Here is a 69,611-nt window from a genome sequence, read left to right on the forward strand (position 1 = left end):
TGGTGGTAACAGAGTTCTTTGTAGGATCCAAGCAGAGACAGGAGTGTCCGGGGAAAGCATGGACTGCCTGATCCCGAAGTCCCATTGGGCTCAGAAGTCTGTCAATCTGCAAAGAAGGGCAGGGAAACAACGCCGAGTCCGTAGCTGAGTCCTTAGAACTCCACAGCAAAAGGACTTCGCCAAGGGCTGGCGACGTACAAGGCTTGAAGTTTTGGGACCCCGTGGTCAACTCCTTCTAGTCTGTTCTTCACAGCCACATATCAGCTTGTTTGGATGTTGAACATACTTAGATATGTTTAACCATTTCTCCTTCTCCAAGTTTTTGGTTTTCGGGGTATCCCACAGCTGTTGCGACAGCTAAGCACCACTCCTAATTGCAGCACCTGCATTCGTGCTTACAGGGCGATCCGCTCTCCACATCTTGACTCCAACCGCAGGGCACGTCCAGTAAGTGTAAGATCAAGTGTTCACTAGTTTCCTACTACCGAAGGTTGGCAATACACAACGTCATCATCTTGCTTCTTATTTTTCAAACATGTGTTTCTCTATTTGAAAGGCAGAGTGATGGGGGGAGGAGGGCAGAGACAGAGCTCTTCCATTTGCCACTTCGTGTCCCAAAATGGCAACAGTGACAAGGGCTGAGCCAAGCTGAAGCCAAGAATTAGGAACTCCACTGAGTTTTCCCATGTGAGTGGCAGGACCACTGACTCCTGCCTTCCCGAGTGCAATAGCACGGAGCTGAGCAGTTGGGACCTGAGCAGGCACTCCGATGGAGAATGTTAACGTGGCAGGTGGGTCCTTAACCCACTAAGCCGTAACTCCAGCCCTGCTTTCCAATGGTTGGATCTGGGGCCCGGCGGCGTGGCCTAGTGGCTAAAGTCCTCTCCTTGAACGCACCGGGATCCCATATGGGCGCCGGTTCTAATCCCAGCAGCTCCACTTCCCATCCAGCTCCCTGCTTGTGGCCTGGGAGAGCAGTCGAGGACGGCCCAATGCACTGGGACCCTGCGCCCATGTGGGAGACCCAGAAGAAGTTCCTAGTTCCCGGCTTCGGATTGGCTCAGCACCAGCCGTTGCGGCCACTTGGGGAGTGAATCATCGGACGGAAGATCTTCCTCTCTGTCTCTCCTCCTCTCTGTACATCTGACTTGGTAATAAAAATAAATAAATCTTTAAAAAAAAAAACTGGATCTGCCACCATGGAGCTTTGTACCTTGGGTATGGTCTTTGGGATCTGTGTAACGGCGCTGGGCCAGGTCTCCCATGTGAGAACAGGGTCCCAGGATTTTCAGGCTTCAGTGCCGTGGCATGAGCCTGCAAGATGTGAACCTGGGGGAGGCTGAGGAAGAGGCTATGGGAACTCCACGCAGCTTCTTCTGAGTCCAAAATGATTTCAGAAAAGTCACCCTAGAAAGCAAAGAATATGAAGAGGATACTTGACCCTGATGTAGCGGCCTTGTTGGGCAGGAAGCGTGGAATCAGGGTTGGGATTTGATCAGGGCTGAAGCCACACGCACGTAACCTTCTCGGTGGCCCCTTAACCTTAAGGGACACGGGAAGGGCATTCATTGGCATGTCTGGTGACATGTTACGTTTGCTCAGCCTGACAAACAACTCTGAGAACAAGAAGTCCCATGAGCAACCATGCCAGGCTGTTCGAACGAGAGGCAGTGAGCAGCGTGCGAGCTGTGGAGACAGCGCCATGCCTCACATGAGAGTTGGGTGCACCTTTGTCCTAACAGTACCACAGAAGCTGCTAGAAGGGCCCATCTCAGTTACTGAGATGTCCATGGCAGGGAGTACTTCCTGTGCCTCATTGGAGTTGTCAGAGTGGACTGTCCTTGGGCTAACGCCCACAGGGACCACCGACCCTTGGTTTAGGGGAAGGCATGACACAGTGGGGCATTTTCTGCTTGTGCTTTTATTCTTTAATATAGGCTCTTCGATAACTAAGTAAAATTTCAAAGAAAATAAAACAGGCAGTGGACCTTGACAATGGTTTTATTTAATAAATTTCATGCTTTGCAGCAGATGTTAAATACCAGGTTCCCAGATAAATCATAAATGACAACTCTGGGAAAGAACAAGGATGATAGCTCATTCAGCCAGTTCCTGTCTGCAGGACACAGCCCACAGCAGACGGCCGCCGTGGCTTTCTTCCCTGTAAAACAAGGAAGTCAGCCTGCCCCGCTCTCCCATCACCACCCAAGGGGTTTGGTGAGATTCAGTACTGGGGAGCTTCAGGATGTCCACTGGGCGCAGCCCCTGGCCTGGGGACAGCGGAAAGGAGAGCCCCCTGCCCAGCAGCTCAGCAAGCTTCCCTGTACCAGTGGAGCAGGGCAGCCGTGGCCCAAGGGCAGGGACTGGCTAGTCGGGGATGCCATGATTTATGGCAACCCAGGATCAGCTTTCTAGACTGGGGCCGCCTGCCTCCTAGGGGAGGAAGATTCAGCCGGTTTGGCGACACAGCTTTAAATCACACTGCAGCACACACTGAGAAATTTATTCGCTTTCATTTTCCATCTCCTAATAACATCAGCAAGAAAGCCTGGCCCGTGGTGGCTGGGCGGGCTGCTGCTTTCCTCCACACAGGAGGCCACAGCCTTCGGCTGCCAGTTCTGGCCGCCTAAAGCAACTGCGTCCATTTTTGGTGTCTATTTTCACATGTCTCATTTACAAATACAACTGGCTCTTGACTTACAATTATAATACGTTTCCTGTTTAAATAGACATGTTTCCCTGGGGCCCAGGCCACAGAGAGGAGCTTTATAAAAGAGGCAGCGGCAGGCTGGCAGAAGGAACTCCCAGCTTTGGCCAGGGAAGGAATACCGCAGGGTTCCCCGTCGAGGAAACCATCCGCAAAGGCTCGCTTCAAAGAGACGCAGATGGGCGGTGGCTGCCACGCTGAGTGAGAAGCTCGTGTCTGCTTTCCAGATCTGACTGCACCTGTGCAATACAGAAGGAACCAGTACAGAGGCTGGACTTACAGATGGCCACCCTGAAACCAGACAGCAAGGAGCCACGCTCTCCCCAGACGGGGTGCGCCTATGCGTCGCAGCAGCACCCCAGGCTGGGAAAAACACGCATGCGGAAAATCTGGACGAAGCCTTTGCTGAGCTGCCGTACTCACGGTTGCTGATGGGGGAGCTCAGCTCCGCTCGGCAGCTTAGAGGCCTTGACATCTGCAAGGCCACCCTCTGTCCGGGCTGCAGGTGAGGGCTCCTGGTCACAGCTGTGGTGTATCGCTCTGTGCACTGTCATTCCTCACCGGATAAACCTGCACACTGAGTGCTGGCGGGCAACAGTGCTGGGTTCCCACCAGGCGCTCGCCAGCTTCCTGTGCCAGCCAGTGATGGCATCTTAGAAAGGCTCTTCCCAAGGGCACGGGCATACCTGCATGGCTGGCTAGGGCATGCCTGCATGGGTGGCTAGCTTCATGGGAGGGCAAAGGAATAGGCTTGCCCACCATGAGGTGCTTGTGGGCACTGAGGGTTTCAAAGATGGTTTGAACCAATGATTCGAAGTAAGGAACGCTAATGAAGAGTGCACCATTTGTTGCATGCCCGTCTGTGCCTCATCCCACGCACAGCAAAGCCAGAGACCAGGCACTGCCCAATAGCCCCTGCTAGGGACCCTAACCTAAGACATAGACCCACTCACTTGAGTTGGATGAGTTTTGTAAGGGTAAGGCAGCAGCGCTCTCGCCAATGAGCTAGAGCGAGGGGTGATCATGTAAATGAACATGGTCGTGCCAGGTGTGCAGGAGAGGCACGTGGGACAGCAACAGGAGGGTCTCCTTGGGATGCGGTGCTCAGCGCTCACCCCTGGCCCCTCCAGCCCCACGGCTCTGGTTGTGACATTGTACTGTTGCCTTTTTCAATGTTTTGTTTTAAATGTATTTCAGAGGTAGAGCACATCCAGGTGCTGATTCAGCCCCCAGATGCCTACCGTGGCTGAGGCTGTGCCGGGCCGGGCCGGGAGCCAGGATCTCAGTCCGGGTCTCTCACGTGACCTGGCACCATCGCCAGTGCCTCTCCAAGCTGGCCTTGACAGGAAGTGGCGTCAGGGTCCGGAACCAGGTGCCCAACCCGGGCACTGCGCGTGGGAGACGGGCCTCTCTGCTGCTCAGTTCAGTCCAAACCCCCGGCACTGCAACTGTGCAAGGCCACGCGTGTGTGCAAACCAGGCAGAGATGCTCACAAGCCACTACATTATTTCTTAAAAGTGTGAGTGGATCTACATTAGCTAAAAACGCGCTTTTTTTTCCTAATTAAGAAAATGCCAATCATGAAGCCACCCATAACAGACGCAAGGAAGTCTGGGCCATTGACCCACTTTCTCCCCCTCGCGGAATGCGGAGCACGAACACATTTTTTCATATTTTCATCGCCAACATTCTGCTAGTTAATTAGGCAAGTGGGATACACAGTCACATTTGACTTAGAATCTGAGTTTTGGTTCAAGGACTTTCTTAAATCCAATTTTTAAAGTTACTTGAACATTCTTATTTATTCAACTTCATGTTTGGATGCATTTCAAATTTCAGCCTTGGCAGATTGCAGGAAAAAGTTCAGCAACACGTTCACAGCAGCACGGATCCTGGCTACTGGCAAGTGTTTGTTTTTTCTTTTTTTTTCTCCAGCCGTGTCTACGTGGGCTTATGCGGCATTGCAAGTACAAGAACGTCACGGTCACGGTTTGCCGAGCACCGCTGGCTCTGACAAGGAATGAGAACCACCATGAGAACAGATGAAAAACGGGCTTGATTGCAGCTCCTCGCTGGTCTAATCGCCTCTGCTGACTGAGTACTGCCCCCTTTCCAACGGGATTGGTCCCCAGTTTGCCATTTCAAGAATCATCATCAAGAATAAGCACCAGCATGGATGAAAAGTGACAACAAGGTTTATTTTTGATGTTTCCCTGTTGTGCTGAAAGCCTCACCACGGTTATTTTCCCTTAGGAAACAGGTCCAAGCACCTTGCTCCCGCTCCAATTTCGGGTAAACACTGCCCAGGTCCGTGGCGTGCGCAGTGACGGACTGAAAGCCACCAGGCCGTGCAGAGACGCCCGCTGATTTGCCGCGTGGTGATAAGCACTGCTGAGCGTCCCTCCGCGGTGACCCAACCTGGCCCATCAGGAGCTGCTTTACAGCTCAGAGCAGAACACAGATAACTGCTATTAACTAGAAAGTTCCGTAGGACAGCAAACCAGTCCCCGTTGTTTCACAGCGACTCGGGAAGGCCGAGAATATTTAAGCTCCAAGATGTGTCCTACACGGATGGCGGGCACAGGGCTTCTGCCGGAAGGCTCTTCGTGTGTCACATTGGCAGTCAGGGCAACCCTGCCACCTCCTTGTTGTCTGCCTTGGAAAAGCTCCTGTCTGTGGGAACCTGCAGCGACGGACAACCGCAGGTCAAAGACAAAGCTGATGTCGCAACAGAGACAGGGCTCGCCTGCCCAGGTGTCCCAGCCCATCAGAGCGCTTGCAACAACCCTGCTGTAACAAGTGGCCATGCCATGCTCTTGCAAAGCCTAAAGCATTTGGACACCAGAGGCATCCTTCGGACCCATGCCAGGCTGCCAGCCAGAGCTAACCCCTGAGGAGCCTTAGAGGCAGCTCTTCTAAGCACTGCGGAGCCCTGCCGCGATGCCACCAGCGCCCGCTGCTCTCCCAGCCTGAGCAAGCTCGGCACCAGCCATCATCGCAGCCCCCAAGCTCGTGGCACTGGCACTTCATCTATTATTGACACTGTCTTTGATAATGATCAAAAGATAGTCTTCAGCTCATTTTCAAATGATTTCAAATCATTTATGGGATTCTTTACTGTTTTTTTTTTTTTTCCCTCCTCTCCTGGTTAAAAAGAGCCACCATCCATCAGAGGGTAATGAAAAATGCAACAAAACTATAACTTAATGCAACATTTATGTGACAATCCTGCTGCAAGGTGGGGGAGGGAGAGATGGGGAGAACTCGGGGAGACAGACACTAAGGACCCTCGTTACTCAGGCACGAAGACTAGAAAGCTCACCTGTGCGGCGTCGTGACAGCCTTGTTGTTTGCAGTGTGATCCACAGGTGTCACCTGGGAACTCTTCAAAGTGACAGGCTGAGTCCTGGGCCTGGCTAGAACCACACCTGCTCTGTGGATGCTTTGCTGATGGTCCTTGCTGCTCTAGAGGCCTGGCAGTCATTCCAGAGGCACCAAGTCAGCCTGCTCCACCTGGAACCTGCAAACCCTGCCACGGGGCAAGGTGCACAGCTTCACACACACACACACACACACACACACACACACACACACACACACACACACACACACACCCAGGCTCTTGGAGCTTAGGTTTCCCTATCAGGGAAACGTAGTGGGAATGGCAGGCATTGTGGCAGAGCTTCATGTCAGTTTACACTATTAAGTGTTTAAAATGTACAAAAGCAAAAGAACTGTTGGCATTAAAGAGAACATGTCGTTTTTAGCACAAACAAAAAACGAAAACTCAGGGGACTCATGTAAATCTGTACATGTTGTCTGCAACAATCCCTGCACATAAATGCTCAAGTAGGTGGTCGTTTCAAAGCAAACTTGGAACACTGGTGTCATCTGTGTGGGAGCCACGCTTGGCCCACTCGGGAGCCCCAGTGGGGGGCAGCCTTGGTGGCCCTTCCTTCCTCTGCAGGAAAGGGCCTTGGGGCCCACAATTCCCTGGAGGGTAAGTCTTCAGTCAAGGCGTTATCTTGACAGCGTGTAAACTTCCCCTCATTGGTCGGTGGGAATGGTGAAGACCCCCAGCCCCATTGCCTTCTGCTGTGTTGCGCTTGGACCAGGCAAGCCTACCTCTCAGTACTTACGCTGAGTACACAGTACTTCGTTGGGACATTGACTCAGCTCAGATTCACTCATTGAGCACACAGATGCTCAGCCACAGAAGGTGGACTCACTGTTGGGCATGGAGCCACCAAGTGGGATTTGCACAACAGGATGTGTCAGGTCGCAGTCCATAAAAGCTCATTTGCGGAGAAGGAAATTGACAAACACACACGTAAAAAAGCACATCTAGTAGACGCACAGATTTTCACTGCCAACGCCTGGCAAATGCCTCCTCTACAAGTGGCAGCCAGGAGATAGCTGACGTCTTGAGATTACAAACATGGCAGGTCCAAGGGACCCTGATCAGAACTGCACCTGGCCCAGGACCGAAAGCATCGCTTGTTTTGTATGCTGAAATAAGAAATACAGAAAACTCCAAGAAATGACAAGACTAAAATAGAAGCATCTTTGCTACCACACAGCCGAGGCTCATGGCCATGCTAGCTGTTGTTTCTAGCACTTCTCTTTACATTTGGTGTGTGTGTGTGTGTGTGTGTGTGTGTGTGTGTGTGCGCATGCGTACTGAGAGACAAGTTCACGTAGGGATTCAGAGAATCTACATGTAATTGCACATGAGTATTCATGTATGCATCCAGTTTTCTTTACCGTAGTACACACTGTAGGTACATACATCAAATATTAAAATATATGCGTCTACTAGATGTGCTTTTTTACGTGTGTGATCCACCTGGGACCACAGCAGAGGACGGAACACAGAACAGATCAATCTCTACCCCAGCCATGTGTTGGCGGTGAAAATCTGGGCAAACGGAGACTCTAGGCCGAACTGTGTCAGCCAGTGGATTCTGCAGCGACCTCCTCGTGCTTGGAATGGTGAGATTGGCAGCGATTCAGAACTGCTGAACTATCACAACCACCTGAGCAGGAGCCTGGGAGCATGCCCCACATCGGGGACCTGGGCTGGGTGGGAGGCTGGGTGGGAGGCTGGCGGGGGGGTTCTCCCTTTATCTCCCCCTTACCCCAGATACAGAACTAATCATAATAATAATAATGTGGAAACAATGCTCTTACCCACTTTCCTGTAGCCCTTGACCCTTTGTGCCCTGATCAACTACGTAAAGATTATCAAAATAATAATTACAAAAAAAGGAAAGAAGGAAAGAAAGAGAGAAAGAAAGAAAAAAGAAAGAGAGACTGTGGAGACCGGAAGTTGGCCTGGGCTGCCAGTGTGCGGGGTGGTCAGGGAGGCTGAACCAGCGGGGCAATGGAGCCATTCTGTGTGGTATTCTGTGCACGGCACAGGAGGCATTCTGCATTTGTCCAAACTCAGAATCCAAGGTAAACCACAGGCTTTAGTTAATAATGTATCAATACCGGCTCATCAATTACAACAAATGCACCACAGCACTCTGCCACGTTAATGACAGAGGAAACCGCAGGGGGGAGATGGAGACTGTACGGAAAGCAGGTCTAATCTGACTTGCTCCTGAACCTCGCAGAGCTGCAGGATGAACAGCCATTTCCTCTGTTGAAGCAGACCCAGGAAGGAGGCAGGGTTGGGTGAGGAGAGAAGTGAGCCTGACAGTCTGGGTTAACTTGTTCTCCAGGCAGAGGACGGCTGCATCATGGGACCACAGAACGGGCCTGGGGTGCACACCTGCTCCTGCAATGGGGTGCCAGGAGGCCCTGATGGGGGTGATGCACATCCACTCCTTTTGGGCAAGGGAGCCGCTCAGACCTCTGTGCTCCAGAGGAGGTGAGTGGCCGGCCGGCTCCCCACAGCAGGCAGAGGAGCCCAGGCGTCGGAGCAGGAGGAGGCAGTCCTTCCCACTGTCCTCCTTGCTGCTCATGGCAGGACCCTCTCGGAGTAGCCTGAGCCCCACGTGGAGTCCAAGCCAGTTCCTCTCCTCCTGTCTGTGAGAATCAGGAAAGCTGCAGGGCTCCGCGGGCCGAACTAGCTTGCTTCGGGGATTCTAACATACATTTTTAAATTTTTGTGCGAGTAAATTGGCTCTCTCGCACACCAACGCAACATTCCTCTCCATAATTTATGATGGTGCTGGCAACTCTCGGCTCCTTAATCACTCTGACTTCTGGCTCTAAAGCTGGGCCCACTGTAATCCTTCCACTTAAACAAAAAGCACATGTTTGCTTTATGTTTATTATTTTAGATTCCATTTATTATCCTAAAAGCTGCATCTGAGGCCGTTAGTTCCGTTACATGCCTGGGAAGCTGGAAGATGGGAAGGGTTTCCGGGGGACTGTGAATTATGGCTGGGGAGGAAGCCTCACGTCTGTGCTCACAGCTTGGGAAGGGCTGTGGCTCCAAGATTCATACCCTTGGACAAACCGGAGCAGTAATGAGGTGGCCCGCCAGCTGGAGATCTGGGATCGCACACCATCAAGACCCTCACACACAAATGGGCATACGGAAGCACTTTACATGCCAAACACACAACACACCATCGCCTGTGTGTACAGGTCAGAAGCAGCCAAAGATGACCGTGTGAAATCAGAGGGCAACGAAGAATACTTCCAGAACTAAGGAAGGCTGGGTTTTTGAGTGTCTCTGTATCCTGTGAAATTGAGCCTGGTTTGATATCCACAGATCAGGGGAAAGGTCAGACATTTTCCCTTCCAGCACTGTCATGAATCTTACAGCAGTTCTGATCTGGTATTATGGCTTTCATGTGAATTTACTGGATTAAACACAAGTTAGGCTCCACTCTGCCACCTCAGTGCTGCGGCTCGTTTTAGCTGCTGCTTTGGGAGCCTGTGGCCTGTGACCACCACCGCAGGCTGGCTTGATGGGAACTGATCTGTCTGCACAGACTGACACATCCAACAGCCAGCACGCGTCTGCAGAGTGAGCCGTTGTGCTGCGATGCGATGGAACAGCCACTGTCCAGGAGGGGTGGCCTGCCCCCCAAAGCTTCTGTTCGCTCTCTGATGTGAGCAAACCCCTGTGCCTTGCTTCCTCTTGGTTACCATCACATCGGGGACAATGATAATCAGTGGGCAGGCTCTGTCCTCTGAGAACCTTCGTGCCAGTGGGGAGTTCTGTCAACAGTAAGCAAGGGCCCGGCGGCGTGGCCTAGTGGCTAAAGTCCTCGCTTTGAACGCCCCGGGATCCCATATGGGCACCGGTTCTAATCCCAGCTGCTCCACTTCCCATCCAGCTCCCTGCTTGTGGCCTGGGAAAGCAGTCGAGGACGGCCCAATGCTTTGGGACCCTGCACCCGCGTGGAAGACCCAGAAGAAGTTCCTGGTTCCCGGCATCAGATCGGCGCAGCACCGGCCACTGTGCTCACTTGGGGAGTGAATCATTGGACGGAAGATCTTCCTCTCTGTCTCTCCTCCTCTCTGTGTATCTGACTTGGTAATAAAAATAAATAAATCTTAAAAAAAGAAAACAAAACAAAAATCATAGAAGCAAGCCCGCGTGCCTACCTTTCAGGCCATGAGGAGAAAGTACCCTGTGGAATGGGAAGGAGACGAGGGTGGGCCGGGCTGGGCTGCAGAGCCAGCCTCTTCCTCCCCCTGGGAGGAGGTGGGGCTTGGTCACACACAGGACACCTGTGGCCAGTGCTCTGGGCCTCTGCCCAGGGCTTGGCCCAGCCAAGTGGCTCCAAGCACGGGGCCTGGAGTACTGGACAAAGCCTGAGCCTGGGGTGTGATTTCTGTATCTTCCTTACATGTGACAAACTTTCACTCTATGGCGCCCGAGACCTGTTTGTATTGTGGGGCGCTTCCCACGTCAACTGCAACTACCAGAAAGCTCTCCTAGAGCGCTGGCTTCAACATCCGTAAGAAATATTGTGAGCACCAAAACTTACTATCCCATGGCGCATCTTAGGGGCAGGAGCCGGCAGTGTGGTATAGCAGGCTAAGCCACTGCCTGGGGCGTCCCCATTCCTGAATACCAGGTTCAAGTCCCAGCAAATCTGCCTCTGATACAGTTTTCTGTTAATTCACCCTAGAAGGCAGCAGTTGGTGGCTCAAGTGCGTGGGCCCCTGGACCCGTGAGGAGGAGCTGGACGGAGTACCAGGCTCCTGGCTTCCTCCTGGACCAGCTCTGGTGGTTGTGCGTGTTGAGAGAGCAGAGAAGGGACAGAAGATCTCCCTCTGTGTATCTCTCTCTCTCTTTCAGCCTTTCAAATAAAATATAAATACTAAGTAAATAACATTGCATATTCTGCCCAGAGGGAAAGCCAAATCTAAAACGGACAGGGAAGATCTGGGGTCATCTTTGCAACTCCTTTGGAGAGAATTTCTGCCTCTTTAAACATTACAGATACTGGAGCTGGCTTTGTTCTCAGCAGGTTCAGCTACCGCTCGTGGGCTGACACCAGCCCCTGTAAACAGTGCTCCTTGGAGGCCCGCCTACTCTGCCTCTGAGCTACCTGCAGGTGTGTCTGCAGGCAGGGCAAGGTGGCTCAAGGACTGGGGGTCCCTGCCACCCACATGGGAGGCGAGAGTGAGGTTCCTATGGAGCCACAGAGCGGGTGAACTTGGGCATGTAAGATCTTCCCTTTCTCCTTGTCACTCTGCTTTTCAAACAAATATTTGGGATGGGAGAAATTAGGTTTTTAAATATATATAAAAATCAAAGATGCAGCTATTGGGCCCGGCACGATAGCCTAGTGGTTAAAGTCTTCGCTTAGGACACGTCGGGATCCCATATGGACGCTGGTTCATGTCCTGGCAGCTCTACTTTCCATCTGTCTCCCTGCCTGTGGCCTGGGAAAGCAGTGGAGGACGGCCCAAAGCCTTGGGACCCTGAACCCACGTGGGAGACCCGGAAGAACCTCTTGGCTCCTGGCTTGTTGCCACTTGGGGAGCTAACCATCAGACAGAAGATCTTCCTCTCTGTCTCTCCTCTTCTCTCTATATCCGCCTTTCTAATAAAAATAAATAAATCTTTAAAAACAGTTATTGGTGAATTAAGGATACATATTTTATCGTATATTTAAATGCTTTCAGGACACTGTTGAAAAGTTTCATAAATGAACTTTCTCAGACATTATACATCATGTCCCTACCTTGAAGGAGGCAGAGCAGCCCAAGTGGGTCCAAAGTCCAGTTCCCAGCCATGAAGCCCTCCAGAGTGCGACAGAGAACAAGCCGCTTCCTGGGGAACCCGTCACCGGCTTTGGCCTGCCAACACGTCCCCCCAAGTCCGGACATTTTCTTCATAGTTTTATTTCCTGGCTTAGAGCCTGAATTGCAACTTTCTAGATGAGCAGAACACAAGACTCCCAGCAGGTGTGCAACTCCTCACTCATCACTTAGTAGGTAACACGGGGCCTCTTTGTAGCTTGTCTCCATATTTCGAGTGTCACACATCCAAAACTAAATCCATGCAATCCCTGGCCATTCTGTGGCCTTCGCTCTCATTCTCTCTTTCCTTCTTTCTCAACTGCATTCTCTCCCTCTCTCTCTCCCTCTCTCCCTCCCTCCCTCTTTTTCTGTCTCTTTGTCTCCCCCCTTTCCTCTCCCTCGTTCTCTCTCTCATTCTCTCTCTCTCTCTCTCTAATGTGGAGTTCAGGATCCACAGGGTGATGGACATACATTTTCCAATCTCATGATTATCTATAGAAAACAAACCAATGTCAGGAGGCTCATCCACAGCAGGTGCACTGATCTAACGCATCAACGGCGCATCATCAGACAGCGGTGAACAGCTGGAAAGTGAAAGATGAGAAGGAGCCTCTGTGATTGAGTGCTAAGGCTGAGAAGGGGAGACCCTGTCCCGGAAGGAGAGCCACCTCTGACAGTGAAGAAGCACACGGCAGTCCCAAGACAGGAGAACAAGAGTTGTGACTGCAGTGTGGTCCGTGATGGGGAGGGACGGGAAATGCCATGAATGTCATTGATGTGCAGAGACTCCTACACCCCCTGCCGCTGCGTGCGGTGCGCTGCAGCCTTGAAAGATTCACGTGCAATGCCACGGTGCCTCCTCAAGCCATGGAGGCAGGGCTGCACGCGGCGGGAGCTCTGTGGCAGAGGCTCATGTGAGTAAATCTATAGAGCAATAATCTGCAAGAGGACATCCCAGTTTTCATACCGACTTCTCCTGTGGGAAGCAGAAGCAAGCATCGGGCAGCTGGCACGGCCAGGCCGCTGGTCACCTACAGCCTCTGCCACCCACGCAGTGCCGGGCCTCACCCGCTGAACCCCGAAACAGCCCTACCACCTGGGTCTCCTCACTGAGCCCAGGTCGGGGGGTGCCGACCAGGATAGGGCCCCCTTCTCGGGGAAAAAAACACACTTCCAACACTGAGCCAGTGACATGTTCTGTTTCTTTCACAGTAGACTTGCACAAGAGTATTTTCATAAATATTGTAAACATTTTTTAAAGTATTATGTTTTTCTAAGGATCGCAGAGAGCCGCAGCTGCAGGAGGTGTAACCCTAGGCTTTGATGTCGGGGGGTGGGGGGGTGGGTTTCTGGCACGCCAGGCTGGGCCTGCGCCCTTGTAGGGCCAGGCAGCTGCTGAGGGGCTCCATGGGGTAAGGCTCTTTTAAAAGCTTCTGGGACTGCACAATTCTTGGGGTACTCCCTCACTCCGGCACTCCGACTCTCGGCCTCCCCAGTCCCTGCTTGCTCTCTGGCTTCCCGTGGACAGACTCCGAGGACAGGGAGCCCCGCGCATGGCCCCCGTGTGTCTGTATTCCTCACCCTCTGTGCACTGCTTGGGCAGGACAGTGAAGACAGCAAGGCTAAGATGCTTTGTGTTTCTAATGTGTGCACTGTTGGGAGTTCCAGGAGCGGTGAGGCCTAGCAGTGATGGAATGTGGGCAGAGAAGCCAGGGAAAGGTGACTGCAGCTTTGTAGGTGTGCCCAGGTTGTTCACTGCACGTCTCTTAGGATAACTTCTGTTGCTGCGGAAGCTGGGACACAGGTCTCCAGTTGAATGGTTCGATTTCACAGTAATGACCGCTTGTTCCTCTCGGGGTTTCGATTCACACTGGACTGCCATGCTGACTTCTCTTCTGATTTCCAGTGGCCCTGCCATGGCCAAGCTTGGTTAATAAAGACTCCTTAGCACATCCGAGACTTGTCTGGGGTGACCTCTCTTGTACCCAGCAGCAGGTTCTAGAACAAACGTTTCCTGAGTTCCAGGGCCGTGCGCACACACTTCACACCCAGGGCACCTGCCAAGACTCAGCTGTGCTGCCCAGTCCGGGAGAGGACGGAGCCTTCCGGGACAGGTCCTTACCTTGATGATTATCTTCATCACCCGTCACCTCCTTTCTGACTGTTTATGTTGCAGTACTTACAAGAATGCTGTCAAAATGAAAAGTTCAGCACTAAGATTCTTGATAACCACAGTGAAAGGGAAAGTATTCACGGGTTAAGTATCCATTGATGTGTGATGCCATGGGACTGGCACAGTAGCCTAGCAGCACAAGTCCTCGCCTTGCATGTGCCGGGATCCTATACGGGTGCTGGTGTCCCAGCAGTCCCACTTCTCATCCAAGTCTCTGCTTGTGGCCTGGGAAAGCAGTTAAGGACGGCCCAAAGCCTTGAGACCCTGCACCTGCGGGGGTACCTGGAAGAACCTCCTGGCTCCTGGCTTCGGATCAGCGTGACACTGGCCGCTGCGGTCACTTTGGGAGTGAATCATCGAATGGAAGATCTTCCTCTCTGTCTCTCCTCTTCTCTAAATATCTGACTTTGCAATAAAAATGAATAAATCTTTTTAAAAAAGAATGGTTTTTAATTTTTGAGTTCCCAAATCTGAAACATTGATTTCTTCTGACAATGAGTGATTCTTGATTAATCTCAGCATTTTTCATTTGAGACGCTAACCAAGCATATGGTCTTTTAAATGAAGAAATTTTCCATTCTTGCAAAAGCATGGATAAATCAATTCTGTTTCTAAAAACAGCATATTTGCAGGTGGCCAAGTGCACTAACAGGGAACGTACCAAGGTTTCACGGCCTCTCGGAGCCGCCCTTTTCCCCTGCTGCGAGGGGAGGCTGTGAGCGGAGATGCCTGCGAGGACCCCTCAGCACTAGAGCTCTGTAAAGCCACTTTACGGTGCTAAGCTGCGAGCCACACAGCTGCGGCAGCCGGGGCAGGGCGAGCGGCACAGCTGGCGGCAGCCGGGGCAGGGCGAGCCGCACAACCGCGGCAGCCGGGGCAGGGCGAGAGCTCCAGGAGGGGTTGGAAATGGCAAGTGTTCAGATCTGGCCCTGGAGACGCCTTCCTGCACGCCTTTGAAATTAACTTGAGATATCTTTTCTGGGTGATGCAAGAAGCCTGGAAATTGTTTTATGCACTGAAATGGTTTTGTAAGTGCTCTTATTATAGTTTCCATGCCTGTCAATTTGAGGCAGTTTGTCCAAAGAAAGTATCGTTCAAAAGGATTTGCATAATGCTTTCCGGGGTTCGGGTGGGAGAGGGGCAGCCACATCCCTCCAGCGACACAGTGAAGGTGGCAGGCCCACATGTCCTCACACCCTTCTTCTTTGTCCTTGCAATCTCCTGGTGCTTTGGAGGTCGCGCGTGTCCAGGCCGAGCAGCCGAGGCAGCTTTCACGGGAAAGTCATCTGAATCAATGAAGGTTTGTGTCAACATCGGGCACCACAGGGCTACGGGCCCGTAGGGAAGCCCCCCACTTTTTTTTTTACAAGAATGCTGATGTTTGATTTTTAGAAGGCCAGCTCTGATTCAAGCAGAACGTCAGGTTCCAGAAGTCATTCTTTGACTGTCCTGTGAGCTGTTCCTACAGAGATCTCCTCCCCGCGTGCAGGGCTGGAGAAGCGGCCCTCGGAAGCAGCTCTGTGATAAGCGTGGCAGCCACCTGCAGCATGGCTATCCTTAAGTGTCCCACGTGACCGGCGGCTCCCAGTGGTGACTGCACACCGGAGCGGCGGCGACACGGACAGCCTGGCTAGCTGCGTGAGGCGGGCACTGAGTGGCACTCCATGAATCCCGATGTCCTTGTCTGCGTCCACGTCTGTTTCATCCTCACCACATTCCAATCACAAAGCCGCTGCTGCTGCTACGTTTTTTTTGTTTTGTTCTTAAGATTCATTTATTTGATAGGTGGACTTGGAGGAGGGTGCTCCCTTTATGCGCTGGTTCCCTCCACAAATGGACACACGGCCAGGGTTGGCCATGCCCAGGCCACGTCTCCCAGGCCTCCCAGATGGGGCAGGAGCTCAGGAATCCAAGCCACATTCCGATGCTCTCCCAGACGCACCAGCACAGAGCTGGACTGAAGGTGGCGTAGCCAGGACCTGGTCCTGTGCCCACATGGAACGCTGGTGTACAGATGGCAGCTGAGCTGGTACACCACAGTGCTGCCCCTAGTATTTCATGTGAATATACAACATGGACACGCCAAGTGCTGGGAACACTGGAGTTGAGGCCATGCTGCTTCTATGCAGCTATCCCAGGCCACTCAAGCCCGCCATGTCCCAGCCTGACTATACCTTCTTGTCCCACACACCTGCCCTCCCCTTTCTCAGGACCCCGAAACTACCTGCAGAAGTCACTCTTGTCTGCCTTCCCCCTTTTCCCTTAGGTTCAAGTCCAGTCCAGCCCCTCCCTGAGGTTCTGGCAAGTCCCCAGGTCTCACCTGTTGTGCCTCTGCCAGTCACCATAGTCTCCACCGCCCCAGCCCACTGTTATCCTGTTGCAGAGTGAATCGTAACCTGGAAGCCATGTTCAAGTTCTAATCCCAGTTCCCGGGACGTGGCCTTGAAGACAATGTTAGGATGAAGCCATCCAAGAGTAGGGTGTCTGTTCCAGTGGCTGGGACACAATTGCACAGGGAGACAACAAGCCAGCCAGGGCCAGCGAGGGGCGAGCTGCTCCCATGAGGCCAGGAGCGACTGTGGTGGCAATGGCCACAGCCCACGCCAAGGAGTGGCGAGCTCTCAGGACCAGAGACGCCCAAGAAGGAGGCAAGGCTCCTACCCTCTGACTTTCCCTGAATCTGGGACAAAGACCACGACTTCTAGTCCTGACTTTGTCATCTGGCTCCATGCAAGAATAACAAAGCAAAACGGTGAGGATTTTTCTCAAAACAACAGCAACCCAGTGAGACACAACCACTTCGCCACAGTGTGTGTGCTAGCCCGGAAATGTGGGGCTCACAGTGAGGGGAGCGGGGAGCCTGTCGGGGACGTCAGAGCTGCAGACAAGCCGGTCTGGGGCAAGCAGCTTCCTGTCCGCCAGCCTGTCAGGCTATGGAGCACCCGCCGGGTATAAAGCTCTTTGGCCAGTTACTGGTCCAGTGTTCTCACTGCTTAACACTTCTGACACCTGTCGGCTCAAGTTCCCTTCCCCTGCCTTGATTCCCGGTCTCCACACAAAGCTGCCTGCCCTTACGCCCTGAAGCACAGCACCTGGTAACTGGCAGAATTACCCAGCCCAAGGCCCTCAGCGGCTAGTGCCTGTCTCAGGCGCCGGGGTATTCCCCAGCAGGAGGATCAGGCCACTGGGCTTCCTGCAAAAGCTGGTCATGGGCAGCAGCTGGCCGTGAGAGAAGAGGCAGGTCCACCCTCACACAGGCCACTGAAGCAGGACTCCCCAGGGCAGGCAGAGGAAGTCACCTGCTGAGTGTGCGCATGCGGGACTCCAGATACAGCAAATGGGACCGAGGGAAGGCCCTGCTGTCCGCGTAGCTGCTGCCAACCAGGCCGCCCTCAGAGGCACCGAGTCCCACCAGAGTGGGTCCTACAGTCTGCCGTGGTCCCAGCGCTGTGGTTGGTCTGCTCCAAGGAAGGTTACAGCTGCCAGGTTACAGGCCAAAGCCAGGAGCCAGGAACTCCATGCAGGCTTCATACCTGGGGTGGCAGAGGACCGTCTGCTATGAGCAGGAAGCTGGATCGGAAGGGATGCAACCGGGGCATGAGCCAGTTCTCTGACACGGGAGGTGCCCAGCCACTGGTCGCACGCCGGCTCCATCTGCCCTTCAGGCCCTTCCTGTCTCACAGCCAACAGTCAACACAAATTTTAGCCCCCGTTTTCAATGGAACAAAGAGAGCCCCCTTTGCCCAGCTTGTATGGCAGATCAATTCCATCTGAACCTCGGAGGTCGCTCCCTAGAACTGGGATTGGCTGAAGATCGCAGGGAAGTTAACGTGAGCCAAGGTGAGGGTGAAGGTCCAGCCCCAGTCCCCCTTGGCAGGTAGGTGAACCGGGATGACGCCCGGAGCAGTGCAATCTACCCCTGCCTCCCGTGACGCCCCTTGGTGCTGTGAAAGGCAATAAGTGATTCTTTTGGCACCAACCAGCATGCCCACCATCGTCTGCCCAGTGAGTGTGAGCAGAGCAGGCCTGTGCCATAAATCTGATTCTGCCACTGTAATAAACACTCCTTCCCTTCCTTTCCTGGGGTTTGGGTGACAAGGGCTGGCTGCTGGTGCTGTGATTAAATACTTGCCATCAGGTTTCTAAGTCTGTGCTTTTTTCCAAAATGCACAGCCCTGTGATGGCAGAAAGTTAGAATTCCTAATTCCGGATGTATAGGGCAGGTGAGCACGGCTGGAGACGTCGCAGGCGCAGCCCAGCCCACGGGAGACCCGAGGAAGGTGGGATCATGTGGCTCCGGAAGGCCTCGGGCTGCTGTGGCCCTGGGAAAACCACAAACGGCCCCGTTTTTGTAACTATTGTAATGCCTTTTTTTGTTTATAGCTAGGAGTAAGTACATTATATGTAACACATTATGTTCTTTGTCTACATATTATAAAGAGCTAAAATGTCAACATTCTAAAGCATTTTTAAACACAGAGCAAAACCTGAGCACCCTGGAAGGCTACGTGCCCACCCAGGCCGTGGAGCCTCAGCGGGGGATCCCACACAGCACCTGTTCCTCAGCTGGGTGGGGTGAACCGGAACATGGCGGTGTCTGATAACCCAGGCCCCCCGACCCCGGGCGTGCTGGGAGGTGCAGTAGCACTCCGCAGCCACGTGGTGGCAGCTCCCGGCTGCCTGTGAGCTGAAGGAAGAAGTGGGAGTGCTTGTCAGAGGAGGGGGCAACGATTAACAGAAAGACCTGGACAACGGGTCTAATTTTACCCAGACTCAACAGCCTGCCCGTAGGTATTGAGGGTGCCCACTCCACCCTCAGATTCTCAGTGTATCATTTCAATGATAAATGCATTATGAGGTTTCCAAGAAAGAATTAATTGAGTTGTCCATGTCAACAAAAGTTCCTGCAAACGTCAGGCGCTTGCTGAGTTCCATTTCCAGGGCTGTCAGTCAAAGCAGCTTGAACATGTGCATTCGCCGTCCTTCCAGGGAAGAGTGACATGTGGGAGGATGCTGCTTGTCCGGGAACTGCTGACAGGCACCGAGAGCTTGAGAACAAAGAAACAATAAATTCATGACATTCTGGAGAGCCACCAACAACCACATTGTCCACGTACGGCGGGTCTGATCCCGTTACCCCGAGCCCCGGCTCAGCCCCACACACAGCAACCGACAGGAAGTGCTGGCTGCTTGGCTGCGTGTGCTTAATTCAGAGGGAGCTCAGGAGGCGGCGTGGGGAGCCAGAGGAGCCCATCAAGAATATGCTGGTAAAAATTAACGGTGACAGGGGCCAACACTATGGTATAACTGGTACGTCCTCTGCTGGCCACAGCACCATCCCAAATGGGCAACCAGTCTGACTCCCTGCTGTCCTGCTTCCCGTCCAGCTCCCCGCTGAGAAATGCAATGGAAGACGGACCAAGTACTTGGGCTCCTGCCACACACAAGGGAGACCCTGATGAAGCTCCTGGCTCCTTGCTTGGCCATTGTGGCCACTATGGAGTGAGCCAGTGACTGGAAGAGTGTGTGTGTGCGCACACGTGTGTGTGTGTGTGTGTTTCTTCCAAACCATAATCATAGAGTGGGGTGTGATGACAGCAAGAACTGCCCCCCAAGCCCAGCTGGAACTTCCTGTGACACTGTACTCTCGTCATCTCACCCTGTGCCCCCCGGGGGAGGCCAGAAGTGGCAAGACACAGTGACCTGTCCCAGAGGAAACATGGAAGTGCTTTCTGAGTCTCTCCTTTCCGTCCCAACACGGGAGGAAGCAGAGCCCAGCAGGGAGTGTGCAGAGCTTTCCCTGGGGGAACCACAGTGAGAAGAAACAGAGGTGTCCTGGGGGAACCACAGCGGGTCCCTCCTCCCACAGGGCTTAGCCAAGAGTCCAGCTGCCCCAGGAGCAGGGACAGCTCAGATCTCAATCAAAACATGGGGGAAGTGCACTCCAGGTATAAGCAAGAGACTGATAGAGTGTGGGGGAAGACTCCGATAAGCCCAGAACATCGGGCCTGGCCCGGGTGCCACTGAGTCAGCGGGCCAGGCCGAGGTGGCCACTGAGCCCAGCGGGCCAGGCCTGGGTGGCTGCTGAGCCAATATTCAGGCCTGGATGTGCACTGAGTCAGGACCCCTTCATGGGCACCCACTCACATGAAATTTGTTTCTAAGTAATTCTGACTCTTTAAAGTTGTAACCGTGGGGCAGGCATTTGGCCTTATGGCTAGGACACACACATCCCATGGTGATCCCCCCGGGCCCCACCCCAGACCTGGCTACACAGACCCTGGGGGGCAGCGGGGTGGTCAGGAGCCTGGCTTCTTGCCACACAGGGCACGCTCCGGCCTCGGCTAGACCTTGGCCGCAGCGGGCATGTGGGCAGCAACCCAGGCAATGGAAACCAGCCGGTGAGCTCCAGCTGCCCGGGACTGTGAACCAGAGACAGGAGTGTTCTCTCAGGGCCCTCTCCTCTGTGTCCCTCAGGGCCCTCTCCTCTGTATCCTTCAGCTCTGTTTCCAAGAATCCAGAGAGTTCCAATGAGCCCAAGACAGCCCAACACGACAACCCTCAGCCACACATACAAGGGACACCTTGGGAGGAGGCACAGGGTGGCCAAAGGCAGGTCGCCAGGTCGGCAGTCACCAGGGCCAAGGACAAAGCTGGGCTGCGGGGCAGACCACGAGGCGACTGTGACCTTGGCAGTGCGCCTGGGGTGGTGAGCACCCAGCCCCTCCCTCCCTCCAACTCCAGTATTCCCTATATGCTGCTAAAATGTACTTTGATTCAACAGGTCTGGGGAGGTGCCCCAGCTTGAGTACCAAGCATCGCATCGTGGTGGCATACAGGTGCCTTGTCAGGACACAGGCTGGTCACGGCTGGCACCCCAGTAACAGAAGCTAGCAGGACACGGGCATGTGATGTGTGAGCCTCGCTCATGGTGACACAGCAGTCTTCAGAAACAAAGACCCCGAGACTGGAAAAGCTGCCCCTCTGCTTGCTGGGCTTAGCTGAGGGCTGTGCGGACGTGCCTGGTGGGCTTAGCTGAGGGCCGTGCGGACGTGCCTGGTGGGCTTAGCTGAAGGGCCGTGCGGACGTGCCTGGTGGGCTTAGCTGAGGGCCGTGCGGACGTGCCTGGTGGGCTTAGCTGAAGGGCCGTGCGGACGTGCCTGGTGGGCTTAGCTGAAGGGCCGTGCGGACGTGCCTGGTGGGCTTAGCTGAGGGCCGTGCAGGGACGTGCCTGGTGGGCTTAGCTGAAGGGCCGTGCGGACGTGCCTGGTGGGCTTAGCTGAGGGCCGTGCGGACGTGCCTGGTGGGCTTAGCTGAAGGGCCGTGCGGACGTGCCTGGTGGGCTTAGCTGAGGGCCGTGTGGACGTGCCTGGGCAGCCAGGCGTGGCCCACGCAGCTGTCCGGGAGCCCAGGGAAGCCTCCCTGCCCACACTCTCCCTCCTTCCTCCCGCGGCTGGAGCAAGAACCGACCGAAATGGGGATGTGGTGACCAAACAGGCCACATCAGTTTCTTCACAGCCAGCTCTTACAAAAGAAAGCAGGGGAGGCAGAGTAACACCTGTAGGTTTCAAGCCTGGCTTTGAGGGAGACTCTGAACCCGCCACGGAGCAGCACCAGTGCAGAAAACCTTGCTCCTAAGCCCCACACTCCAGGGTGAAGGATTCGTGCTACTTTGTTAAATTCTGTGATTCCAGATGTGTGGTTGATGACCTGGAAGTGTTCGGTGGGGAAAGAACCCTACACACGACTCTGTAATAACCCATTTAATTACTTGATGGCAGAGTGAAGCTGAAGAAAGCACACGCTTCGTGTCTGGCATCAGCCCTGTCCTCTCCCATCTCCATCCCATCTCAGTAAAAACCTTTTCTTATTTGACAAGCTGGCGCTAACAGCCCAAGTCACTGCCGTCTGGAAAGACTTGGCTGCCACCTTGTGGACAACGAAATTATAACATCCAAAAAATGCATTTTCTGTAAAAACCAGTGGTTAATTTCGAGCCACACCAAAACCAGCTTTTAAATGCTCCCCTTCACCACCATCGCCATCACTGCTTCCACCACCTTCAGCATCATATGTTGAGTGCAGCAAGCTGGGCGCAGGGTCCTGCACAATGCTTGGAATGCAAACGCCACCTGTAGACCAGGCAGCTTCCCAAAAGAGGTGAGACTCAGGCGGGCTTACTGAGCCTGCGTGCCGCGCCTCACTTTGTCTTAACACCTGCTGAGGGGCAGGAAGGGGAACGGGCACTGCAGAGACGCAGAACTACCCTCAGGCGTCCTCAGGAGTGCTGCTCCGACACTTGCTCCTCACCCGATCCTCACACAGCTGCTGGGGCAGAATTTCACGCTGAGCAGTTTTCATACAATTGAAAATGAAGAGAAAATTCTAAAAAGAACTGCATAAAACATAGCCACAGGGAAGGAGTAATTCACGGTACATGAAGTTTTATTCCATGTAAAACCAAAGAGTCACAAAGTGTCACGTAAGGAGACATGCTTCAACCTTCGCGGCTGTTAGGGTTCCTGTTCACGCACACACACAGCGTTACGGGGGGAGTTTCACAGCTACGCAACGGCTCAAGGAAGTGAGCACACGGGAGCGAGGAGGTGGGCAGGACGTAGTGTGTAAGGTGGGTCATGCTGTCACAGGCCTCCAGCCCCCTCCTCCGGGTCATGCTGTCACAGGCCTCCAGCCCCCTCCTCCGGGTCATGCTGTCACAGGCCTCCAGCCCCCTCTTCCGGGTCATGCTGTCACAGGCCGCCACTCCTGCTACGGCCAAGTCATGGGGCTTCAGGCCCTGACACATTCCAAGATGCAGGAAGTAGCACAAAGCTTAACAGTCGCAACAAGGAGTGGGAAGTTTCTGTTTTCCAGTTTATGCTTTTCTGTGAACTCCACTGATTTTAAGCCTGAAATATTTACTCTTAGATTCTTTTTCAGTGTTCCCTTGGATCGTTTTAATTGGTTTAAATGCAAGGCTTACGTAAAAACTCCTCTGAGATTGGGCACTCCTTGGAAACACGGCGATTTGCATGATGCGGCTCCCGGACGTGCAGGGGTTTCACCCTGAACCCCTGCAGGAGCTGATGATCCAGCTGGAAGACAATGAGATGCTAGCTGCAGACGGAGCACGTGGCGGTGTTAGACACGCCTATCCAAGGTGATACCGTGCCCACGTGACGTCTGTGTTAAGCCTAACTTAAAAAAAAACTGAGAAAATTCATACACTCACAAAACTTAAAAAAAAACTGAGAAAATTCATACACTCACAATACTGATTTAAATAAGCAACCAAACCCAAGACAAAAGTGTAAACCATGTTTGGCCCAAGACAAATGTAAGTTTCATCAGGCCTTTAACACTGTCTGAGCACGGGACTTAAAGACTTCTGCCATCAGATGAGGCTCTGTCTCCACGCTTCTTCCTCAAGGCGGTCTTCAGCCCGGACATGTGCCGACAAGGCCCATCCAGGGGGCCTCACTACGAGGACAGGCAACCCAGCACAAACCCTGCAGCCTTGGTGTGTGTGTGTGTGTGTGTGTGTGCGCGCGCACCTAGCATAACATACTGGCAGTCAAACTCCATGGTCAGTACATAAAAATCTAGCTGCCAGCAATCCCAAGGAGGCACTCAGCCGTGGGCAGCGTGCTAACCTCTTGAAACGTGTCCTCCTCCGCCCCACTGCCCCCGAGCCGGACGGCAAGCTTTTGTGCTTACAAACTAACACAGCTTCGTTTCTGACTTAAGGACTCCTAAGTGGCTTCCTACCCGTATGTTCAGCACAGTTTCACGTGCCTTTATTACGAGTTCTTCACTGATCCGCAGATGCTGCAAGGTGATTTTCTTGGGGTGCCTCTGGGAAGGAGGCCTCGAACCCCAAGCCTAAGCTCACAGAGTTTTACATCAAGAAAGTCAGCCAAGTGTTTTAACCTTGGCCTTGGGAACTGAAATGGACTTGTCCATCACCTCTATGCTTACACCACCATTTCGGAATCAGGGGAAGTGCCAAGTGGTAGACTCCAGATCTCTCAAGAGCGAGAGGCTCAGTGACAAATGCCTGCTGAGAATCACACTCCGAAACTTCTGAGAACCTGAAGCCGACGAAGCCAAAACACCTCCTGAATACTCAGTCCGGAAGCAGAAACAGCCGTGAGGAGGGCCTACCTCGAGCCCGCTGTGTCTGCTGCTCTGCAGGCTGCGTGCAGGTGCAAACGCGGAGCTAGCCAAGGCTCCCCGGCCCACGGGGGCTGCCTGTGGGCGGCTCCTGGGCTCTTCCTCTTAGGAACGGCTGCCCTGTGATACTTTTTAAATTAAAGGGCTCCGATGTGCTTAAAACTATCAGTACAAAAAAGGCCTTCAGAAAGACAGCTCTCTCTGAAAATACCCCTGCTCGTGGTAGAGCTGGGGGCGGGGCGGGGTGGATAAGACAGCCAATCAACTACCTGTACGTCCCCCAAATCTTCCAAGTCACAGAGCAGTTGATTTTGGAAGCGCCCCGACACCGAGATGCCTGAGGGTCCACACCATTTCAACGATTTTTTAACCTGTGTGTGCTTTGTTTCGCTCTATTTGTTCTGAGTTTTTTCTCGCTGGACATGGTGGCATTCCCACAATTGTTTGCATTTCCCTTTTTCTTGAGGTTTGCAGGTGTCTGTGTCTTGGGGGTCTCACAGGGGTCTGCTGAGTCCAGAGTCGTGGCTGAGCATCTGGGAATTCGAATGTTACCGCTGGCTTCCACCTTGGGGCTGCGCCCACTGCAGGACACATCCCAGTACTGCAGCCTGGCGCTCTGGCTCGGCTCCTTTCTTTTCTCTTCTGACTTGACTTGGGTCTTTTGCTCCTGAGAACATAACCTGGTACCACCGAGCGCGTCAGTAGGTCTGAGGCAAGCCTCGAACGCATAACACGATGGACGGACTTCTTCACGGTGGAAAACTTTCTTTCGGGATGGGCCCGACTTTGAAGCCACTTCCTGGTGAAGCGGTGGCTTGGACAGTGCACTGGCCAAGAACTTGCTTCGCCCTGGGCTTTTCAGGGCCCCGGGTGCCCCGGGGCCGGGGGGAAGCCTCACTTTGCCCCCCTTGCTTTTCTCACACTGCACCGTCTGCATCTGTAGCCACTCGAGCTGGAGAAGCCTGTCCAGGAACCTGCCGAGCAGTCCTCCGACACGCGGCACCGCCTCGGCTCGGTGCTCCGCGTGCAGAAGCGAGGCCATGTTCCGCAGATCCCAGCAGCTGTACGGGCGTGGAAGGAAGCTGGGGTACGCGTGTTCAGGCTTCGTCTGGTCCTGCCCTAGGTGAAGATCAAAGGAACGTGGGTCAATGTCTTCGGCACGGAGCTCGAGGTGCGGTGGTGTGAGGGGAGAAGGAGGGATGGGGACTCTCTCGGATTCAGACAGATCACTCGCACTGTCCTCCTCAGCATCTTCCTTCCGCAGCGTCACAGACTCAGAGACCAGAAACAAGGTGCTCCCGCAGGCATCTCGACACCCAGCACCCAGGCTGCTGCTCCCTGAGGCCTCCCGACACCCAGCACCCGGGCTGCTGCTGCCCGAGGCCTCCCGACACCCAGCACCCAGGTTGCTCCCTGAGGCCTCCTGACACCCAGTACCTGGGCTGCTACCCCAGGCACCCCTAGGCCCAGCACCCGGGCTGCTCCCTGAGGCCTCCTGATGCCCAGTACCTGGGCTGACACCCCAGGCACTCCTAGGCCTAGCACCTGGGGTGCTCCCTGAGTCCTCCTGACGCCCAGCACCCGGGCTGCTCCCTGAGGCCTGCTGATGCCCAGCACCCAGGCTGCTACCCCTGGTCCTCCTAGGCCCAGCACCCAGGCTGCTCCCCGAGGCCTCCTGCTGCCCAGAACCCGGCAGCTTCCTCCTGGGTCTTCCTCCTCCCCGGGAAATGCTTGCTTTCTCCTCAGTCGGTTGGGAGACACTGGCAGCGCTGCCCGTGGGCCAGGGATCAACGCGGGGCTCCTGGGCCTGCCTCCGCCCTCCGCCCGAAGACCTCCTGGGACGCTGCACTGTACTCCGGGGGGGGCCACCATTCATGCTTCTGTGGAAAATAAAGCCAGGACTCAATACAGCTTGCAAAAGACGGCTGGGCTATGAGAAAACAGACGAGGCAGTGCCTTCAGCTGCACGGGGTGCTCTGTCACTGCCAGGCATCAGACCCTAAGGTCCCGCCCCCTTAGAGAAGTGCTTTTCCATAACATTTACATAATGGTACTCTATTTAAGGAAGATTACATAATCCATGCGCCAAAGTAGATGCATGGATCCTGCTTTACATAAATCATTAGCCTTTATGGAAAACATTGCCATCTCTAAGGGCTTGTTTATCACGTTAGACCAACTGCACACACTTTAAGAAAAACCTTAGTTTGCTGAAAATTTGTCATACAATTTTCACAATAATCAGTATTTCATAACATTCAGAAGGAAAACACACAGTACTGTACATGCAGTCTAGGTTCAGTGTGATACAATGGAAGACGGAAGCTTCACCAAGCTCACTCTTGAGCGGCCGTGCTTTGAGCCAGGTGACAGCTTAGGACGTCACAGTGAGCTCACATAACCTGCAGCTCACCCCAAAAGCCGAGGGAGACTCATACTTCAAAGCAGGGCTGCCCGTGTCCAGCCTGTGGGACACAGAAGGCCTGAGAAATCATTTAGTCTGGCTCTGCCGAGGCACCTGCAGATGAAATCCGATATGCCACAAGTCCACAGCAGGTTAACTTCTACACTGAGAATTTTGTACAGCCTGCAAGTGAAGTTACAAATATGCAAATGGAACCTTGGAAAGGTTTCCCACACCTGCAAAAAGGACATAGAAATAAAATCTTATGGTGCCATACAATACAAAACGAATGAAGAAATAGGGCTGAAGTTGTCTCGTGCGAGTGGCAAGCATGTGTGACTCGTACGCCAATGGTCTGCCGGGTAACTGCTGGCAGGCAGAATCTCGCATCAGAGTTGTACCCACTTGCTAGTTTGTTTTTACCACATATTTAGCATGTGACTAAAGTTTATCCATTTGCACATGACAGAAGTCAGATTAAGCAGAAACGGGGACTAGCGAGCTTTCTGGAAAGCTTCGAAATCCAGTGGTTCCAACCACACTAACAAACACTACGGAGAACAGTTCACACCGTCCTAAACGTGGAAGATGCGAAATCCTGCCCACAGTGTGAGCTCCACAGATGCTGACAAAGAAACGGTCAGGATTCAGGATTCATAAGTAACACTGTTAACATGGTTGACAGCCAGCTGTTGGTGTGCCGGCTTCCGTAAGTTATTGTCAGCATCCCTTATGTACAAAAAGAGGCCGACACAGCAAGGCAAATACACAAAACTGTGCCAGAATCGTGAGCTTGGACATCCTTAACAACCAGTCACGCTTAAAGTCACTTGAGCCACTCATTCTGATAGACCAGTGATTTCTTATCTTGGATGTGGCCCTTTCCCCAAGCCCTACCCTGGATCTGGACGTGTGACACCATGCCAGCCACAGGAGAACCACTTCCTTGCTTTCCTGGCGCCCTCCATTCACCCTGTTCCTTCTCTGCTGGCCAGCACAGGACTGACCACCTCCTGCAGCCCGATGGACAGTCTGTAAGACAGACCACAGTGACAGCTGCACCCAGGAAGCAGCCACCCCGCCAAAGACGGCGACGCCCCGTCTAGTTTACATCACCTCTGCCCCGGTGCTCACAACACTCTTGCTCAACTTGCTGGCGGATGTGACAGCCGGCGGGGGCGGGGGTCCGTGCCCCCCTCGTGTTCTGCAAGGTCTCCTCAGCTCTGGAGCTAGAAGCAAGAGGACACGGTAAGCACTGGCCGCGAGCGCTCCCAGCACCACCACAGGCTCTGCCTCCCACTCTGGTTTTTAATGTCTGCTGGGACGACAGGCTGGGGCCTGGAGCTGTGGAGTGGGTACAGATCTGCAGCGGAGGCCTTACATCTCACCGGGCTGTTAGATGCAAGATGGCAAGGGCTGTGAGGGACTCCCCCCGCCTCCGGACACACAGTCTCCTTGGAAAATCCGTTCTTGAGGAATGCGAGGCCAGCTCCAAAGCTCTGCTCTCCCTTCATTCATCCACTCACACGCCCCTGTTCTCAGGGGAAGGAAACCCCAGTGTGAAGGAAGCGGCCTTGCTCCAGCCCTGCCCATGGAGATGGCCGTGCTATTAGTATGCACCCTGAGGCCATGTCTCTCTGAACTTCGTGGACCCAAGCTCAGCCCCCTGAACCCTTTTTATTCTGAGTGTCCTTTTAAAAGTGTAATGCCTCCCTTTGCTAGTTACCCTTGCCTGTCTAAAGCAGAAGAGAGATGGGATTACAGATTTTAATGTTCTTTCTGAAACGTCCAGCATTTTGTCCACCACAGCCACGTAAGCCTGTGGCAGCAGCTCACCCAGAGCAGTACTAACACCAGCCCTGGGCGCTCCGAGGTCACGAGCTGCCCCACCCCACAGGCCTGGCCCTCACACCTGCCCACGGCCTCGGTCGCTCTGCTTCTGGCCACTTTGTTTCCCCGACAGGAAAAGGCAATGTCCTCACTTCATTTCACGGACAGAACTGGGGCCCGGCCTGCCAGCCACAGCGCTTGGGACTCACAGTTCCTGGGGGAGGGAAACCAATGTCCGCAGGCACCTAGGGGTGCAGAAGGCAAGCTGCCCGAGGCCCTGGTGCCACTCACACAGAATCCGGGCTCCTAGTCAGATGCTGCCCAGTGCTGGTGGCCCATGACGGGCAGCCGCCTAACGCATCCCGGGCACCGACCCTGTGCCCACGCCTGCATCTGCAGGACCGCTCCAGGTGCACGGGGCGGGGGTGGGGGGAAGCCGCCCCTTCCCCCCCCCCCGTGGCAATAAACAGGCCCTAGGCCTGCAAGACACAGAGGGGGTCACAGGAGGCTGCCTGCTCCTCACCGCGAGGCTCAGGCCGCTGCCCCCTTCCCCGCCCTCAGCTCAGGCGCCGCACACCTGTCCTAGGCGCCTGGCAGCTGAGCTCTTAGAAGCAGCCCGGGAACCAGCTCCTGGCGATGTAGGTCCGGCCCTCCCCCACCACTTCTCCACCCAAAGACACCAGGACCCACACGCAGCGCGCGCTGGCCCTTCCCTTCTCGGCGCTCACACACGCTCTAGGACCGAGGGCGCGCTAGGCGGCACCCCCGCGCACAGAAATCGATCAGACCTGTCCGGCGACCGCCAAGGGCACGTGACGCCGCCGCCCGCTTCCTTCCTCCCCGGCGTCCGGGCGCACTGCGGCGCGCTGCGGCAGGCCCGGGAGGAGGCAGGGCCGGGGAGGAGGAGGCGCGCCGCGGCGGGCCCGGGAGGAGGCAGGGCCACGGCGGCTTCCCGGCTGTGCGGGGCGGCGTCACCGGGGCGGGGCGGCGGCTCGCCGGGAAGTTGCGCGCCTCCAAGTTGCTGCCTTGTAAGTAGGGCGACCGAGGAGGCCAGGGCGGGTAGGAGGGGCCGCTCCTGGAACGCCGCTGCCTTCGGGTGAGAAGCTCCGGGGAAGCCCGGCGGCGCCCCTCGCGCTCCCCGCTGGCCCCGGGCAGCCTCCTCCAGTGGGGCCTCTCTCTGCAAACCTAGCCCTCCACCGCCACCACCTTGCCGGCTGCTAGGAGCGAAGGAGCTGGGCGTGGGCTCCAGGAAAAGGTGGTCGACGCAGGGAGGGCGGCGCCGACCCAACGGGTCCCCTGCAAGTGGCAGGTCCAGCGGACCCCGAGCAGCTTGTGAGCACCACCCGGGTGCCGCGTCTCCAGGCCGCCCTTTGCTCCTCCTCCCATCTCCCGACGGCAGCCTACGACATGTCCAGAGGCCTGGACTCGGCCGTCCTACCCTCCGCGCCGGGATCCCGGAGGGCCGCCCCCCGAAGCCTGAGCTGCCTCTCGGACCTGGACGGTGGTGTCTCAGCCCCAGAGCCGCGGGCCTGTCGGCCCCCTGGAAGCCCTGGCCGCGCGCCACCACTTGCACCGGCGCCGTCGGGCTGCGACCCCCGCCTGCGGCCCATCATCTTGCGGAGGGCACGCTCCCTGCCCAGCTCGCCCGAGCGCCGCCAGAAGGCCGGGGGCACGGCGGGCGTGGCGTGTCGGCCCGGCTGCAGCCGGCAGCTCCGCGTGCGCTTCGCCGATGCGCTGGGCCTGGAGCTGGCACAGGTCAAGGTGTTCAACGCTGGCGAAGACCCGGCCGTGCCGCTGCACGTGCTGTCGCGCCTAGCCATCAACTCGGACCTGTGCTGCAGCAGCCAGGACTTGGAGTTCACCATGCAGTGTCTGGTTCCCAACTTTGCACCACCCATCGAATCGGCCGACTTTGGTGAGCGCCTGCAGCGGCAGCTCGTGTGCCTGGAGCGTGTCACCTGCTCCGACCTGGGCATCACCGGCACGGTGCGCGTGCGCAACGTGGCCTTCGAGAAGCAGGTGGCAGTGCGCTACACCTTCACTGGCTGGCGCAGTACGCACGAGGCGGTGGCGCGGTGGCGTGGACCTGCGGGCGCCGAGGGCACGGAGGACGTCTTCACCTTCGGCTTCCCGGTGCCGCCCTTTCTGCTGGAGCTCGGCTCGCTCGTGCAGTTCGCCCTGCGCTACCGCGTGGCCGGCGCCGAGTACTGGGACAACAACGATGGTCACAACTACAGCCTCGCCTGCCGCAACCACGCGCTGCACATGCCGCGCGGGGAGTGTGAGGAGAGCTGGATCCACTTCATTTGAGCCCACGGAGCCGGGAGCCTGGAGCTGCGCACCCAAGCCACGTCTGCGGTGCTTCCCGGCTCTGGACGCCCACCTCTAGGCCGCTGCTCCCCCATACCTCTCCCCGTAGGTGGTTTGACCTTTCGTGCTGAACCGCGAGGCCACCTGTCTACTACTTGAAATGTCTCTGCCAGCTGTTCTAAAATGTAGCCTGTGGGGCGTGGGGGGGAACGGAGTAAGGTGTATAATGTGTTGCTATGCATGACAGCTCCCCCAGGCCGCCTGCTCGGAAGGCCTGTTGCATGTGTGTCCGTCAACATAGGTGTTATTTATTATCGTTGCGTTGCGACCACTCACCCGTAGGGAATGCCTTCTCAGGAATACTCCGGATTTGCTAAGGTCTGTTTCTTAAACCTTGTCCCGTTTGTGTTGGTGCCCATTGTAAGTGCAGCGTAGGTGCATTGCCCTCGAGGCATGCCTGCCCAGGGACAAGAAAAACCCGAGACCCTGTTTGCTTGCCAATGCCTGTAGCCTTCTAACAGTGGGAAACTATTAATAGGCAAGAAAAATGTGTGTCTCATCTGTCAGCACCCAAGCCAGAGGGCCGTGAGCTCTGGGCTGGGCCGCGCTGCCCTGGCTGGCAGGCCGCGTGCGCCTGCCACGCAGTTAGGAATTACGCATCTGCATATTGCCAGGCCGCTCTGTGTAGGTTGGAAACTACCCAGACATTCTCCGAAATACTGCCTTAAGTAGTTGGGGTTTTCACTGCCTACAGGATTTCAGGCAACACTGTTCTTTGAAATCACATTTCCGGTGACCAAAGGGACTCTGTAGTCCTTAAGCATCGAAAAATCCTGGCATGAATCTTTCGGAAGTCCAGCGACTGAGTGTGACTAGAAGGTGCTCTCAGCAGTGCCCAGAGCACTGGAGGAAAACAAACCAACTTTTCTATTTTATGTGGTTTTAAATTGTATTTATGTGTCAGGTTTTATCAGCTACCTGCCAAGGTAACCCTTTGTGCCTTCTCACAGAGTTCCTGTCTGCCCTTTCCTGGGCTTATTTCCAAGTTTTGAAATATTAAATGTTAAAAAAAAAAAAACAAACCTGCATCCAACAAGCAGGTCTCCTGCTCCCTGCAGAGTGCCACGGTCACCCAGTACTCCCAGCAAGGGTCTGTTACCCTCACGGTGCTCTCTGATGGCCGGGGCTGGAGCACAGGTGTTCACGGGAAAGCTGTGGACACGCTCTCCAGTGTGTGGAGTCTGTATTTGAACTCTGTAGAACCAGGGAGATAAGCACATTTTTTGTACATCTGTTGAAATGCGTCAAGGCAATGTTGGAGATGATTTGCACCTGTAAGTTCTGGAGCTTGGCAGACCAGGAGTGGCTTTATTTCAGAACCTGTGACCTCATACCGTGTTTTGATTTACAATACTGTGGCTCAATGGCACAGCTTTGGCTGTTGGGACCACGCACCACATTAACATGCAAGAGAGAGAAGCCCCGTTGCATTTCCTGTGAACAAACTGTCCAAATAGGGCAGTACGCCTGTGAGGGCCCTGGCTGCCTTGCACTTGGCCGCAGCCCAGAGTGCAAGCAGTGGCCCCGAGCATGCAGCGATGCGTTGTAACTGCCAGATGTGTTCCTGCTTAGAGGCGTGTGGGGAACGGTATCACCTGTTGTCAGTCACTTGCCGGGAACGCTCCGGTCCTGGACACAAGGTAGCTGTCATACCCTCACAATAAAGAGAACCTCAAGGTGCCTTTAAAAACATCAACCCTTTGTGAAATCTGGAAGCATAACTGCCCTTGCCTGGTTGGTGAAGAAGCTGTGGGCGGAGCAGGAACCTTCAGATCCTAAGACAGTGATGCTGTGGTGCATTGTGCGGTTGCTGGATTGTCTCTGGAAACAGTCTCAAAGCCTGCATTCTGGTTGTACCCGAAGTATTAAAGTGTGTGTGCACCAGGAGCTGTGGGTATGTGTGTTTCTTGTGGTCCAGTCACAGAGGGTGAAAACTTCCTGCTTAAATCATTGGCCGGCTTCAGAAGGCACTGGCAGAAGCAGGGCCTGCTTAAAGCACGCGCTGTGATCCCACCTCAGTTTCAGGAGTGGGGGCGTGTCTGTGTGTCGCAGAGTGGGTCAGCGTGACGGCTGAGAACAGCTGTGGAGGCTCCTCGCAGCAACAGTCGGGTTTCTCTTAGTGCTGTCAACGTGGGGACTGGGGGTCTACTTACCATCCCCCCAGACTGTGACCCTCATCAAAATACAACAAGTAGGGCAGAAGAAAGTTAACACTTCTCTGACCTCTTTCTTGGTTGGCCAGTGGGCCCGTTGCTTCGTATGCGTGATTTCATGTGATCGTGAAAGAGGCTGCCGGGCAGATGGTTTCCCGGATTCGTGGCGAAGGGCCTTAGCTGCTGATGCTATGCATCCAGACCCACTGTCAGGCTCTGCCGGGCGATACTGCCGGAGCCTGTTCCCACACCACCAGCCAGCCGGGTGGCATGGCCCGGAGCCTGTTCCCACACCGCCAGCCCGCTGGGTGGTGTGACCGGGAGCTTCCGGGTACTTCCAGGAAGTGCTGGTGAAATTTAACCCAAAGCCAACTTTTCATTAGAATTGATACGAATTTCCCCCATCAGGTTCCATAATTTAAACCCTTATAAAGGGCCCGGCGCAATAGCATAATGGTTAAGGTCCTCGCCTTGAACGCCCTGGGATCCCATACGGTCACCGGTTCTAATCCCGGCAGCTCCGCTTCCCATCCAGCTCCCTGCTTGTGGCCTGGGAAAGCAGTTGAGGATGGCCCAAAGCCTTGGGACCCTACACCCGTGTGGGAGACCCGGAAGAGGTTCCTGGCTCCTGGCTTCGGATTGGCGCAGCACCAGCTGTTGCGGCCACTTGGGGAGTGAATCATCAGATGGAAGATCTTCCTCTCTGTCTCTCCTCCTCTCTGTACATCTGCCTTTCCAATAAAAATAAATCTTTGAGAAAAAAAATAAAACCTTGTAAGGACAAATAAGGTTCAAATGAGTGATCCTGGCTCTGCTATGTTGTAGTTTGTACTGTTTGCTGAGTCCCAGGCCTTCTGAACACAGGACATACCATAGCTACATAAAAAGTGGTAAGAGGAGAAACTGCTACTCTCGTTGTTGAAATCCATTGGTACAATGCAGTGTATTCGCAGGTTCAGGCTCACTCAAGGTGAGGGTGGAAGCGCTATGTGAAAATGATCCACACTGTTCATGAGATCACCGCAAACATCTGCACATCATCCACACACCGTAAAACCCCGAGGAGCCTTGGAATACGTACAAGCTCCCAAATCCCGGGTAAGCTGGGCTGCAGGTGTTGTGCGCAGTCTCTGAAGGAACCACTGGGGCGACAGAAAGCTGTCAGGTTTGTAATCTTTACATTCATTTATTCAAAGGGGCAAGAAGTGTGTGTGTGCGTGTGTGGTGTTTGACAGAGAATCCTTCTATGTCTACCTTCCAATGGCCACAACAGTTTGACTCAGAGCCAGAAGCCAAGAACTCTGTCCGGTCTTCCTGCAGGGCGGCGGGAGCCCAGGTGCCTGGCTGCCCTGGTCTCCCTGCAGGCCGTCCCCGTCTCCCTGCAGGCTGTCCCTGTCTCCCTGCAGGCCGTCCCCGTCATCCTGCAGGGCGGCGGGAGCCCAGGTGCCTGGCCGCCTTCCAGTCAGCTGCATGGAAAGCAGAATGGCCAGACCCGGGTTCAGTGTTCTGATACTGGCTGCGAGCATCACACGCAGCAGTAAGTCAGGGTGCCACATGCTCGCCCCCAGAAGTTTGCAATTCTAGGGACGCAGAATATTAAAACCACCGTTGACCACTTACATTATTCCATTGTGTGATCTGGTTTGGTCCTGAAGTGTTTCTAATTTTACTTCCTTGGACTCATGCACGTTTAAATCCTAACTGTGGACAAGTGTTGCTTTTTCCAAAGGAAATGACACTATTGCAATGTTTAAAGTTGATTTGGCAAACTTTTCAACTTCAACTGTGCATAGCCTTTGCCGGGGCGACTCCACCTGTGAAACCTTAGAACGCAGGCTCGCCAGTACAAGGGGGATTCGCTGCTGCATCCACCGGAACAAGCGACAAGTGGAGAGGACTGTAAATGCCTGTTAGTGGAGGACAGGCCTCCTGGGTTGAGGTTAACCCTTGGGTGTTTCAAACGATTCATGGAAAAATTGGGATTAAAAGATGAATTGGATGATTTTATGTTGGTGCCGAAAACTGAGATGTATGTGTGTGGTTCTTGGAGAAGCAAACTATTTCGGGGCCACAATAAGACTAAGTGTTCCCGCGTGGGCCACCCTCGCGGCCTGCCTGGGCATAGCAGCACTTGACCCTGTGCCCACACGGGGTCCCCGACCTGTGACCCCCTCTCCAAGAATGGCTGGCAGCGGCCTGGGGCGGTGGCGCAGTGTTGAAGAGGCCTGGCTACATCGCAGCGGGGCCACACACAGCCCACAGGGCCCACAGCGCACCGGCCCTGGCGCCCGAAGGCCCGATCTGCAGGGCGCTCAGCTGGGGTCTGGGAGCTATGGCGGCCGCTACCGTCCCCACGGCCTCAAGGCCGGGACACACCGGTGGCAGTACCCGAACAGCGACGCCCAGGAAGCCAGGCTCCGCCAGTGGCGCCCGCCTGTCCTCCCTCGGCCCCTGGCCCCTGGCCCTCGCCCCTCAGCCGCGCCCCCGCCCTCGGCCCTCGGCCCTCGGCCCTCGGCCCTCGGCCCTCGGCCCTCGGCCCTCGGCCCTCGGCCCTCGGCCCTCGGCCCTCGGCCCTCGCCCCGCCCTCGCCCTCGCCCTCGCCCCTCGCCCCTCGCCCCTCGCCCTCGCCCCTCGCCCCTCGCCCTCGCCCTCGCCCCTCGTCCCTCGGCCCCGCCCTCGCCCCGCCCCCGCCCCTCGGCCCCGCCCTCGCCCCTCAGCCGCGCCCCCGCCCCCGCCCTCGCCCTCGGCCCCGCCCTCGGCCCTCGCCCCTCGGCCCTCGCCCCTCGGCCCCGCCCTCGCCCTCAGGCCTCGTGCGGGGGCGGGCCCTGGCCGGCGGGAGGCACCGATTGGACGCACTGCCAAGCGAGCGCGGCGCTGATTGGACAGCCGTTGCGGCCGGGCCTCGTGAAAAGCCCGCGCGTTCCGTGAGGCGCTGGCGCTCGACGGTCGGCGGCGGGGAGCGCTGAGGGGGTGGGTGCGGACGGCGCTTCCAGTCACAGGTATTCGCGGAGGGCCGGGGTCGTGGGGAGGCGCGGGGCGAGGCCGGGGTCGTGCGTGGGGGAGGCGCGGGGCGAGGCCGGGGTCGTGAGTGGGGGAGGCGCGGGGCGAGGCCGGGGTCGTGAGTGGGGGAGGCGCGGGGCGAGGCCGGGGTCGTGAGTGGGGGAGGCGCGGGGCGAGGCCGGGGTCGTGAGTGGGGGAGGCGCGGGGCGAGGCCGGGGTCGTGGGGAGGCGCGGGGCGAGGCCGGGGTCGTGGGGGAGGCGCGGGGCGAGGCCGGGGTCGTGGGGGAGGCGCGGGGCGAGGCCGGGCCGCGGCTGAGGTGAACGGCAGCCCGGCCTGTGGTCAGGGTGGCCCGGCCTGGCGCGGGCGGCGGTTGGCGAGCTCGCGGGGCACTGGGTGGGCCCCGCGGGCACTGGGTGGGCTCCGCCCGTGGGCACTGGGTGGGCCCCGTGGGCACTGGGTGGGCCCCGCGGGCACTGGGTGGGCGCCGCCCGTGGGCACTGGGTGGGCCCCGTGGGCACTGGGTGGGCGCCGCCCGTGGGCACTGGGTGGGCGCCGCCCGTGGGCACTGGGTGGGCGCCGCCCGTGGGCACTGGGTGGGCGCCGCCCGTGGGCACTGGGTGGACCCCGCGGGCACTGGGTGGGCGCCGCCCGTGGGCAGCCCAGGCTCGCGGCCTCCTCCGGACGAACGCCTCCCGACGCGTGGTTACGTGGCTCTCTTCAGAAAACCTGTGGTTCCGATCAAGATTTTCATTTAATATGGAGAATCTCGGGATTCAAAATTTTACTTAAGATTTAAGAAATTTGAGCATTTTTTCATCAAAAAGTATAAAAGCATGTGTTTAAAGTTATATTGAAAATTTTTAAGTTAATTCTAAACTTGGCGCTAGTTCCCCAGTAGTTGGAGCCTGAAGCTGGGCGCGAGCTGGGTTGGCCGGCCCGGCCGTGTCACGGTGCCCTGGCCTGGGCGCACCGGGTCCCCGCTGACCACCTGCTCGGCTTCCTGCTGAGCCTTCGCCCGCGGCACCTGGCACTGCCCACTCCCACCAGAGGCTTTTGCTGATTGTTTTATTGATAATCTTTACGTAGTTGATCAGGGCACAAAGGGTCAAGGGCTACAGGAAAGTGGGTAAGAGCATTGTTTCCACATTATTATTCTGATTAGTTCTGTATCTGGGGTAAGGGGGAGATAAAGGGAGAAGCCCCCCAGCCTCCCACCCAGCCTCCCACCCAGCCCAGGTCCCCGATGTGGGGCATGCTCCCAGGCTCCCGCTCAGGTGGTTGTGATAGTTCAGCAGTTCTGAATCGCTGCCAGTCTCACCATTCCAAGCACGAGGAGGTCGCTGCAGAATCCACTGGCTGACACAGTTCGGCCTAGAGTCTCCGTTTGCCCAGATTTTCACTGCCAACACATGGCTGGGGTAGAGATTGATCTGTTCTGTGCTCCGTCCTCTGTTGTGGTCCCAGGTGTCCTCTGCAGGCTCCGATGGACTGCCGTATCCTCCACGTGCACCTGGATATGCTGTCCACTGTCCCGTCTGGGCCTCTGACGAGGCTCAGCCTTGACACATGCACTCCATGGTCAGACCATGGAACCTGCACTTCTCTTCTTGGTTGGGGTTCTGAGATCAGCAGTTCAGTTGGAGGAATCCCAGAGAAACTTGGTCTGAGGTGATCCCAGACCTGATTCTTGTGTGTGCGTGCCAGTCCATCGCCCCAGTCTTTTTTTTTTTTTTTTTTTGAACGTGACATTTCTAATACAAAGTAAGTTATAATGCCTGTTTTCCCTGGAAACATTTCTCTGGGCTCAGTGGGTTTGAATTATTCTCATATAAGACTTGTTAGGGGAGCACTAAATACTGAATTCTGAGAAGCTAAATGTGCTCCATAGTAATACAGGGTGAGATCCCCTGTGTAGACCCTGTGCCCTGCCCCAGGGTGGCCGGGATACAGAGGAGCGCCCTGCCCCAGGGTGGCCGGGATACAGAGGAGCGCCCTGCCCCAGGGTGGCGGGGTTACAGAGGAGCCCTGCCCCCAGGGTGGCAGGGATACAGAGGAGCCCTGCCCCAGGGTGGCGGGGATACAGAGGAGCGCCCTGCCCCAGGGTGGCGGGGATACAGAGGAGCGCCCTGCCCCAGGGTGGCGGGGATACAGAGGAGCCCTGCCCCAGGGTGGCCGGGATACAGAGGAGCCCTGCCCCAGGGTGGCCGGGATACAGAGGAGCCCTGCCCCCAGGGTGGCGGGGATACAGAGGAGCGCCCTGCCCCAGGGTGGCCGGGATACAGAGGAGCCCTGCCCCAGGGTGGCCGGGATACAGAGGAGCGCCCTGCCCCAGGGTGGCGGGGATACAGAGGAGCCCTGCCCCAGGGTGGCCGGGATGCAGAGGAGCCCTGCCCCAGGGTGGCGGGGATACAGAGGAGCCCTGCCCCAGGGTGGCGGGGATACAGAGGAGCCCTGCCCCAGGGTGGCGGGGATACAGAGGAGCCCTGCCCCAGGGTGGCCGGGATACAGAGGAGCGCCCTGCCCCAGGGTGGCGGGGATACAGAGGAGCCCTGCCCCCAGGGTGGCCGGGATGCAGAGGAGCCCTGCCCCCAGGGTGGCCGGGATACAGAGGAGCCCTGCCCCAGGGTGGCGGGGATACAGAGGAGCCCTGCCCCAGGGTGGCGGGGATACAGAGGAGCCCTGCCCCAGGGTGGCCGGGATACAGAGGAGCCCTGCCCCAGGGTGGCCGGGATACAGAGGAGCGCCCTGCCCCAGGGTGGCGGGGATACAGAGGAGCGCCCTGCCCCAGGGTGGCGGGGATACAGAGGAGCGCCCTGCCCCAGGGTGGCGGGGATACAGAGGAGCCCTGCCCCAGGGTGGCGGGGATACAGAGGAGCCCTGCCCCAGGGTGGCCGGGATACAGAGGAGCCCTGCCCCAGGGTGGCGGGGATACAGAGGAGCCCTGCCCCAGGGTGGCCGGGATACAGAGGAGCGCCCTGCCCCAGGGTGGCGGGGATACAGAGGAGCCCTGCCCCCAGGGTGGCCGGGATGCAGAGGAGCCCTGCCCCAGGGTGGCCGGGATACAGAGGAGCCCTGCCCCAGGGTGGCGGGGATACAGAGGAGCGCCCTGCCCCAGGGTGGCGGGGATACAGAGGAGCCCTGCCCCAGGGTGGCGGGGATGGGGCGCTGCACCCTGCGCCAGGTTTTATGGTTATGAATCCATCCCCCAACATACTTACCTAGAATAGGTTTGTAAATTTGTTACACGTAACAATAGCACATATTCCCTTTTTACTTTTGACTTTCTCCAAAGCGTGAAATTAGAAGTGGAGTTACTCTATGATTACCATCTTATTAGTTGCTTCTAACTGGAAATAAAAGCTGATTTGGTACTTTCCATGTCTTTTGAGGCTGGGTGGTATCAGATTGCCTGCTCGTTGCCTCTCTGGTAGGCATGTTGGTTATTTTACTTAGTGTTTGTGATTGCCGTGGGGGCAACATCCATTCCTTGCTAGTCAGTTGTTTCATTACGAATGAGTTGTTAGGTTATTGTTGGATAATTTATTTTTCTCCTTGATTTATAATTTCTTAATATTCATGCTAATCTTTAATCTGTTGTAATAGACAAAAATGTACATAAGTTCGATTGCATTACTTTTACGCTTTGTGTTTAAAAAGCTATTAATTTAAAAGGCAAAGTTGGATATTCTCTGTATGCTGGTTCACTGCCTAGATGGCTGGAATGACCAGGGCTGGGTCGGGCCTGGAGCTGCTTCGTGGTCTCCCATGTGGGCTACGTGGGTGGAAGTGGGCCACACACTTGGGCTGTCTTCTGCAGTTTTTCCAAGTCCATTAGCAGGGGGCAGGGTTGGAAGTGGAGCAGCTAGAATCTGAACTGCCACGTGTGGGCTGCCCGCACCGCAGGCAGTGACTGCACTACGCCACAGTGCTGGCCTCCATGCTTGGTGCTGCTTATGCTTCATGTCTTCCCTTGCAAGGTCGCAGAGAAGCTTCTGGGTTTTTGTTTGAATTTTTGAGCTTTTACCTTTTACATTTAGATAGTAGTATCATTTTGAATTTGTTAACAGAAGAGGATAGAAGTCTAATTTTCTTTCATATGATGAGTTAATTTCCTTAATACTATTTGTTGATATCTTTGCCTCATCTGATCTTATATGTACTTTCAAGTATATATTCTTAGATGTAAAATAATCTTTTATTTTACTGATCTATTTTCCATTCTTAATATCTCACTATATATAGTAATGCAACTTTTTAATGTAGTAACTTTGCATATCAAAGGGGATAATCCTTTGAGATTTTTCTGGACTTTTTCAGTTATAACAGCAGTGTTATCCATAAAAATTTTAAGTTATTATGTAGTTCTCTATTTTTCAGAAATAAATCTGTATATACCAAAAAAAAAATTAAGCTAACAAGATTGCTTAAAATACTCTCGTGATTTTTTTAAAAGAATATTTATTTATTTTTATTGTAAGTCAGATATACAGAGAGGAAGAGAGACAGAGAGGAAGATATTCCATGCGCTGGTTCAGTCCCCGATTGGCTCCCACAGAAGGTGCTGTGCTGATCCAAAGTCAGGAGCCAGGAGCTTGTTCTGGGTCTCCCATGTAGGTGCAGGGTCCCAAGGCTTTGGGCCACCTTCAACTGCTTTCCCAGGCCACGGTCAGGGAGCTGGGTGGGAAGCAGAACAGCTGGGACACGAACCAGCGCCCACATGGGATGCTGGTACGTGCAGGGCAAGGACTTTAGCCACTAGGCTACTGCGCTGGACCCTCTCTTGTGATTTTTTTTTTTTTTTTTTGCAGTATCATTTTAGGGAAGGAGTAAGAGTTTTATAATAAGTCCTCCTGTTGATGAGTTACAATAATTATGTATTCTTAACTGTAGTTAATTTCCAGCTTCTAACACTTTTTCTATTTTATGTTTTCATCTTAGTTTTGCACAAAGGCACTTCAGGAAGTTCATGGATAAATAAGTTATTCTGGCACAAGAGATTTTTAAGCTGTTTCTATATAAGTGGAATAGATTTCATGTATTTCAAATGTTGTTTCAAGAGTATAGTGATCGTTTTCGCTGTGACAAACCTCCCTCACTCCTGCCCTTCATCTTGCTTTTCTTCTTTTTTTTAATTTGAAAAATAAATTTATAGGGAGAATGAGAGGGCATCTTCCATCTGTTCTCCCACTCCCCAAGTGCCGCAGCAGCTGGAGCTGAGCTGACCTGGAGCCCCCGCTGCTGCTGGGGGTCTCATGTGGGTGCGGGGACCGCGGACCTGGGCCACTCCCTGCTGCTTCCCCAGGGCGTAAGCAGAGCTGGCTGCGAAGTGGAGCTGCCGGGACATGAGCCAAGCTTGCACCCAGATGGGCTGCCAGTCTACAGTGTAGGGGGTTAGCTTGGTGAGCCGCCACATTGGCCCCTTTCTTTTAATTTTTACAATGATATACTTCTAATTGTAGCCACAAACTTAACCCTCCAAAAAAGAATTCAAAAAGCAGGAAGTAGAAAAACCACTGTTTGTTGGGAGTATAGACAAGGGTGTAATAATCAAATCTCAAAATGTCAGTTTAACTTGCATGCGTTTTGTTTTGTACTCCGTGTGTTAGCCACAGAAATCAGAAAAACGTGTTTGCCATTTTAGCACTGGTTTATATCACTACGTATAATGTTCTCCAGTGGCATCCATTTTGTTGTGAAAGACAGGATTTCATCTTGTTTTATGATTACTACTCAGCTGCCATCATGTGTATGTAAGCTTATTCAGTCATGATGCGCAGCTGACGTGAGCGTTGGACTACAGGTCACTGTTCACAGGCTGACTTCGTTTGCGCTGGGTTGGCGCTCTGGCATGGACTGACTGGCTGAGAAGGGAGATCTGTGTTTAAGCTTTCTGAGCAATCTCCGTTCTGTCTGCCTTAACGATTGTGCTACTTTCTGTTCCTACCACTAGTTTTAGACTGCCTTTTCCTGAAAATCCTCACCAACCTTTCATTTCTTCATTATTACCATTCTTGCTGGGATGTAGTGACACCTCGGTGTGGTTTGTATTTGCTGGCTGGTGGTACTGAGTGTCTTGTGTCAGGGTCATTTGTATGTAAGCATTGGAGAAATGTCTTTCATGTCTGTAGCCCATCATTTAATTGGATTGTTTGTTTTATTGTTGAATTTCTCAGACTCATGCATGCTCTATAGTAGTACTACTTCAGATTTATAGTTTGCAAATATTTTCCCAATCTGTCAGTTGCCTCTTTGTTTGATGTTTCCTATCTTGATGTATTCTGTCTACTTGTACTTCTGTTTCTTGTGTTTTAGAGGTCTTATCCAAGAAATCTTTGTCTGATACATAGTTTTTTTCACAATATGCATTTTGCTTGGACTTTCAAGGACCCTTCTGCAGTAGAAGTGTTGTAGAGGTGGGTATTTAGTCTAATGAATAAGGTGCCGCCGGCGTCCTTTGTCAGCTGCCTGTGGAGTCCTGGCTCATGTGCTTCTGGCCCGGCTGCTTGCTACTGCAAGCCCTGGAGGGCAGCCGGGGTGGCTGCAGGACCTGGGGCCCGCTCTGCTGGGAGTGACGCCGAGTGTCTCAGGCCCCTGGGTTCAGGCATTTGGCTATCAGACTGGAGAGCTCTCTATCTCTGCCTGTCGTAGAAATGTGAAAATAAATTCAAAGTTATACTTTAAATTGGATTCCTGCCAGATATGTTCTTAAAAATCTGTTTTCAGAGTATTAATGATATAAAGGAACAGCATCGATATTTATGCTGAATCTTGCCGGAGTCTGATATGATAAGCAGCACCCTTTGTCTTTTTTTGTTTTCTTTTATTTTCTAAAGAGTTATTTTTAGTGGAATGGCAGATTTACAGAAAGAGACTGAGGGAAAGGTCTTTCATCTACTGGTTCACTCCACAAATGGCCACCATGGCCAGAGCTGAGCCTATCTCAAACCAAGCTCCAAGAACCACCTCCTCTGGGTCTTCCATGTGGGTGCAGGTCCCAGCAACTTGGGCCGTGCTCTGCTGCTTTCCCAGGCCACAGGCAGGAGGATGGATCAGAAGTGGAGCAGCCGGACAGGAATTGGCACCCATATGGAATGTTGCTTGAAGGTGGAAGATGAGCCTGCTGAACCATGGCGTCAGTCCCAGCACTGCTCTTTGTATGTTCTGACTAGGTAGGAAATGCAGTGACAGAATTGTAACTTTGATTAACCCTGTGTTGGCTAGGTTAAGGAATTTGAACCTGAGTTTTGGTCTGCTGAATTTGTTAGTGCTGAGCTCCAGAGTGAATCGGGCATCCTCCCTTGGGCAACACGCTCCTTGAGACAGGCCTTTCCTGTCGTGGTGAGGGAAGTTGCCCAACTCCAGAGTGAGGCACACCGGGTGGGACCATCCAGGAAGAGAATAACTGAGTGCAGCAGGAAGTCTTTGTTGACCTGGCACTCCATTCTCATCTACCAACCCGTAAATTCCACTTTATCTGAGATGGCAAGAGATGAATGGATAGAGTTCTAGAGTGTACTCAGTTGTTTTCTCCTAAGAACTGGGATTAGGTAAAGAATGCTGCTCTCTAACAAATTCCCAGCATTGTTTACTTAATCATAACTGATTTTCGGAGTGAGGTCATTGCCTGCTCTTGAGTGTGTTCTTTGGGCTGTGAAAGAATCTTAGGTTTTTCATCCTAGAAAACCCTGCTTTGAGATAGAACAGAAAAAGTCTAATGCCGTCTATGAGATTTATTTCAGAAATCTCATAGAAAGTAGAAATGTAAATTTATTTTAGTGCCAAAAAAGTTGAGTCATGCGCAGGCTTCTCATACCTTTTTCATTAACTTTTTGAAGACTAATCTGAATCAGATATCTGAGTTCTTGTTACACACTCTTGCAAATTATGTCTAGGTGTGCGATTATACCTTGAACAAAGACTTCTGTTAAATGTTTAATGAAATATGTAAAATACATATGCAAAATACATAAAGATGTTTCAGTAGTAAAATGGCAAAAGAACAGTTATTCCTTATTTGAATATAAAATCCTATTTTTCTTTTATTAAGAGTTTTATTTGAAAGACATATGTAGAGAGAGAGAGAGAGCGGGATCTTCCATCTGCTGGTTCACTCTCCATATGGCCCCAGTGGCCAGAGCTGAGCTGACCCAAAGCCAGGAGCCAGGAGCGTCTTCTGGGTGCAGAGGTAAGGCCATAGGCAGGCAGCTGGATGTGAAGTGGAGCAGCCAGGACACGAATCAGTGCCCATTAGGAAAGGAGGAGGATTAGCCTTCTCTGCCACTGCACTGGCCCTTTGCCTTAATTTTAGGGAACATGAAAGTTGAACGATTAGAGCACTTTACAAGTTGAAGCCCAAAGACTGAAGGAATTACAAACACGAAATAAAATCTCCTGTGTGCTTGATTTAAAATATCTGAAACTTAAAATTCTTCAGTTAAATCCCCAAGTATCCATATGCAGTCGCCTGAGTAAGAGCTGGCTCAGATGCAGTCAGATTCATAGAGTTGGGATTTTTACATGAATATCCTTCATGGAAAGAAAATCCCAGTTGTGAGGCTGCTGCTGCTCTGCAGGCATCCCATATGGATACCTGTTGGAGTATCAGAAGCTCCATGTCTGGGTAGCACTCGGACATAATGGCCAGGATCAAGAACTCTAGTAGTGGCACATCAGATGCCATTTCTTACAGTGTGATAAAGAATTTAAGACTGCAGAGACAACAGTGAGCTGCGCATGTGCTGAGCTGGGCGTGAACTCGCTGAGCTCAGTGCATTGCACGGGTCCCACAGGCAAATAGTGCCGACTATGGCATTGTATGGGTTAAAATAGGTCATTGTGGCCCTCAGACCTCACGGCCAGCAGGTTCTGGCAAGATCAGCACCACCAACAACCTAGCTGTATAAGACATCTGTTGTCTCCCAAATCCTGGAAACTGCTCTAACAGGAAGAGAGAGAAAGATTGTAGAGACAATGGATGCAGCCTCAGCACAGTATCGCAGAAGGTGGAGAGTAGTGAGCCAGGAACTGGGGCTACGGAGACCATGGTGGAAATCTAACATAAGAACCCAGATTTGGAACTTGAATTGTAGACCTCTGGGTGATACAGCTTAGAAACCTGCCCACAGGAGCAGAATCTAACCAGTAGTACAATGACCAAGAGCAAGAGAAGAGACAGAGGCACAATAAATATTACTGAAGACTCCCTTGCAAAGGAGCAAAAGCCTTTGCCAACCTTAGAGTTCACTGAGAAATACATCGAGAAAGTTGGGGATACAGAATTAAAAACACTTGTTATAAAGCTGCTTATCAACAAGAAGCACGTAATACCAGAGTTAAGGAATTTAAGGAATATGTTGCACAGGAAATGAATGAAATGAAAGCTGATATATCAGAAGTTAAGAATACAGTGGAGCAAATTAAAAGTACAGTGGAGAGTTTCCAAAATAGAATGAGTGAAGCAGAATAAAGAATCTCAGAAGATTTCTGTCACCAGGGAGAAACAAACAAAAAGCTGAAACCAGAGCTGGGTCAAGCTAAAAAAAGTATTCAAGAATTGGAAAACACTATTAAAAGGTCAAACATAAGAGTTATGGGAATCCCAGAAGGTGCAAAAAGAGAAACTGGGATTGAAGGTGTAGTCTATGAAGCAATAAGGAAAAATTTCTCTAATTTGGAAACAGAATTGGGCAACAGCCTCCAGTAGAGGCACAGAACTCCCAACAGTGAGCTTCACCCCGACACATGATAATCAAACTCTCTTCAAACAAACATAAGGAAAAGATCCTTAAATGTGCACGTGACAAAAGCCAATTGATAAATAAAGAAATGCCAGTTAAATTCACAGGAGACCTCTCACAGGAAACTCTACAGGTCAGAAGAGAATGGAGCAACAATTTCCAGATTCTAAAAGCAAAAAATTGTCAGCCCAGGATAATATACCCAGCAAAGCTTTCCTTTGTCTTTGAAAATGAAATAAAATTCTTCCACAGTAAAGAAAAGTTAAAAGAATTTGCCTCTTCCAAGCCTGCCGTATAAATGATACTTAAAGATGTGCTCTTGACAGAAAAGAGGAATAGTGCCCACTAAAACCAAAGGCAAATGCGAAGAGCATCCCAGTGAAATAACGGAAGACTACATCAGTGAACAACCCATTGCCATAGGACCAAATTATCACCCATTCATATTAACCATGAATGTAAATGGCTTAAATTCATTAATCAAACAGATTAGTAGACTGGATTAAAAAAATAAAACCTATGTATTTGTTGGCTACAGGAGACACATCTCACCAACAAGATCAGTGGAAACTGTATCTCATGGATTTTGATTTTTTTTTTTAGTTTCATCTCTTCAAAACACTTTCTCATTAAAATCTTCACTGACCCATAGATTATACAGTAGCATCATTTTCTTCAAGAAGGTTCTTGATTTTATTTTTCATTTCTTCAACGACGTATTAATCATTCAGCAGCATGTTTAATTTCATGGCATATTTAATTTTTTCTTCCTATAGATTTTATATTGTGGCTTTTAATTTAAGGGGCTGTACAGTAACTGTAATGGAGACTGTCATCTCTAGTAGCATGTTATTTAACTTCATGGCATTGCAAATTTCTGTTTTTCTTGCTGTTGAGATTGTATTGTGGCTTTTCATTTAAGGGGATGTACAGTAACTGTGTAATGGACACTATCATATCCAGATGTGGGGATACAATGCAGTATGCATCTCTACTTCCAGACAAAGATGGACTCCCAGTGAAACTGTTAACTGTATCTCGACAATAGGTTGCTGGACTCTCTGTCATTGTCCATGCCTACAGTGATGGACACATGACTGTTCAGGAAGAACTATAGTAATGATATAGGGAACTCGGGGAAATCCCAGGGCCTATGGAATTGTGTCACAAAGTGATAATAATATAGAAAAAGTAAAAAGTTATTTTCCAAGTAATATAAAGAGCATATTTTATGTAGTTCATAGGTATACTTCCAGTAATAATATAATTTTGAATAGCATATATGTAGTTTTATAAAATTATGACCCTGCCCAACAATCTGATTTTTAGTTGAAATTGTAGGAGGGTGCAGAACTCTTCTTTTAGGAGTTTTAAGCTTGGTCTGAGAAATTTACATAAAACATTAAAAGGAGAGCTGGTAAGGAAATGAGTGCCAAGAGCTAGTCACTGAATCACATATAGATTAAATGTGTGAAATGTGATAAGACAGAGGCTTGAGTTAATGTATTTAACTCTGTAAAGAATTGTCCAGAAAGTAAGAGTATCCTTGTATAAATTTTTTGCTTTGCTTACTATTTTTTAAAAGATATATTTATTTATTTCAAAGTTAGGGCTAGAGAGAAAGAGAATGACACATAGCAAGTGATCTGTTGGTTCAATCCCCAGATGACCACGGAGGTCAGGGCTGGGCCAGCTGGAAGCCTGGAGCCAGGCTCTCCGTCCACATTTCTCCTGTGGGTGGCAGAGCCCTAACACTTGGCCCGGGCCATTAGCAGGGAACTAAGTTGGAAGAGGAGTAGCTGGGACACGAACCAGTGCCCAGTGGGATAGTGGCATCACAGGCATGGCTTTGCTAGCTTTGCCACAGTGCTGGCCTCCACTTGCCATGCTGGGTGATAGGAAGGCTACTTTCCCTTGCTTTAAAGAGGACATCTTTGGTAAGGAGATTTCATCCCCACTATTTGAGGATTATTTATTATTTATTTGAATGCAGAGCGACAGGAAAGAAAGAAGGAGAGAAGCAGTGAGCGTGAAGGGAGCGAGGGAAGAAGAGCGCCCTTCCTCGCCCTGTTTAGTCCCCAGATGACTAACAGGCAGTGTGCGGGAGGCTGATGTGAGGAGCCAGCAAGTCTGTCCAGTTTCCCATGAACGTGGCAGAAGCTAGCTTAAGAACACCTTCCACTGGCTAAATGTGTTTAACCGTTTTGGAAGAGTTAGGTTTTTATTGGAAAGGCAGTTAGAATGAGAAGAGTTGGGGAGCTCTTCCAACCACTGGTTCATTCTCCTAAAGGCTGCAACAGAGGTAGGCCGATCCAAAGCCAGGAGCCAGGAGCTTCCCGCAGGCGGCTCAACAGGAGTCACCCACTGCTGCGCCCCCAGGCCTTTGTGAGCAGGGAGCTGGACTGGAAGTGGGGCAGCGGGGACAGCAACTAGTGACCTCAGGCAGGGGCTAACCTGCCGTGGTGCTGGTCCTTGTGTTTCCATTCTTGCTTTACTGATGATTGTTTAAGTAATACTCTAAACCTGGAATGCCTTTTCACAACGGCCGCATATGCTGCCAAGCATTGCGAATCTCTCTGTGTTGTACCAATATGAAACATCTTATTTACTTGGATAAATTATCTTCACACTTTCCTCCAGGAACTTCCTTGTCCTTTGGGGCCTGCATTGCGGCTAAGCAGGCTAATGCTCCACCCTTAAGGGCCAGCATCCTCTGGGTGCACTGGTTTGTATCCTGCATGCTCCACTTCCGATCCAGCTCTCTGCTTATGGCCTGGGCAAGGTAGCTGAGGATGGCCCATGTCATTGGCACTGTGCATGCATGTGGGAGACTTGGAGGAAGCTCCTAGGTCCTGGCTTCGGATCAACGCAGTTCTAGCCGTGTTGTGGCCATTTGGGGAGTAAACTGGGGCCAGAAGATCTCTTCATCTCTAATTTGGCTATTCTGTATTTAACAGCGGGCAGTATTTTTAGAAATTCCCATAAATGAGTGTTTAAACAAGCAAAAAGATAAGAAATGAAACTTCTTTGTATGTGTAACTTGATAAACAAATGTGGAAAATATCCAGGGAAAATATTAAGGAAATAATACTGCCTTGGTATTTAGAAATACTTATATAAGAGGTTAAAGGCTTTAAACTGTAAATACATGGAACAGATTGTAAGACACAGTCAATGTGTATGTTTTCTTTTATAGGTTTTTCTTTTCCTGCTGCTTCTAATGTAGCCAAAATGCCAGTAAAACCAGATCTCCAGGTATGTGGGCCTAAACCCAAAGGAAGTAGTTTAATTCCTAAAAATCACGTTTTGTTTACTTACGGGCATTCAGTGTTACCAGTTGAGCGGTGATAAAGCTTACAAAATTTAATGAAATGTTCAAGTGTAGACTAATTTGAATAAAAAATGCCCTTTGATTTATTCAGTAGATATATTTTCAGAAGCTATATTAAGAATATTTATCAAGTATTTAAAATATCCTGTTTTTTGTAATACTTTTTACATTGAAAAAAATTATGTACTGATTAATGTGTATGTATATTGATTTTAAGTTTTTAAAATTCTCAGATAAGAAATGAAGAGTACATAGGGAGTAGATTCTAATATCTGTTTGCCAGGCGTGTAGTGTGAAAATTTTTAGTAATGAAGTTGTGCTTTGATATCAGGAATGGTAAATTGTTGTAAAGTTAGGAATGTTACAGAACACGTGGGACAGGTGCTCCTGCGTGTTGGCTCCTGCGTGTTGGCTCCTGCGTGTTGGCTAGCTCTTTCCCATGGGTGCTCCTGCGTGTTTCCTCACTGTTGAAGCACTGTTTACAATTGTGCAGTCAGATAGGCTCAGCTTCTTCCCATGGTGTTAAGTGTGAATTTAAGATCCTGTCTTACTTTTTTATCCGGTTTTTACATTTAACATGGTGATGACTTTAATAATAAAATTAATGAATTGGGAGTCTTAATATATTTCTCTTTAGAGAGTTTTTTTTTTTTTTTTTTTTTTTAACCAAAGCCTCTTACTGTGTAACTTGGCTGCTCCCTATTTAGCAGCAGGCAGTATTTTTAGAAATGTAAGTGAGCCCATAGTTTGTGAACTTGTTTGAGTTTTCAGGTAGAAACATCTCAAACGCCGACTTCAGGTGATGGCTGATCTGGGCTTTGATTCCATACATACGCTGTTCTTTTTCTCCAGCAGTTGGAAAAATGCATCGATGATGCTTTAAGGAAAAACAATTTCAAGCCTTTGGACACACTTTTGCAAATTGATATTTCTGAAGATGTGAAGATTAAATGCAGCAAACAGTTTTTTCACAAGTTGGATGACCTTATATGCAGGGTAAATACTGATTTTTTTGCTTAATGATCTTTAAAATTATTACATGGGATTCTATCTTCTAGGAAGTACTCCTTCAGAAAAAAATAAAAACTTGAGTATGTTTAAATAGAATTATGTTAAGAAAGCTTTTTTTTCTAGCTTGGAGACATCTTGAAGCATTGGACTCTGTTTCCACAATAAGATACGCAGAAAGCTGTTTTTAAATAGGGTTAGCGTCAGCAGTGTCACGTGAACTGCGGGAGAGGAGTGTTTGTGAGATTTAGTAACGCCCTCTGCTTTAGGGAGAAGGCACAGGAGCCTGTCCAAGTGCCACGTGAGGGAGCTTTGCTTAGTGATTTTTAAAAGGACAAATTACCTAAGTCTTGCATTTGGGTCATCATATATAAAATACTTGTATACACTAGGAAAGGCAATTATTGATGGTGAGATTTGTGACTCATTGTTGTTCATTGCATTCTAGACAAATTTTTTGAATTTGTAAAGATCTTAATTTTGCCCTGAGTTTGCTATTCAGGGGGCTGGGCGTTTTAGAAAAGTTTTTTTGGGGGGCCCAGTGGCGTGGCCTAGCGGCTAAAGTCCTCACCTTCAACGCCCCGGGATCCCATATGGGCGCCGGTTCTAATCCCGGCTGCTCCACTTCCCATCCAGCTCCCTGCTTGTGGCCTGGAAAGCAGTTGAAGATGGCCGAAAGCTTTGGGACCCTGCACCCGTGTGGGAGACCTGGAAGAGGTTCCTGGTTCCCGGCTTTGGATCGGCGCAGCACCGGCCGTTGCGGCTCACTTGGGGAGTGAATCATTGGACGGAAGATCTTCCTCTCTGTCTCTCCTCCTGTCTGTATATCTGACTTTGTAATGAAAATAAGTAAATCTTAAAAGTTTTTTTTAAAGATTTATGTATCTTTAAATTTTTATTGGAAAATCAGATATACAGAGAGAAGGAGACACAGAGAGGAAGATCTTCCATCCACTGGCTCACTCCCCAAGTGGCCACAATGGCTGGAGCTGAGCCAATCCGAAGCCAGGAATCTGCAGCCTCTTCTGGGTCTCCCACGCGGGTGCAGGGTCCCAAGGCTTTGGGCCATCCTTGACTGTTTTCCCAGGCCACAGCAGCAAGCTGGTTGGGAAGCGGAACCGCCAGTACACCAACGGGTGCCCATACCCAGCGTGTGCAAGGCAAGGATGTCAGGCACTAGGCTACTGCTCTGCGCCCAGAAACTGGAAAAAGTTTGTTTCTTTCCCTTCCTTCCTTTTTTTCCTTTTTCTTCCTTTTTTCCCTTTTTTTTCCTTTCTTTCTTTTTCTTGAAAGCCAGAAACCCTCTATCTGCTGGCACCCTATCCCACCCCAGATGGCTGCCATGGCCAGATCTGAGTCGTTGGAAGCTGGGAACCAGGAGCTGCTTTAAAGTCTTCCACATAGGCACAGGGGCCCAAGGACTCGTGCCACGCCCATTGCTTTCCCAGGTCAAAGACAGGGAGCTGGGTCAGACATGGCGCAGCAGGGACTGGAACTGGCACCCATGCGGTGTGCCAGCATCACGAGCAGAGGGTAACTTGCTTGCCACCTAGCACACCCACAAAGTTTCTGTTTAAGCTACGCAGTCTTTCTTTGCAGTGTAAAGGTAGTGGTCATAGCCTGTTTGAGATTGGTGAGGCTTAGAAACAAGAGGGTAAAGCTGTTAGCATTTTCTTGTGTTTGCACAAGGTTCAATGTCTACTTTCCTTTGCAGGAGCTTAATAAAAAGGACGTCCAAATGGTTTCGGCCATTTTGGCTTCTGTGGCAAAATGTGGCAAAAACATCACTATATTGGGACAATGTGGCCTCCTCACTATGATGAAACAAGGTCTAGTCCAGAAGATAAGTACAGAACCTGTGAGGGAAACGTACGGTAAAATGCATGCTTTCTGCTAAAGTAAGAAATGAGTTTGGGAGCTTTAAGTAAAAGTTTGAGGAAAAAAATATGTTTATAACTTGTGTGTATTTTAAGGATAAAAATCACAAGGAATGTCCACGCAGTTGCTGGTAATCCTGCTCCTTTAAGCGGCAGACCCCTGCAGGTCTCCTAAGCTCTCCTTGGTTACTGCTGAGCTTGCTGTTGGTTTCTCTGCCATGCTGGATGTTGGCTCTTCGTTTTTGTGTAGTTCCTTGTTACCTAACCAGCATCTAGCACGGTACCTGTGTCTTAGTATGACTCACGTATTTGAATTAAGGAAAAGTTAATGCAAAATTGACATGCTAATGATTCCAAAATAATCCAAATTTCAACAATAACTTACTTTCATCTATTATAAGTATACTTAACTAGGGCTTAGAAAGGAAAATAACGATCTACTGGGATTAAGGTGAACTTTATTCTCAAACTGTGGGAAAATTTAATGAGTTAATGAAGTACAGGGAATGTTTAAAAACATTAATTTATTTTGATGCTATCATTTTTGATGTATCTGTATGCTTAGGTTAACTGTTTACGCAAACGTAAATACATTCTTATGAATTAAAGTGAAATTCCAAATGATATGTGTGTTTTTTTGTGTTTATACATGGTTACCTGGTTTGAAAAATGCAAGGAAATTATTTTAAGCCGAGGAAAGTCAAAAGATGACGCTGTCCTAAACATGATGGAAGACTTGTTTGATCTTTTGATGGTAAAGCTCATTGTTTAACTTGGTTATGTGTGTAAGAAGCGAGTCGTGGTCTCTGTCCCGAGCCTGAGCATCATCGATAGATGGGTCACTGACTTGGTTGGATTAGTTTCTTCAGAGTGTGGAAGAAATTTATACAGATTAATATAATTGCATGTTTAGTGTTAAAACAATCTGTATTTCAGTATTAGTTACAATAGAAGATAATAACTTGTAAATATTATTTTTTTCAGATAACATTTGACATCAGTGATGAAGGTATAGTGAATGTATCTTTGTTTTTAAACACTTCTTTGGATGACGGGGACAGAGAGAGGGAGAGACCAAGGTAGAAAGAAAGAAATTTTGCATCCTGTGGTTTACTCACCAAATGACTGGACGTCAGGAGTTCAGAACTCCCTCTGGGTCTCCCACGGGTGGCAGGAACCCAAGTGTTCAGGCTGCCGTCTGGCACCTGCCTTGGTGTATTTGAAGCAACCCGGATCAGCAGCAGAAAAGCTGGGTTCCTGGGCCTGTACTCCAAATTGTGGTGCTGGTATTGCCCTTGGCGGTTTGATGTGCTGTGCCAAGAAGCCAGGCCCTCAACACAGTATTTCTGTTGAAGACTTAAGACTTGAGTGCACTAGTAGCGTACTGCAGCACTGTCCCTTTCGCACAAGCTCTTGGGGAGGGATTAAGAAACGGATTTTTTAAAGGGCCATACAATAGTATTTTAAACTGCAGACATCTGGAAGAAAAATGAGATTGTGTAGGTCCTTATAATAAGAAATAAAATTTTCTTCAAATGTTTTATTGATGGAATTGAAGATATAATGATTGAGTATGTATCCTTTGTTATAAAAATCTAGTAATGAGAATAATACCTTTTTGAGAGTACATTTCACTGTCCAATTAGTGTTACCTGCTTTCAACGTTGACTGTTCATTTATTGCTCACCTGTAATGAGATTTTATGTAATCAGAAGTATCTTTTTGAATCTTGACATAGTCAAAAATCTTTTTTCCTATATAATGCACAAAATAACTTAGCTACTACAGATTCGTGAGAAGGATTGTCATTGAACATATCCGTCCCCCTGGGTGGGCTTTGATGGAGTTCTCTTGGGTTTGTTTGTTTTAATATTTGCAGTTAGAATGTCTGCCTTAGAGAAATGAAGGTTACATGAAGTTCTTCAGTTGCACAGTTTGATGAACTTTGAAAGAAGTTTCCTTAGCACTCACAACAAGGTTCTAAAATGATCGTGGGTCTGTGGTTGGAAACATATGTGCTGTAAGTTTATATGGGATTGGAGATGACCAGCTTAGCCTAGGTTGTGGCTCAAGCTAACTCAGTTATCATCTAAATTAGTGAGTTTATCCCATTACTTTGGTGTGCAGTTTGAGGTTCAGTTCCCAAAGCCCACTGTCAACTCTGCAGCCACATCTGAGGACTGGAGTGGTCCATCAGTCAGCAGTGTTGGTGCAGGATGGGGCCTGTCCCCGAGCGTCAGAAAGTCACAGTATTCCTCTGGCACTGCTGAGCAGCTGGCCTGCTGCATTAGAGGGCAAGTCGGGCACTCAGTTCCCGTTTCTGACAGAAATTCTTGTAACCTTCATTAACTTCACCAGAGCCAGTGTTGATTCAGTGAAACATCAATTCAGATGGTTTTCATGGAGCACCTGCTGATGAATGACTCGGGTGCCCTCCCGAGGCCCCGTGGTCTGGGAAGCGTGTGCTGGTCTAGTGGAGGGGCATGTCAGTAACGGATGAGGATGCAGGCTGTGTGACACTTGCAGCAGCAGGAGCACCGTGCCACGTGGCCAGGACCAGGTTACTCCATCCCTGGGGGTTGCTCACTGAGATCCCCGGATGGCCTAGAGAGAAAACCATTTGCTGCCTTCAAAGCAAAAATATTTTGTTTTTAAAAATGTCAGTTAATGCTACTTTCTCAATGATTTTTTTTTAGAGGAGAAAACAGTCCTAAAAAAACCACCCATTGATAAGTGACTAACAGCCTTTAGAAGTAAATAGTATCTATATTTATTTATTTTTAAGTTTTAGTGCAATTATTTTTGGAAACTCATACATTTGCTGCTGAAGTATATTCATTGTTTAAAGTTATTTTAGAATTTTTTAATGTGAGCTAGAAAGCAGCAAACTTCTCTGAACATATTTAGTATTACTAAAGCATCATTTGAAAATGAGGTAATTTAAAAATAAGTCAAATCATGTGATTAGGGAGATAGAATTATAAGTCTCAAGAGCAGAGGTTTCTTTTTTTTTTTTTTTTTTTTAAAAAAAGGTTTATTTAAAGTCAGATATACAGAGAGGAGGAGAGACAGAGAGGAAGGTCTTCCATCCAATGATTCACTCCCCAAGTGATTGCAGCGGTTGGTGCTGAGCCAATCTGAACCCGGGAACCTGGAACTTCTTCTGGGTCTCCCACACGGGTGCAGGGTCCCAATGCATTGGTCCGTCCTCGACTGCTTTCTCAGGCCACAGGCAGGGAGCTGGATGGGAAGTGGAGCAGCCGGGATTAGAACCGGCGCCCATATGGGATCCCGGGGCGTTGAAGGTGAGGACTTTAGCCGCTAGGCCACGCCGCCGGGCCCAAGAGCAGAGGTTTCTTGAGGTGTGACTAAAAAAAAGTGAGGCCAGATTTTGTAAAAGCCCATAAATGAAAATTTCTACTTGTGATCTGTGTGATCCACAAGCTAGTACTTCCTGTGTGTGTCAGATGAGAAACTGGGAGGGCTTTATCTGTGCTCCTGCGGTCAAGGTCAGTGAATCACCTCAGAGCTGGTAGTGCCTTTTTTCTGTTAATTAATGTAAGAAAAATAACCATGTGGGAGGTTTAAAATGAACATTTATCAATAACTAACACTTTTATTTAGGTAAAAGGCTTGTAGCAGAAAGTTTCATCCCTCAAATTTGTGCCCTCGTTGCTGACTCGGGAGTGAATATTTGTGTTCAGCAGGAGGTAAAGCCATCTGCTTCATTATCATGTTTGCCAAAAAACGATTAAAGAATTCTTCCTATCTCAGACTAGCTTGTCTTGTTACATGCTCCTGTTTGGATGATTTATTGATGTAATGAATGTATTTTCTAAGCATTTATTACACTTAATCATACAGACTTCGGTATACATATAGCTGATAGGAAAAGAATATATATCAACCAGAGAGGGCTCTTGAAACATGTATGTGAAAATGTGTACATATGTGCACGTGTGTGCAGCTGGACACTAGTACAGTAACACCCTGCAGTGTCTAGATCTCAGGGTGACAACATGTACGTTTAGACGAGGATCATGGAGTTAGGGGTCTTGAAACATGTATGTGAAAATGTGTACATGTGTGCACGTGTGTACAGCTGGACACTAGTGCAGTAACACGGTGCAGTGTCCAGGTCTCAGGGTGACAGCATGTACGTTTAAACGAGAACCGTGCCACGTGCTGCTTGGCGGTCTGCGCTTCATGCTGTTTTGTGTTTGCAGCTGTATATTCTGTGTTCTTTTCTCCATTCTGCTTCATTCTCTGGATAAAAATAGTGATTAAGAAGAAGTAGGCTCTAAGTTGGTATGAAATTTTCTCTGAATTTGTTGTCTTTTCTTTTTTCTAGACCTTGAAAAAGATGAATGCTATGATTGACAAAATGCCTAAGGAGGCCAGGAAGATATTCTCTAAACAAGAAATGTTAATCCTCATGTAATAAGTTATATTATATTGCTTTACTTCAAGTTCAGAATTTAAAGAATACTTTTAAGGCAAAGCCCTGAATTGTACTAGTAATTGAAACTGATAAGCCTTTTAGATTGTTAGTGTATTTTTGTCCAAGTCACTGATACTAGGCAGTTGCTAACGTCAGTGAAGGTTTTTCCTCCAAAGCGGAGGTTTTCTGTTCATTGATACTAGCTTGCTGTGTAATCTGTCATTTTAATCCACAGGAGTGGTATGGGAGAAAGGATTTTAGATGCTGGAGGTAAGAATGACTTGTAATCATTTCAAATTTTGAAATATTTAGAATAATGTATTTTGGTAAAATATTAGCCTTATAATGATGTAATATGAGATTGTGACAGAGTTATAAATAGTGTTTGTACACTGACACAATTAAGAAATCTAAATGAAAGTGTCTTGGGCCCAGCGTGGTGCCTAAATCCTTGCTTTGCTTCCGCTGAGATCCCATGTGAGCGCTAGTTAGTAAGTATCCTGGCTGCTTCACTTCCCATCCAGCTCCCTGCCTGTGGCCTGGGAAACTAGTCGAGGACGGCCCAGAGCCCTGGGACCCAGTACTCTTGGGGGAGACCTGGAAGAAGTTCCTGGCTCCTGACTTGAGCTCAGCTCAGCTCAGCCGTTGCAGCCATCTGGGGAGTGAACCAGTGTGGAAGATCCTTCTGAATCTCCTCCTCTTTGTAGATCTGCCTTTCCAGTTAAACAATAAATCTTTTTTTAAGGTGTCTTAATGACAAAAGCAATTTACAAAGGAAAGAGAGAGATTAGTATAATTTGTGCCTAATGGTGTATTTATTAAGAAATTTTCAAATAGAGCTGACTTACTGGTATTAAAAAACTATTCAGGTAATATTTTATAAAATTGAGAGCTGGTGTGGCATCTGGTATAGGCACGGGTGTGTAGCCCTGCTGCTGTGCTCCAGTTCCTTTCCCTGTGGCCTGAGCTGGGCAGCGGAGGCGTGCCTGAGTGTACAGGCCCCTGCACCCCCACGGGGACCCAGAGAAGCCAGGGCTTCCGTCTGGCCCAGCTCTGGCTGTCGGAGCCTGACCTGCCAGCGGATTCAAGAGCTCTGTCTCTCTAACTCTGAATTTCAAAATAAAAAGCAAATTAGGCACTCTGACAATATCGAGTTTTATGTATTACTCTTAAGTGCTGTTTATTAAAGAGCTCAGTTTGTTTTTCCCAAGTTTGCTATAGGTAAATTGTGATGGTTTACATATAAAATAAAGCATGATTCAGTGCACTCTGGAAGAACTGCATCTCATTACACAGTAAGAAACAAACTGACTTATAGATGGCCTGAATTCCTTTCCTTTTTAACACTAGTAGTAATGATGGAATGGAAGTGTTTGAATATTTAGACATGTGAAGGCTTTTTAAATTTTTGCTCATTTCTTTTATTAAGTATTTGGGCTGTATTAGTTTCTGTACTATCAAACCATATGAAGAATAGCAAAACAGAATGAAATTACATTCCCAGTTTCCTCATTTTTCTTAAATGTATAATATAGGCACTTTTATGAGTGTTTATAATTTTCCAGAATGTTTATAATCTTTGTATAGATTACGACTTACAGGTAGGCATTGTGGAGGCTTTGTGTAGAATGACCACAAGAAAACAAAGGCAAGAACTGGCGTGTCAGTGGTTTTCAATGGATTTCATTGTTACTGCATTTAAAGGAATTAAAGAATCTGAATTTGAAACTGTAAGTATTATTTTTGAAAAGAGAATCTACTGGAGTAATAGAAAAATTATGATTTTAAAAAAATCTTTCTCTTTTTAAAATAGGATTGTAGGATATTTCTCAACCTTGTCAATGGCATGCTTGGAGATAAAAGAAGGTAAACTTGAGTACAATAAGCAAGCATTTACTGATAGAGATGGAGCGTAAGAAGGGGGCCTGGTGTGGAATTTTATGTATGGTGTAACTTTGTAAGTAAAAGATGTGCATGGATGTTTGATTAAAGCCATATCTTAATCGTAACATCATTTAATAAATTATTATACTGGTAGCTAGGAATAATCTTTGCCTGGCCTTGATTTATTTGTCCTTCTTAGCAAAGTATGCATTTCTATTTATATTAATTAATACCTTAAATGGCCAGAATTGGTTTTCTCTATTCCACACTTGCATTATTTTTTAGCTTTTGAGGAATAGTAGGAACCTAAGTGTGTATTTATTGACGTGAACTGCCACGTCCTGGATTTGAAGCCTGCAGCCAGCAGAGCCTCTTCCTTCATAAGTAACCTACTCCAAGGAGGACCTTGGGTTCTTATCCCCCAGGGAGCATGGAAGTAGATGAATGTGAGTTCTTAGGATTTTGCTGATGCACAGCTGGGTGTCTGCGCTGCCTGGCTCCTCAGTGCTAAGGACACTCTCGGATGAATGAGTTAACACTCACTCAATAAGATCGAGTTGAGGGGTCAGTGCAAGGTGCCATATGGCTTAAATTTGAATCGTGCGTTCTGCTCCTTACTCAAACATGGGAAAGATCACTGCAGTCTTGCTTGCCTTAGTTTTCTTACCTATACTTAAGAATATTCATGCTCAGTTTATGTCTGTTTCGAAAAGATAATGAAATAATATGTGAAGTGTGTATCTGACCATGAAAGTACTCCATGAATTTAGCCATATTTTGTAGCAGAAATCACTTTATTCTTTTTCCTCATAAATTTCATGGAGCCTAAAATTGGAACTTGTCCAGATTTCATAGTACGAAACCTTTGGTTCAGTTATTCTAGTCGGAAAGGTACATTCAGGAACATTCTCGAAGTGATATGCTTTTCTTTACATGAATTTCCATTAGACACTTAACTTTGGAAGTTGCACAGGAGAGATGATTCTGTTGAAGTTGTTATGGCTCTTGCCTTGTGATTCTGGGCCAAACACGCATGTCCTCTGAAGGCTGAACTTCCTTCCTAAATTGCTCTTTATTTCAGAGTCTTTACGTTCCCTTGTTTGGCAGCATTTCTTGATAAATATGAGGTAAGACTTAAATTTAATGCCTTTCAGTTACTCGGTGAATTTTGATGCAAGGGTCAAGTAGATTATGAGTTACAAACTGAAAGCAGCATTAAAATTAGTCATAATTCAATCGTAAATATAGCTGGGCTATTGCATACGTGACAAACACCAGGAGACGTTTTCTAGAAGAGCGCTCTCCGTAGCCAAGCTGTAACGGCGCTTAGGCCGGCTGTTCAGATTGCCCAGGCTCCTGTGTCCAGCCCAGGAGTGGTGTATTATTCATGAGTGTGTTGAAGTATTTCACCTGTACTAGTACCTGATGAAATGTGTGTCATTGCTTGAAGCCACGTAATTTCTGTGTACAATATTGGAGTTTGTTCCTTGTGTTTGAAAATTTACTTAAATGCCGACGCTTGTCTGTTCCTTATCCCTTCTCAGCTTTTTAACTGTTTCTTTTAAAAGGAGTCCAGGAACACTTTGTTTAATGTTTGTTAATCTAGTAGTGCTACTGGATTCTGAAATTTAAAAATAGAGCCAGAAAGAATCATTGAACTAATTTTTAAAATTTTGTGCATGGAAAGATCTGGTGAGCATGAAGGGCCTTTAGAAGGCTGTTGGTGACTTCTGGGACCCCTTGGCGAGTAGGGCGGAGGTTGCAGTGGTCCCTTTGAGGCCCCCTGTCCTCCTCACAGAGCCCCAAGGTGAAGTCCTTCTCGGGCTAGACGCTGGTCTTTTGGCATCGAGTCCCTGCCCTCTGAATTTTTGTGGCACCAGGATTAGTTGTGAGTGTATCCTGAGACGAGACTTTCAGCTTGTAGGGGCAGGTGGCGCTACAATGAAAAACAAAGTTCAGCTGTTAATCTAAGCTTAGTGTGCTTTTCTGTTGCCGTTTTTAAAAGTATAGTAATAAGTCTGTTTTATTAGCTGAAAATACCATCAGATGAAAAGCTGGAAGAATTCTGGCTGGATTTCAACATGGAGAGCCAGTCTCTCTCCTTCTACGTTGCCGAAGACAGTGAGGTAAGCTGTATCTCCTTGGTATTTGGTGAAAGTCGGGGAGAGTTCAGAAAGTTCCCGGGAAAGAGCATGAAAAGTTTATTTTGGTGAAAATGTTTTGAGTAAAAAGTTCAGGGACTCCAATAATTGATAAAAAAAATATATTATGAAAAACTGTGCATAGGTTTTTTTTTAAAAAATCTGCACCAAAATAGACATATTTTAATTCTGTTTCCCATGAGCATTGAAGTACTCTTGTAAGAGTACATACATTTTTAAATTCACTTTAGAATATGAATGTTTGTATTTTTCTAGCGATTCTTTTCATTACTGTCAGTGCTAGCTTTTACAGTTTTGACAAGGGTGTTACTCCTACCAAACTAATTAGACATAAGAATGGTTTCTGCTGTCTTAACAGAAAAAAATAGTGATAAATTTTTTAACAACTTTTTGGCATACAACTTTCAGAAATGAATTACATTCTGATGACTAGTAAAATTTTATACAAGCAAAGTGAGTCAAACACATTGGCAAGCATTCTATTCAGTATACCATTAATAGGAAATCATGAATGGCCTTACTCTTTCATGAAACTGTCTCTGGGCACAGCACGGCATTGTTCCTTGGGTAGCACTGGAGAGCGAGGCTCAGTTCTGTGGGGTGTTTGCTGTAGAATGTTCCACACGTGCGGAGCTGCCAGGGCTGCTGTGACTCCCGGAGCCTCTGGCAGTTTTCATTAGGGAGTTCTGCATGATTCTGAGGAGAAGTATTTTTAACTGAATTTTCTGTTAATAACTTTAACTTTAGAATAATGTTGGTATAGTCCCTGCGTTTGTCTAATAAGTAATTTAGACAAGAAAATAAGCAATTGCCCTACTCTATGATAGGGAAAATGTCAGATACATTCAGGTGTATTAATTACTGTGTTATCAGTACTAACCAAGATGCTAGGAAATTCTTCTTTCCAAAAAACTTATTTATTTGTTTAAGATTTTTTTATTTTTATTGGAAAGGTGGATATACAGAGAAAGGGAGAGACAGAGAAGAACATCTTCCGTCTGATGATTCACTCCCCAAGCGGCCGCAACAGCTGGAGCTGAGCCAATCTAAAGCCAGGAGCCAGGAGCTCTTCCGGGTCTCCCATGCAGGTGCAGGGTCCCAAGGCCTTGGGCCGTCCTCAACTGCTTTCCCAGGGCGCAGGCAGGGAGCTGGATGGGAAGTGGGGCTGCTGGGATTAGAACCGGTGCGCATATGGGATCCCAGCACATTCAAGGCGAGGACTTTAACTGCTATGCTATCACGCCGGGCCCCCCCAAAACATATTTTAAATCATCTCTCAGATTTCTGTAGCAGTGGCATGTTCTCCATGGGTTTCATCTTGTTTTACAAAGTAATTTTTCTTGAAAATTACTTTATTTGGAAGGCAAATATTTGGAGAAATGGATCTTTTGTTCACTGGTTTATTGTCCAAATGCCCCAGTGGTCCCCAGAGCCAGGAGCCTGCACCTTCATCCAGGCCTCCCACGTGGCTGGCAGGACCCACACACTTGGGCCATCTCCTGCTTGTGCAGGCTCTCGAGCAGCTCGCTGGCTGGGACGTGGAGCAGCCAGGGCTCAGACCAGTAGCTGGCACTGCGGGCAACAGGTAAACGTGCTGTGTCCTAACTGTGCTTCCCGCTCTGTGCAGAAACCCATCTCCACAGAATAACTGTCAGTCTCTCTCGTGTCTCTTCAGCGTGCACTGCCAGCCTGGCCCACACACTGGCTAGTTATTTCACAGCACTCTCTATGGTTACTGTGTCCAAACAGATGATGCTTATGGTCACCTCAGGTCCTTGTGCATGTTAAATCTGCTTAGAACAGATGATCTGTGTTCATGAAAACGCCTTTAAAAAGAAAAGACGTTATTAACCTATTCTTCATGTGCATGCAGCCTTTGGACCTAACAATGATTGGATGATTAGCAATGTGATTACAGGACCTGGCTTAGGTAGTGATTTATATGCTGAGGAAAGAGTATGACAGTGTATTTCAAAGGAAAAAGAGTTGTAACATTTTTAGAAGGGAAAACTGGGGCTAGTGTGGTGGCATAGCTGGCTAATCCTCTGCTTGCAAGTGCTGGCATCCCACATGGATGGCAGTTCGTGTCCTGGCTGCTCCATTTCTGATCCAGCTTTCTGCTTGTGCCTGAGATCTTGGGCCCCTGCAGTCACATAGGAGATCAGGAAAAACCTCACAACTTCGGAGCTGCTCAACTGTCACCATTGCAGCCATTTGGGGAGTTGGACCAGGAGATGGAAAACCTTTCTCTCTCTGTAAAAATCTGCCTTTCTAATAAAATTGAATCTTAAAATATAGAAAAATAAAATGTAACCTCGTAAAGATTAACAGGTCATTCTTGTTAAGAGTAATAAAGTAAAATTAATGCTCTTGATGTGGGCAACGAATATATTAATTTTTGATCCAGGTTCTTGCCCACCCCCATGGAGGTAGAACTACTAAGCAGACACTGTTACTGTAAACAAGTAGGAATCACACTGATGTGGTAGTGAGGGAATAGGCACATACTGTAAACAAGAATCAGCCACCCCACACAGTGAGATAACTGGAACGAGTGGGGCAGGCTGTTGCCAGAATACACGGGAAGAACCCAAACACTGCCTCTGCATGAGCTGAGAGCTGTGCCCTGTCTGCAGTGGGCAGCACACCCACGTGCATTCCTTGGGGAGAGGGAGAAAGGAGTCGATCCTTGTAATCGCTGGCCTGGCGATCAGCCAGTTCTCCTATGCCCTCCTCTTCCTATTATTGAACATGCAGGTTGGTATGGGGGATGGCCGTGTGCCCTGGTCTGTCCCGGGAAGGTGAGAATCAAACCCACATAGCAGCAGTTTGCAGGATATGCCAGTTCCAGCCGGGAGTTGTGCCACAGTGGGTTAAGCCATCACCTGTGGTACTGGAATCTCATGGATGCTTCACTTCCCACGCACCTCCTTGCCAGTAGCCTGGGAAAGGCAGTATAGGTTGCTGCAGCCTGTGCGGGAGACCCAGCGGGAGCTCCTGGCTTCAGCTCTGTGGAGCACTGGCTATTGCTGCAACCATTTGGAGAGTAAATCAGCAGACGAAAGATCTTGCTGTCTCTCTCTCTGCCTCTGCAAGTCAATCTTTATGGGGCCAGTACTGTGGCATAGCATAGAACAGCCTGTCACAGTGCTGACATACCCTATAGGTGCAGGTGCCAATCCCGGCTGCTCCACTTTTGGTCAAGTTCCCTGCTAATAGGCCTGGAGAAGCAGTGAGAAATGGCCCAAGTGCTTGAACTCTGCACCCCCATAGGGCACCCAGGAGGAACTCCTGGCTCCTGCCTGTTCCAGTTTGTGGTGGTACAGCTGTTGGGGAGGAGTGTACTCGCATATAGAGCACCCCATCTGTGTTGGGCAGTGTCTGTCTGTCTCTCTCTCTCTCTCTCTCTCTCTGCCATTCAGAAGATCAAAATCGAAAAAATTTTGAGAGTTTCAGTCTGCCTAACCTTTAACAAGTTAGGCTTGTTTAGCTCCCCTTTAAAAAGTGAATGGATGAACATGTAACATATACAGCTAATGGAGAAAAAAGTGTGTTCTGTAAATTGATCACTGAATAAGATTAGTTTAAAAATGTAGATTTGTGTAGCTTAGAAATTGGTGTTTAAGAGTGTTTTTAATTAGAAGGACTGTTTGGTCACAACCTGTTTTTAAATCTAAGGATCATCAGTGGGAGCCAGTCACTGTGTCAGAGGATAAAGTACAAACGTACAGCATTGAAGGTATTCACTTGTTTTGTTCGTAAAATATTTTCTTGATTGGAAAACATTTGCCATGTGGAGTGAGTGTTGTGTTTTCTGTGGAATGATTTTCACTGCCAACACATGGCTAGGGTAGATGATTGATCTGTTCTGTCCTCCGTCCTCTGTTGTGGTCGCAGGTGTCCTCTGCAGGCTCCGATGGACTGCCGTATCCTCCACGTGCACCTGGATATGCTGTCCACTGTCCCGTCTGGGCCTCTGACGAGGCTCAGCTTTGACACATGCACTCCATGGTCAGACCATGGAACCTGCACTTCTCTTCTTGGTTGGAGTTCTGAGATCAGCAGTTCAGTTGGAGGAATCCCAGAGAAACTTGGTCTGAGGTGATCCCAGACCTGATTCTTGTGTGTGTGTGCCAGTACAGGATCCGGGACAGTCCGTTGCCCCAGTCAGCTTATGCACATGCTGGTGGTTGCAATTGCTGGGTCAGTTCTGTTTCCAGCCCTGTATTCCACACAAACCAATGGGTGTTGCAGTCCAGCCTGATGCTGCCCAGCACACACTTGGCTGTTACACAAACCAGTGGGAGCTGCAGCCTAGTCTGAGCGACCTGCAATAACTCTACCTGGCCTACCGCCTGCTCTGGTTCCCGGTGCTTGCCAGTATGTACGGCAGACTGGTCCAGTCTGTCCCACATCCCATTCAGCAATCATACATGTCAATGGGCATTGAAGCCTAGCTCCACCCAACCAGCCCCCCTATCCAGCCCACACACATGCTGGCAGGTGCCGTTCTGTCTAGCCACAGCTGCCCCAGTCTTGGTTTTCATATTCTCCAGTGGGAGTGATAACCCAAGAGGGAGGGGCCCACTGTTTCCCTGTTGGGTCACTCCCACAACTGGAACATGCACACTCCAGGTGGTTCTGCAGTTTAACTTGACAGAATTAGCCCCCAGTGCCAGCATCTGCCAGCTGATGCTGCAGCAAAGCCCAAGCAACCTTCACCCACTCTGATTTATGCTTGCAGCAGTAGGAACAGTCAGCCCAGCCTGGCCTTTCCCTGATCTAGCTCACATAAAGCCAGCAGGTGTTACAGCTGTTCCTGGTCTGGTCTGCCCTCATCCCACCTCAAGCTCTCCAGTGGGAGCAGTTGTCCAGCAGGGAAGCTCTCTACATTCCGCCTACCAGCTTTCCCCTCTCCCCTGCTGGTTCTCACGTGTGCTGGTTGGGTGCTGTATCCCAGTCTGGCATACCTCCCTCCCCACACCTCGGCATTTGCTGGTGGGTGCTATAGCCTGGCCCAGCCCATGCCACCCCTGATTCCAGCTCATGCTGGTGAGGGTTACAGCCTGGCCCATCCCAACAGGCACCCGATCTCAGCCATAATGTGTACTGATGTGTGTTGCAACCAAACCTGGCCTGACCCACCCTGTTCTGGTGCTTGGACTTGCCAGCAGGTGATGTGAACTGCTTCAGCCTGGTTGGTACCCGACCTGTGCCAAATATATGCTGGTGGTACCTTTCCCTGGTCTGGTCTGGGCTGCTCCCTTTCTTGGTTCTTGCACTCACCTGCAGGGACTGTATCCTGCCAGAGGAGTTGCCCAGGCTCCTCCATCAGAACCTCTCCCAGTGCCAGATCTCGTGCATGCCAGTGGGTCCATAAGCCAGCCCTACTTAATCCACCTCCTGTCCCGGCAGGAGCAGTGGCCTTTCCTGACTGGCCTTTGGCCCATTCAGGTTCTTACTGTTGGATGTTTCATCCCAGCCAAGGCTTGTCCATACCCAGACACAGCTCACACATGGTCAGGAGGGACAGAGATCTAGCCTAGTCCATCCTGCATGTACCCTGGTCCTCCAGAGCACCAGATGGTGCTGGAGTCTAGCTGGCTTGGTGCGCCCATTCCCAGTCCACACTTGTGCCAAGGGACAGTGCAGCCATATCCAGAGCAGAACACATCCCCCAGTCTGGCCCCCGCACTCACCAGTGGCAGCCCCAACCCAGCCAGGGTGTTGTCTTAGCTCCCCAACCAGGCCTGTTCCCAGCCATGGATTGCGCACATGCCAGTAGTTGCTCTGCCCCAGCTTGGCATAACCCCTCAATTGTTTTGGCTTTTGCCTTAGATGCTGTGGTCTAGTGTTCCTGACTCATGCAGACCAGTAGGTTTAAGAGCCTAGCTCGGCATGACCTATGCTCCAGCCTGATTTTTGTTCTTACTTGTGAGCTACTTTGCTCGGCCCTGCCTGGTCTGCCCCCTTCCATAGCCAACCCACACTTTAGCCAGCTGTTGGAGCTACTTTCCCCAGCTTGCCTGACCCCCAGGCCTGGACTGTGGATTATCAGAGTTGTGACCTACTAGGGGGTTTCCCCACTTGACCCACTTCCAGACCCAGATCTCATACATGCCAGAGGGTGTTAGGCCAGTGCCCTGCCTAGTCTGCCCTTCCATTTGGCCTTGTATGAGCTGGTGAACGTTGCAGCCTGGCCCACCCCACGCTTTGTTTCAGGACGCACATTCAGGTGCTGTTGCCTTGACCAGTCCAGACTGTTGTTGGTCCCTTTACCCATGAGAGATGGCAGGGTCCATGGTCACACCTAGCTCAGCCCGTCACCACCCCAACTCTTGAGCTAACCAACGGGACTAGTATTTCTACAGGGTTTGGCCCACACATCCCCCACAGAATCTACCGCCAGATATGGTTCTCTCGTGGGCTGGTTAGTGTCATGGCCCTGCCTAATGTGACGTGTCCCCTGATCCAACATCTGTCAGGTACTAGGATCTAGTCCTGGTAGACAAGCCCCGAGCCTTAGCTTTGGCATGGACTGGTGTGGTGGTCAGCATTGTTTGGTGATACCAAGTTCTACACAGGACTCACAAGCGGGCTGGTGTGTCAGTCTGACCCATACAGATTGTCCAGTCTCTCTCCTCCAAACCACCAGGTTTCAGTACCCTGGCTTACCTTCAAGGAAAAGTTACCTTGTCAGTGGGAGTCCCTCAGGATTGATTCCTCACCTACATGCATAGTGGCCTCAACATAGATGTATCTGAGTAGCAATTCCATGACCCCAGAGCCCAATGCTGGGTTGTCAGCAAGCAGAACCTGGTGCCAAATGGTTCACTGGCTGCTTGGGCCCAGCTCACCGTGTCATCACGGTGGCTGGAGCCAGGGCCCCAAGCACGGAGTCCAACCCAACCTGGGACCCCCAGTAGTCAACCTACTGTGTAATCTTAGGGGGAAAACAGTCAACGTATTACTGTAAGGGTGTTGCCTGAAGGGGTTTTGGGCAGCTACCTTCATCAGGTTGATGAGTATAGATACATAAAACCGTCTTGGTAATCAAGTTATGAGCATATCTTTTCAAAATGTACCTGTTTCTTATGATCTGTTTATTCCATCTCATACTGACCCTGCAGGCAAACAACTGATATCTTCACCATAGATAAGCTTGTGTTTTGTAGGATTTATAAACATTGATTCAGATAATACGTGGCAGTTTTTGTGTTCTTATTTTGCATATACAGTGGCTTTGCCTTTTTCCTGGGTAGCTTTCCATCGTATGAGTATGCTTCAATTTGTTTATCCCTGTACCTGTCAGTGGGCATTTGCAGAGTTACTTTTAGCTATTATAAATACTGACATTAACATTCCTGTAGGAGATCCGAGCACCTCACCCCCGGGCAGCCATGCTGCTCGGGGCTCGGTCGCCCCGTCTCCAGCACGGCACACCCAGGTACATGGGCTGAGTGACTCCCGGGCATCTTCCAGATTGGCCGGGATCCTTAGTTGACTGCTCTCCTTCGGGCCGGGAGGGGGGTCCTAGGGTCCTGAGAAGCGGGTCTGGATGTCCCCAGCCAGCCACGCGGCGGCAGCGGGAGGAGGAGCCGGGGGGGTGGGGCTGAGATCCGAGCACCTCACCCCGGGCAGCCATGCTGCTTGGGTCTCGGTCACCCCATCTCCAGCACAGCACACCCAGATACATGGGCTGAGCACCCAGGTACATTTGGCGCCAAGCTGTGCCTGCTGGCCGCCCGGCCAGGGAGTTCTGGAATTTGGGTTCTTTGATATACTGCAGGAATGGTTCCAGGCTGAACCCACTGTGCTCTGGGGACGTGTATCAATCCTATAGATTCTCAATGGCAGTAAATCTTCCTCTGACGATCCTGTACTCACTTTATAGTGCAGATTGCCAATCACCAGTTCAATTAAAGGCAAAATTACGGGCTTGTCCAGCAGGATGTTCCCATTGCCTAATAGGACGATGAATTAGCAGAGGGGTTACAGTAGGCAAGACCATGACGCTGACTGGCATTCAAGTCCATACCCTGGGTTAGAATGTGTCGGGCTGTGTGGGCTAGTCCCCGTGGAAATTCTGACCCCACTGGATGGTTTAGGAGGGCCGGTGGAGACAATGCAGGAGGTATAACAGTCTATGGGGCGCGCTGAGCTGATGCAGAGCAACTACTGGTATACTTAATACTGGCTGGGAACACGCCTGGTTGTGGAGCTTGGGGGAGGCCTTGGCTGGGTGGAGTCTATCACTAAGGAATGCAGGAACTGGATGGGGGCTGAATTCTGGTCGGGTCACAGTTGTTGTCCTTTGGCATAAATATGGATTGGGACTTGACGCACCGTGCCAGTTTAGACCGCAGCACAGTTTGGTGCTCTGGAGGACCAAGGCAGACGTGGGACGGACTCGGCTAGGTTTCAACCTCAACTGAGCCATGTAAGAGCTATATGTGGGTATGAACGAGCTGTGGCTGGGCTCCAACTTCCAACAGCAGGAACCAGAATGGGTTGAAGAGCGGAGCTGGCCCAAGGAACTGCTGATACGCGTGAAGCCTGACACCAGGAACGGGTCTGGTGGAGGAACCTGAAAAGTTTCTCTGACAGGACACTGACCCTACAAATAAACGCAGGAAGCAAGGAGGTTAACAACCCAGAAGAGGCGTTGCATACATTGGCTCAGGGTGGGGACGAACCGGGCTGAGTTAGCTTGCGTTATCCACTGGCAAGTCTGTGCGCTGGAGCTGTGCGGGGGTCTGGCCAGGTTCGGTTGCGATTAAAAAAAAAAAAGGTATACAATACAAAATGCCAAGGCAAGGCTGCCTGTGCTGGTCAGGAATGCAGCGCCCAACCAGCACACCTCCCACTGGTTTAAGTGAAGCATGAGTGTGTGATGGCCAGAACCAGGATGGGCTGCAGTACTCATTGGTTCCAGTGGAGGTCGGGGCTGAGAATAGAACCAACCCAGCAGTTCTTACTAGTAGTACATGTAGGAGCCTGGACTGGGAACACCTCAGAGTTTCTTTGGGGATTCCCCTGAACAAAATGGAGGAATCAAAACATTAACCAAGAAAAGATGGAAGATGGAGTAGATCAATCAACCACCTCAGCTATATGTTTGCAGCGGAAAACTGGACAAGG

At 50.6% G+C, this 69,611-nt stretch overlaps 4 protein-coding genes and 1 non-coding gene across 5 annotated transcripts in view; 2 read left to right on the plus strand and 3 right to left on the minus strand.

The window, feature by feature from the left end:
- Positions 1-24,393: 24,393 nt before the first annotated feature.
- On the minus strand, positions 24,394-25,626 carry FAM217B (family with sequence similarity 217 member B; the record flags this gene model as incomplete). The annotated part of the gene is made up of 1 exon (XM_058679869.1): positions 24,394-25,626. A coding segment is annotated over one exon (999 nt), but the record flags the coding sequence as incomplete, so codon positions are not given.
- A 1,995-nt stretch (positions 25,627-27,621) lies between these two features.
- LOC101531255 (uncharacterized) lies at positions 27,622-29,405 on the minus strand. The gene is made up of 3 exons (XR_009247417.1): positions 29,295-29,405; positions 27,793-27,905; positions 27,622-27,708 (listed from the first exon to the last, which is right to left on the minus strand). It is a non-coding gene; the product is annotated as an uncharacterized LOC101531255 (transcript).
- Positions 29,406-29,449: 44 nt separating this feature from the next.
- Positions 29,450-31,016, plus strand: PPP1R3D (protein phosphatase 1 regulatory subunit 3D). Its single transcript, XM_004585937.2, has one exon. It carries the CDS (start codon positions 29,914-29,916, stop codon positions 30,814-30,816), a length of 903 nt encoding a protein of 300 aa, XP_004585994.2. The 5' UTR covers positions 29,450-29,913; the 3' UTR covers positions 30,817-31,016.
- Positions 31,017-36,022: 5,006 nt separating this feature from the next.
- On the minus strand, positions 36,023-41,443 carry LOC131483019 (uncharacterized). The gene is made up of 2 exons (XM_058679870.1): positions 41,254-41,443; positions 36,023-36,705 (listed from the first exon to the last, which is right to left on the minus strand). The coding sequence occupies exons 1-2, from the start codon at positions 41,441-41,443 to the stop codon at positions 36,023-36,025; spliced, it is 873 nt and encodes a 290-aa protein (XP_058535853.1).
- A 7,518-nt stretch (positions 41,444-48,961) lies between these two features.
- The window catches only part of SYCP2 (synaptonemal complex protein 2), a 58,782-nt gene continuing 38,132 nt past the window's right edge, over positions 48,962-69,611 (plus strand). Inside the window, exons 1-13 of the mRNA XM_058679871.1 lie at positions 48,962-49,022; positions 49,951-50,094; positions 51,821-51,949; positions 52,633-52,737; positions 52,968-52,992; positions 55,608-55,693; positions 56,335-56,420; positions 56,660-56,694; positions 58,012-58,154; positions 58,238-58,290; positions 59,390-59,435; positions 60,339-60,434; positions 64,149-64,209. Coding sequence (XP_058535854.1) covers positions 48,999-49,022; positions 49,951-50,094; positions 51,821-51,949; positions 52,633-52,737; positions 52,968-52,992; positions 55,608-55,693; positions 56,335-56,420; positions 56,660-56,694; positions 58,012-58,154; positions 58,238-58,290; positions 59,390-59,435; positions 60,339-60,434; positions 64,149-64,209 — 1,033 coding nt within the window. The 5' untranslated portion in view covers positions 48,962-48,998. The remainder of the gene's footprint in view (positions 49,023-49,950; positions 50,095-51,820; positions 51,950-52,632; positions 52,738-52,967; positions 52,993-55,607; positions 55,694-56,334; positions 56,421-56,659; positions 56,695-58,011; positions 58,155-58,237; positions 58,291-59,389; positions 59,436-60,338; positions 60,435-64,148; positions 64,210-69,611) is intronic.

Source organism: Ochotona princeps, chromosome 22, assembly GCF_030435755.1.
Source record: "Ochotona princeps isolate mOchPri1 chromosome 22, mOchPri1.hap1, whole genome shotgun sequence".
NCBI classification, from domain to species: Eukaryota; Metazoa; Chordata; class Mammalia; order Lagomorpha; family Ochotonidae; genus Ochotona; species Ochotona princeps.

What these genes read in the sequence shown, in the direction of transcription:
- PPP1R3D (XM_004585937.2), top strand. Translation starts at nt 29,914, where the DNA reads ATGTCCAGAGGCCTGGACTCGGCCGTCCTACCCTCCGCGCCGGGATCC.
- LOC131483019 (XM_058679870.1), bottom strand. Translation starts at nt 41,443, where the DNA reads ATGTGGCGGCTCACCAAGCTAACCCCCTACACTGTAGACTGGCAGCCC. An exon ending in AGCAGCAGCGGGGGCTCCAG is followed by an intron (nt 36,706 to 41,253) that starts GTCAGCTCAGCT and finishes GTTCGTCCGGAG; the next exon opens with GAGGCCGCGAGCCTGGGCTG.